Source organism: Musca autumnalis, unplaced genomic scaffold (assembly GCF_047663935.1).
Source record: "Musca autumnalis isolate F117 unplaced genomic scaffold, ASM4766393v1 scaffold_1, whole genome shotgun sequence".
NCBI classification, from domain to species: Eukaryota; Metazoa; Arthropoda; class Insecta; order Diptera; family Muscidae; genus Musca; species Musca autumnalis.
Window position 1 is genome coordinate 212,061,469 of NW_027411644.1, and position 72,089 is coordinate 212,133,557.

The 72,089-nt window shown below is 36.1% G+C and overlaps 4 protein-coding genes and 2 long non-coding RNA genes across 9 annotated transcripts; 5 read left to right on the plus strand and 1 right to left on the minus strand.

The window, feature by feature from the left end:
• The first annotated feature begins 2,355 nt into the window (after positions 1–2,355).
• Smug (Single-strand-selective monofunctional uracil-DNA glycosylase) lies at positions 2,356–6,034 on the plus strand. The gene is made up of 3 exons (XM_073960030.1): positions 2,356–2,394; positions 4,823–5,217; positions 5,269–6,034. The coding sequence occupies exons 2-3, from the start codon at positions 4,876–4,878 to the stop codon at positions 5,809–5,811; spliced, it is 885 nt and encodes a 294-aa protein (XP_073816131.1). The 5' UTR covers positions 2,356–2,394; positions 4,823–4,875; the 3' UTR covers positions 5,812–6,034.
• A 121-nt stretch (positions 6,035–6,155) lies between these two features.
• On the plus strand, positions 6,156–8,990 carry Det (baculoviral IAP repeat containing deterin). Its single transcript, XM_073960031.1, has 2 exons — positions 6,156–8,646; positions 8,733–8,990. The coding sequence occupies exons 1-2, from the start codon at positions 8,344–8,346 to the stop codon at positions 8,862–8,864; spliced, it is 435 nt and encodes a 144-aa protein (XP_073816132.1). The 5' UTR covers positions 6,156–8,343; the 3' UTR covers positions 8,865–8,990.
• Positions 8,991–23,432: 14,442 nt separating this feature from the next.
• Positions 23,433–24,054, plus strand: LOC141391070 (tRNA-specific adenosine deaminase 2). Its single transcript, XM_073963990.1, has one exon. The coding sequence runs from the start codon at positions 23,487–23,489 to the stop codon at positions 23,970–23,972; it is 486 nt and encodes a 161-aa protein (XP_073820091.1). The 5' UTR covers positions 23,433–23,486; the 3' UTR covers positions 23,973–24,054.
• A 224-nt stretch (positions 24,055–24,278) lies between these two features.
• LOC141391071 (uncharacterized) lies at positions 24,279–25,386 on the minus strand. Its single transcript, XR_012409550.1, has 3 exons — positions 25,185–25,386; positions 24,627–25,048; positions 24,279–24,531 (listed from the first exon to the last, which is right to left on the minus strand). It is a non-coding gene; the product is annotated as an uncharacterized lncRNA (long non-coding RNA).
• A 19,005-nt stretch (positions 25,387–44,391) lies between these two features.
• Positions 44,392–56,840, plus strand: m-cup (ankyrin repeat protein mann-cup). 4 transcript variants are annotated; one of them, XM_073960034.1, is made up of 9 exons: positions 44,392–45,031; positions 46,093–46,306; positions 50,937–51,259; positions 51,321–51,501; positions 52,247–52,422; positions 52,496–52,591; positions 55,235–55,932; positions 56,002–56,127; positions 56,198–56,840. In XM_073960034.1, the coding sequence occupies exons 2-9, from the start codon at positions 46,095–46,097 to the stop codon at positions 56,420–56,422; spliced, it is 2,037 nt and encodes a 678-aa protein (XP_073816135.1). In that variant the 5' UTR covers positions 44,392–45,031; positions 46,093–46,094; the 3' UTR covers positions 56,423–56,840. The 4 variants fall into 4 exon arrangements, with proteins under 4 accessions (XP_073816135.1, XP_073816133.1, XP_073816136.1 ...); XM_073960032.1 differs by having other exon boundaries at positions 44,407–44,770; XM_073960035.1 differs by having other exon boundaries at positions 44,456–44,988.
• Positions 56,841–70,048: 13,208 nt separating this feature from the next.
• Positions 70,049–71,372, plus strand: LOC141389033 (uncharacterized). The gene is made up of 2 exons (XR_012408974.1): positions 70,049–70,293; positions 70,373–71,372. It is a non-coding gene; the product is annotated as an uncharacterized lncRNA (long non-coding RNA).
• Positions 71,373–72,089: the final 717 nt, after the last annotated feature.

A 72,089-nucleotide genomic window follows, 5' to 3' on the forward strand; every position in this document is an offset into this window, starting at 1 on the left:
TCTCTCCCTACAAACCTGCGGAGATAGGATACGGCACGCTTGTAGTGTCTCGCATCCGATGCTTTGCGGGCCGAGGCAAACTTTGAGCCGCTGTCCGTTTTCGGGTCATCTACCGATTCCCCGTCGTCGGACATCATTTCCGTCGCCTCCTGCCTTTCAAGCTTTTTGTCGGCATGTGCCGACACAGGACCAGTCGGAATACGACTTGCCTCCGGTTCCCCCTTCGTCAGGGCTGCAACAATCTACCCGTGTAGACTTGGCCGGGATCACCGTGGTGTCCAGCTCATCGTCAGTCAGAGTAAGATTGTGCAGCAGTTCCTCCGGGAGCATGTCCTCAGTGGTTTCTTCCGGCACAAGCCTTTCCAGCTGGTCGAGGAGTTCCCTACTCTGTCTCTCAAAACTGTCGTCGATAGTTTTTTTGAGATTCGTCCTAGGGTCGTCCCCGCCCAAACTTGCAGTCCTGTCTGCCTTGGACTGGCTTTCACCAGCCCTGGTCAAATCATGATCCTTACGAAAAACCGAGTCGTCAACTTTGGGGTTAGAAACTGATGCACTTGTAGCAGGTACAGCTGTAGGTGCCAAGGCATCCACACCTAAAACAGCCGGATCACAATCACTTGATCTCGACGACACATGGCTTGTGGTCACACCAACACTTGCCGCCGGTACTGGGTTATTAACTCCCTGCACCGTAACTTTATTCCTTCTTTTTCTTCTACCCATGTTTAGTTAATTATTTAAGGGGACTACCCCGATCCAGTTTTTGGTCCACGGGGGGTCCAAAGACCCCCAGAGTCCCCACAATGTGCGGAAACGGCCCCGTCTTTGGTTGCCCTAGGACGATTTCGTTTTCGCACATTGCAGTGACGCCCTTCCCATCCGCCACCCGGGAAGACGCGCCTGGTAGGAGAACGACAAACTCTCCTTGCATTTAACCGGATTAATTGAATATTTTCCAAACCACCTGTGTCTGTTGGCTTGTGGAAAAATGCGGGCAAACATAATACCACTGCCTTGAGATCGGTTGACGATCGGTTGTAACCTCCGCAATCGCGTCTCCAATAGTTAGGGGATCTTAATTTCTGTACCCAATTCTTTGGACCTTTTGGCCGCCTGATCCGCTGCCTCATTGATAAAGATGTTTGAGTGTCCTGGAATGTAATGTAGTTCTATTGATCCATCTATTTGACCGGCCAATCTTCCGATTTTCTACACTAGGAAATTCCCCTTTGCACCATTTTTTATCGCCTGGATGCCACTGAGACCGTCCGTCATAATTGCAACTTTTTTGAGCTTATTGTTGATTGAAAATTCTAGTACTTTCATGATGGCAATTAAATCTGCAGACATTGACGACATAACTTTATTGGTGTAGAATGCAAAGACGGTCCCTGACCTTTGGTGTACAAACGCTGAGCCTGTGTGGTCCTGCATAACTGACCCATCGCTGCAGAAAATCTCAAAATTTTCCTTTACTAGTTTGTCCAGCTTTTCTTGAAACAGACTGTTGATTATTTCTGAACTACATTGTTGCTTGCTGTTTGTTTGTCCACAAATTTGATGTTAATTGTTTTGGTTGGGAAAGGCACAGATTTCCCTACCTCTGATATGATGCTCTTGAACTTGTCAGTTACTTTCCTGATGCCGGTGTTGATGCACTGCGGGCCTTCCTCCAACACTTGAACTATCGGTCTTTCATAGGCATATGATTTTATTATTTCCTTCGCCGCTGTAAGTTGTATTCTAGATTCCAATGGTAACTCAGCCGCCAGGTGGTAAATGCATTGTGTAGGTGTTGATCTTATAAGGCCGAGTGACTTCCTCAAGAAAGAGTTGATGCTTATCTTGATCCTCGTCAATGATATTTTGTCTGCGTTCGCGAGAGCTGCAGAGCCATATTCTATCTTAGATCCTCATAATATTTTGTCCAAATTTAGATCAAGTTTGAAGACGTACCATATCGTTTCATTCCTTTGAAGTTCGAATGTGTTAGTAAAAATTATTTCATGCAAAGTTTGGATAATATTACGTTAACATTTCGAAATCAAGTGAATTTCAACTGTCAATTCCATTGCTTATACGTCAAATGAAATCCAATGAATTTTGGATGAGTTTTCATTTGACATAAACATATAAACAAAGGAATTGGCAGTTGAAATCCACTCGATTTCGTAAATGTAAACGTACTATAAGTTAAAGTGTTGGGTTTTTCGTTTAATTCGAATCAATAGTAGCACATAGCCATCTGTTGGAAACTAGTGTAACTTTACGTTAGAAAAAACATCAAAGAAAGCGTTTTTTATGTTACCCTGTGATTAGCTGTCATCAGCTGTTTCAGTTTTGTTAACACCCACCACCTTTTTGTTTTGTTGGTTCTACTTATCACCTCCAGAAGTGCGTCGGTTTTTTATCTACTTATTGTTTATTAATTTTTAAAATTGTGTATTAATTTTTTTAAATAATATTTATAAATATTTTTAGGGAGATATCGCTTGATAGTCAAAAAAAAAAAAAAAAATAAATAAATATTTATGTATGTGGGCATATCTTTCCTTTACCGACAGTATTCGGAAAAATATTAAATAATTACCACAGATAGTGCTTTTTATGCTGATTCCTACGCTGTATAACTTTGTGAAATGTATACTTCCAGAGATATGACCCTCTGAAGTTCCTAAAATTCCCTTGTTTAAAGGCCGGCTACTTGGAGAAATATTTTAATTTAAAAGAAAATGTTGTTCCCGTTGTTCAAATCCCCGGCCAAAGACCGGCTATTAAAAGAGTTTGCAAACTATCGGTAAAGGAAATTTATTCAGAGTTACGTCTTTGTAATTATAATTATTTAAAAGTATAGGCTTAACAAAAGTTTATGTGGACTCATCGCGGATCACCTTGTCCCTTGGGGTCCTGATTACAACGATTTGTTGTTGTTACAGTGTTTATTATTATGTTTGTATGTTCATTCTTCTGTTGAATCTGACTCTCGGGGTCTATCTCCAGTTCTAGGAAAGTGGCTGCTTCGATGGGATGTAACCACAGATTCCACTGGAGTTAGATGAGTAGGTTTGGCAGGACAGTTGAAAAGAGGCTTTGTGTCGTCCGGGCCCTTGCCGCATACTGGACAGATGTCTTGCACGGCGCGGTCGATTTCCGCCCAATAAGAATTAAGGCGACTGCAATATCCCGAGCATAGTTGAGCCAAAACTACTCTGGTTTGTCGTGGCAGCTGACACTCCTCGGCTGCGCTAGATAGGGGATGTACTCTGAGGACTTTATTCACACTATATTTGCTTGTGGCCTTAGCAACTGCATCCGTGTGAATACTATTTAAACCAGCTTGATATGCCCTGTTGCTGTTCTCAGAGCGGCATTCTGACAGGTTTGATTTTTTTCCAATTCGTATCACATAATCTCGGGGACCAAATTGGAGCCGCATAGCTTACCACAAACCGACCTATGTATATCGTTATATGTGGTCAACAAGGTTTCTTCATCTGCAAAGATTTTGGGGTAGTTTGTGGTCTGCTACCATCAACCATGACATTCAACTCTCTTCTCACCTGCGCCGTGCATATGGTAAGAAGAGCAGGGATAGATTTAGTGGTGGATATTTGCATACTCCTCGCGTGGGAAAAAGGTGATAAGATCGGTCAAATAGAACGTGCAAAACGTAGAGCTATCAATCTGCTCAGCCAGCACTACCAAACGACTAGAGGGGTTTCCGAGGACCGGATGCCACAACTCAAAAAGCAGGCTAATGTTGATACGTTCAGCAACTCTACCTCGGCAGTTCCATACCTGAGTGCTACCCCCATACATTCCATATGCGGGTCATTTGAGCCAGGTTCAAGCGAGAGAGATCTGTATTGAACAGACTGGTGCAGTAGGAAAGCTAATTCCCCACATCCACTTCTGACGCGATTTTTCTTCAGTAACCATCACAACGCTGCAAGCTGCAGTCGTTGTTTATCTTGGTGATATTCTTCCGACTCATGAAGCCCGCTATTTCCTCGATCTTACCTCAGAGTCCGTTGCAATTAAATTGCAAAATGGTTGCATTTTCAGGGATTGTAACTCTGACGACTCACTAGTGGTAGTGTTCACGCAGCATGCAGCAACAAAGTCCCTGTCGTAGTCCCGCATGGACAAGTCCAGAACAACCCCTTAAATGCACATAATCTCGACATCTATTGTATCTCACCGAAGCTAGGATTTGGGTGAAGAAGAGTGAAGATTTGGCGAACCGAGCACAAATATTTTTTTACGTTCACGCAGCATGCAGCAACAAAGTCCCTGTCGTAGTCCCGCATGGACAAGTCCAGAACAACCCCTTAAATGCACATAATCTCGACATCTATTGTATCTCACCGAAGCTAGGATTTGGGTGAAGAAGAGTGAAGATTTGGCGAACCGAGCACAAATATTTTGGTCCTGGGTTTTCCTCCGTCCCGGCACGGAACAAAAGAATAAGGAGCAAGCATTCCGGGATATGCAGCTACCAACAGGGAAAAACATTACAAATACAGATAGGTGTAGGCTGAGGTGGCAGCCGCTGGTCGGAACACGGGTGTTGTTTTGTTCCAGGTCAAACCGGTATCGAAGAACATGCCACCGTGGGATTGAGTTTTTTTACCAATTTTTGTTGGTAACTCAAAATATGTGTTACAGAATTCCACAACTGGCCTTAAAGGGTCACCTTGTTGTTGCATCGATTGGAAAATTAAAAAATATTTTAATCAGCAGGAAGCACAACAATACCTTTAAGTATACCACGTTTTTATCTCAAAAACTTTACTAATTTATACCTTTTTCTACTTTCCAGGGACAACCGTTTGTTCCAACTTTTACCAAATAAAACAAAACGCCAAATTTAAAATGCTTAAGAAAAAGCTACAATATAAAATAACAGCAAATCCGACACCTAATAACAGCCGCAATGTGGTGCCGGTGGACATCAACAGTAATCAACGTAATCTACCAGTAAAGGTTTCCCCTTTTTTTGCTCCATCCTATTGGGAACAATTTTATGCCATGGAATGTGCCCTGAACGGCTATCTAAGACTAATTAAACCATCTCCTGAAATAACACATATTTATAATCCGGTGGAATATGCTGCCCAAATACACTGTGAATATTTGAAACGTTACCTCAAAGGACCGAAAAAAGTGATTTTTATTGGCATGAATCCTGGAGCCGATGGAATGGCACAAAATGGTGTAAGCTTATCATCAACTATTAGCAACCTTTTTTACATTGTATGTTTTCAGATACCCTTTGGCAATATCTCCACAGTACGAGATGTTATGAAACTTCAAGGTTCTATTACGGATCCACCTCAACAACATCCTAAAAGACCGCTAAAAGGGTTTGAGTGTACCCGCGAGGAACCAAGTGGTAAACGTCTATGGACATTATTTCAAAAACTGGCCAATGACTCATTGGAAACATTTTTTCAACAATGTTTTGTTCATAATTTTTGTCCGTTGGCATTCTTTGATGGCCTAGGACGAAATATAACACCCAGTGAACTGAAGGGACCATATAAAAAGGAATTGCAAGACATGTGTTTACGTACAATGGAACAGCAGTTACACCTACTACAACCTGATATTATCATAGCTGTAGGTGATTACGTTTTTAAGGCTCTACGTAATTCGGAATATTGTAAGGGGAAACAAATGTTGCGCTTAGATCATCCAAGTCCGCGTTCATTGAATAATACCAATTGGCCTGAAAAGGCTGAACGTTTTCTACGTGAACATGATTTATTGAAATATTTACGCAATGAGGAGATTGCCAGCGTGATATAGACTTTAGTTTTGAATATTTTTTTATTGAAGCCAATGAATTTGTTTTACGTTTTTTTGTATTTGTTCCCACTTTTCGTCAACGAGCTGTGCTCGACGACACTGAAATTGATCTCTTTGATTTAAAAATTCAAAAAAGTATTACTTTTATATACACTCATATACCTTTTAATAATTATTAATAAACCAAAAAGGTTTGACTAAATGTGTGGTCCAGAACCTGCAAGAATCTAGTATTTTTAACTACGATAACAATTTTTCCTTTATGCTATCGGAAAAAATAAGAAAAATTAGTAACAATATACTAATTTATTTTTAGAATATTTTTAGTTGAAGCTCAAAGTAGAATAGAATTCCATGCTCCTTGTCTTTCTGCACCACTCAAACTGATACATAGGTTTGAGGTCACCACTGTCGCCGATATTGGGGTTGTATTTACAACGTAACAATGTCTATTCGCTGCCTTTGCGAGTAAATGTCTCAGTGCTAATGATCTGTGCGATAACGGTCACAGCCTTTAACGCTCCTTTAAGATTCAATGACACGTTAAAACCCATATGTTTAGGCGATGGACATTTGTGACCGAATTAAACGTTAGCCACTTGCGATCTCGAATTTACTTGGGGATATTCTGAACGAAAATTCCCCATAAGTTTTTTTTACTTTCTCCCTTAAGTTGAAACGGCGGAAAGACAAAACTCACGGAGAATTTTCGTTCAGAATAACTCCTATAGTGTGATATTCTTACAGTGAAAGAGGGCGCCAATGCCATGGTGGACCTAACCAGCAAAGGGACCTCTGGCAATACACAGTATTAAATTACAGCAATCTCGATTCGAAAATTTGACAAAAAAAAAACCATTGAAACCCGGATAAACACGAAAAGTTTCAAAATACCGAAAATCGGGGGTACCGTTCTATCGGAGCTATCTGAAAACGACAAATTTCTACCAAATACCAAATTTTAGTCATTTCGGTGGGACGTTGGACCCAAAATCTTTAAAATAGCCAAAAATTGGAAGGTACCGTTCTATAGGGGCTATATAAAGAAGTGGAGCAATACCAACAAATTTCAGGTGGAAATGATTGTACCCTCAACGAAGACAAAATACCAAATTTAAGTCGTTTCGGAAGAATATTGAGGCCACAACCATCAAAATACAGAAATCGGGAGGTACAGTTCTATGGGGCTATATTAAGACGTAGACCGATATAACTCATTTTCAATACCAAACATCCTAGGAGTTTATGATCTTCTATACCAAATTACAAAGCTCTATCTTAAAAATTGCGAGCTGTATCTTGATTTCAACAGACATACGGACGGACATGGTTATATCGACTTAGAATTTTATTCTGATCTGATTAAAAAACAAAACTGATCAAGAATATATACTATATGTTATTGTCTTTGGAAAGTGTGTGGCTTGACTTTCCCGACTTGAGGCTGTATGTCACAGTGACCAATACCTCCAGTACATTTGGTAGCATCGCAGGAAAAATACCGTTTGGACCGGGTGATTTAAAGGGTTTGAATGTGTTTATTGCCCAGGCTATCTTTGGACGACATATGATCTCCTCGGTGACCTAGTTGCGTACGGTACATGTATACACACCACGGTTGATGCGCTTAACGGCCTGGAGCATCCATGAAGTTGGGGAAGTGGGTATTGGCTAAGAGATTCGGACTTTCCAGACCGGAGGAAGTCAATATGCCATCTTCCCGTTTGATACTGAATGTGGATTTGGGGTCCTTCGTGAATATCCTACGAAATCTGGCTGCGTCATTTACTTCCTCTATCCACTCGTCCAGATCTGTGTTTAGCCGTTGTACTTACTGAAAGACACTTTTCAGTTCTCCTAATCTGTAGACAACTTTTTTTATTGACTTTATTGTAGTCTTTTGCTAATCTTCCTAATGGGTACTTTACACGATATGTTATTTTACATATGTGCTGTCACTTTGCATATACAGATTGTATTTAAAAAGTGACAACCCATAAGTAAAAAACATATCGTGTAAAGTTCCCATAAGATTTGCTCGATTTTTCGACCACCGGACAAAAAAGCCCTACTAGCAAGTAAAATCCACTATGCACTCTCTGGAGCTCATTCCCCTGGTGGTAAAGAGATAAAGGGCCGCACTACACTGGGAATAAATGTCCTAGGATACGAAAGACCTTATCTCCCTAAGCCATGTTTACATTAGGATTATGTACCTACAAATATGGAGATTTTAATTTTCCTCTCCGTTTTAGATATCACAAGTGAAAATTTATGAAGCGCCATCTGTTTGTCAGTTTTCATAAATATGGTAAAAGTTGATCAACACTAAAACTCATGATTAGCAATTTACAACACTAAATGATGACAGCTTTCAACCTCAACCACAAAATACACACACCACATACACACACCGATTAAAAATTCAAACAAACAACAAACGAACGCCCGCGAAGGTGACGCTACAGAAGAAAAATAATACATATTCCAAATTGTGCCAATAAATTTAAAACAAAGCAAAATATATCAAAAATGAGCGAAAAACTAAGTGAAAAATTCAGCAAATTTGAGAAAATCTATTTAATGGAAAAGCATCGTGTTGATAGTTTTAAAAATTGGCCCTACGACGAGTCGGCCGATTGCAGCATTACAAAAATGGCTCAGGCAGGTTTCTATTGGTCTGGGAGCAAAAGTGATGATGACACTGTGACCTGTTTTGTGTGTGGCAAAACATTGCATGGTTGGGATCCCACAGACGATCCATGGAAGGAACATGCTAAGCATGCGCCGCAATGTCAATTTGTTAAATATGGTCACAAAGAAGTTGATTTGACGGTGAGTACAATGCGGGAATGGGCCTGTTGTTGTTGTAAGGACATGTTTATGCATGCTTTTCTTATTTTTACTTTTCTCTATTCTAGGTTGAAGAATTCCTGAATATTTTCTCTGCCGTTGGCATGAACAAAATGATGAAAGATGTAAATGGCATTAAATCACGATTTCTTACACGAGCCTCAGCCGAATTGGAGAAATGTTTATCAGAAAAGAAATAGTACCTACCATTTTGAATTGTTAATTTTAGGATACTTTTTTTGTTAGTTGGTAATATCGTCGTAGTTATTAGTAGAACACTAATAAAAGGAATTTATATAGAACCTTTTATTATATTGAAAGGCAAATGAATGGTGTTTGTGCATGTATTGTTAAGAAGCGTCTGGGTATCGGTTAGCCACAGATTAACACAAATATTGTCGAAAAATTAATTTTTATTTTCGCCCTTCAACTTCCCAAGAGTAGTCTACAGACAGAAGGACGAGGTAACAAAATGAATTTTCGGCACATCATTCGATGGAATCTGAAGGTTTTCTGTCTATAGAAGAGCTTTACCAAGTCTTTTGTCTATAGAAGACGCATAGAAGGTTTCTTTCTATAGAAGAATTCTAGAATGTTTTCTGTCTATAGGTCTTGTGCCTATAGAAGACATGTCTTATCTCTATATAGGTCTTCTGTGTATAGAAAACATTTAGAAGGGCATCATTCCATAGAAGCCTTTAGGATAAACTCTGTTTATAGACGGCCATTACAGTTTCTCCCATCTATAGATTACCTTTAAGGGGTTGCATACAAGACCTTTAGAATGTATTTTGCTTTTAAAAATCGGCCCGGCCAACTTCCGTATTGTCAGTTGCTTTGTATTCGTGCATGAAACTATGGGTTCTTAACTCGATTTCCCCACTTTGTATTCGTGCATGAAGCTATGGGTTCTAAACTCGATTTCCCCACTACTACAATATCATAAAATTACTCGATTTAAGAACTCCTAGTTTCATGCACGAATACAAAGCAACTGACAAAACGGAAGTCAGCCACAGAGTAGTGCGCAAGTAGCTGATTTTGACACTCATAAGCCACATGCAAAAAAACAAGCGTATGTGCGGCTTGCTACTCTAAAAAATAAATGCAAGTGTTGCTTGCCATTCTCAAAATATGTACGAGTGTGGCTAGCCACTCAAAAAATAAGTTGTTTAAAAATGGATATTTTTAGACACTTGTGTATGCTTTGCCAAGTAGTTTTAAATACGCAATAACAATTTCTGTCTTACTTTTTTGCTCATTGCACATCAAGTATTGTTTTCAACCCTTGTAATTCAACCGATTGTCTCGTGCTCTCCGAGAGAATGAGAGCTAAGATCACTGATTTTCAAACGTTAAAAGAACATGCAAAAACACACATAACATTCCAAGCAAATAAAGAAAAGCATACACAAACGAAACAACAACAAATAAAATTACAATTGTTAATTTTTTGTTGTGTTGTGTGTGTGCTTCCACTTGATAAGTCACTTGGCAAACTATCTACGATTGCGAGTTTTGTAACAGTGCAAAATATGATGAATACTTGTTTTACTTATTACGCACAAGCAACGGTCTTGATGCGTCGCAAGTATTTTTGGTGGTGGTGGAAAAAATACCGAGTGCGAGAAAACACATGCGTTAAAATAGCAAAAGGCCCAAAAAACTTGTGCGTGCTCAATTGGCTTACGGGGGCAAGTAACTCTGGTCAGCCAAGCAGAGTACGTAAAAACAGTGTTCGGAAACAAACAGTACCTTATCATAAGGTACCGTACATGTACACAAACACTAAAAAAATTATAAAGTTTATGTACACTTACACAAACATTAAAAATCCATTTTAGTGTTTGTGTACGTGTACCCAACGAGATTCGAAAAGTTCGTCAAACACACATGTTTGGTACGCAACCTCCATCGTAATGTAACAACCACGTACCTAACCGAAAAGGTTGTGTACATCAGCGCGTACATTAAAAAACCACGTAGAGTACATCATAATGTACATTTAGAAAGAAAGTGTTGGTAGGGTACATTTACATTTGTTTGGTTAATAAGGTATTAAAAATATTAACTTTAATTTTTGTGGAATATATACAAATGAAATACAAGTAAATATAAATGAATATGTATCTTCAATTAATTAGGACTAAAAATGTCATTATTTAAATGTCATAAATACTTATGCAAGAAGTTAGGAATGCCTAAACAAAACTCTCTCATCGAATATCTAAAATCTTGACATTTTTCAAAAGGGTTGCTATAGGGCTGTAGTTTATGGAGGAGTTTTTTATTATTAAAAATCGTATCATTTGTATTGTGAAAACATGTGGTTCATTTCAAATTTTAGCAATGTCAAAAAAGCATCGAAGAACAGTTTCAAGTAAATTGTTTTCAGTATCAACATCATCTTACAAAAAGAAATGCTACACCACCACAATAAGAATTACTCAGTGTTTGAATTTGCTACCAGCATAGCACTGAAATCACTAAAAATATGCTATTGCTATGCTGTGCTGTTTTCAAAAACAAAATCGAAAACTGTTGCTGTGCTATGCTGCGAACATAAAAGTAGCACAGCACATGGTCTATGCTGTGCTTCTGAAATCTTCACAGCACATAGCATAGCATAGTCATCAAAATCAAAAACGAATGCTGTTGCTATGCTGTGCTGCGAACATAAAAGTAGCATAGCACATGGTCTATGCTGTGCTTCTGAAATCTTCACAGCACATAGCATAGCATAGTCATCAAAATCAAAAACGAATGCTGTTGCTATGCTGTGCTGCGAACATAAAAGTAGCATAGCACATGGTCTATGCTGTGCTTCTGAAATCTTCACAGCACATAGCATAGCATAGTCATCAAAATCAAAAACGAATGCTGTTGCTATGCTGTGCTGCAGACATTTTAACAGCATAGTAAACAGCCGCAGTCAAGAAAACAAAAACGAAAACTATTGCTGTACTGTGCTATGAACAAAGTCAACAGCATAGCATCAAACATAACCCAGAAAAATGTTTGATGGCAAAGAAGTATGTATGTATTTTAAATGTAACAGAATTTGCTATTGACCTGTGAAACCATGACTAAATGCACATTTCGATATTTTTAACACACTACTATGTCTGTTAATTGACAAAACAGTAATATATAATTTTTTAAAGTACCAAAAAATCTCTTATGTCAAATTGTTACGAATCTCTTTACCTGAATGAAAAATTTGAGAAATAAGGAAAGAAACCCCATGACTATTTGCTGATTATTATTATTGGTCTACTGTAAAAAGCCCAAACATTCCTGTATGTTCTGCAACTAAATAATTGTTGTTATAGATAACAAAATTTCAAAAAAAATATTGAATAATTGATCGTTCTAAAACTATTCTTAGGACAAATATAAAAACATTTCGATAGACCGCTAAAATATAACAAATTTGACACAAAATATTATAAAACAAGTAAAAAAGTATCAGTCGGCCTTGCCGACAGAGATATACCCTCATCCTGTATGGATAGACATAACTTTTTTTCCCAAAAAAAAAAAAAAAAAAAACTTATGTATTTAGGGGGGGGGTTTCAAAATGTTGGCCGTATGCACCGACAAAAGTATTAATAGGATTATCACACTAGCCAGCGAAAAACATAATATAGCTATATTCGGTTCGAGCCTTCCATATGGTGCCATAGAGGTTTTTTACAACTTACGGGCTCTTTTCTCAAGAAGTATGGACTTGCCCCTGAAAAAACTTTTACTGTCGTTATTGAAACAGCTAATGCAAGTTGTTTCAACAAAAATCAAAGTGTTTATTTATTATTGTCTTTTAATTAAAAATCAAAGTGATTCGAGAGCAGGTCTTAAAGTGAATTTTTCCAAAATTTTGTGTGGGAGGTACACGAATGGGTGGACAAATATAGTCCATATTCGAACCTGATATATATCTGGTAGATATTTTAGGATGTGTAAAGTATGAACCAAATCGGTCACTCCCATCAAGAGTTATCGTGTGCACAATTTTTCCGAACATTTTTTAAATTTTGTGGGGGAGGTACATGAAGGAGTGAAACGATATGACTTATCTTCGAACTTAAACTAAGTTTGCACAAAATATTACAAAGACCAAATTGTGGACTTTTCTCAGGAAGTATGGACTTGGCCCTGATGAAGATTATACCGTTATATGAGGGGCAGTGGATGCAAGTTGCTACAACAAAAATCAAAGCGATTCTTGAACAGGCCCTAAACTGAACTTTACCGAAATTTTGTGTGGGAAGTACCCGAAGGAGTGGACCGATTGAGTCTCAACATTGTCAGTGAACTATAAGTATTTATGCCAAAATTCATCTGACAACGCCAACTCCTTTTATATTTGTCCACCGTTTATTCGAACTCGCGACATAGTGCAGCGTTTTTTGAGGTTATGCGCCATTATCTCGGGAACTATGGACTTGCCCTCGAAAAAAATTACAATGACGTAAAAGAGGCCGCACGAACATTCTGTTACAAAAAATTTCATAACGATTCGTGAGGTGTCACTAAACTGCACTTATTTCAAATTTTGTGTGGGGGGTACCTGAAGGAGTGGCCCGATATAATCCATATTCGAACCTGATGTATGCCTACAGGTAGTATTACCATATGCAAAATTTGGTTCAATTCGGTTACTCCCTTCGAGAGTTATCGTGCGCACAAATTTTGCGACAATTTTTGAACATTTGTGGGGGAGGTACCTGAAGGAGTGGACCTATATGGCCCATCTTCGAACTTAAATCAAATCTGGACAAAATATTTTGATACCCAAAATTTAAAACGAATCGATTGATCCGTTCGAGACTTATCGTGCGCACCAGCCAGCCAGCCAGACCGACAGACAGACGGACGGACATTGCTAGATCTACTCAAAATTGTCTGAAACGGATATCATACAAACATACTTGGGGTCTAAAACCATTATTTCGATGAGGCACATTTTGGTCGTATCAAAGTGTAAATACCCTCTTTAGCCTAAAGGCTGGGGGTATAAATATAGTAACAATAGTTTCTTGAAACTAATTTATTTAGTCGGTAACCACACTAGCATGAATTGCATCAAACAACTTAATAACATTTTGTGTTTCTAGATCAAGTTCCACAGTAGAGTAAAATCGTGAAATTGATGTAGTGGAGAATTCGATCTAAGAACGCCTAATTTCATGAAATTTAATAAAATTCTCGCTATTGGCGTCTATGGCTTATGGAAGCGAACTTCGAGTTTCTAAATGCATGTTATTGCCACTTGTACCTGTTTTAATATATGTACTAGAGTGGTTTCAAAAATCGATGTCCAATTTTTATGCGGCATCCTCCTAAAACGTTTAGTTTTGTTAAAAATTAAGATTGACAGAGTTTGAGCTCAATCGGAGTATGTTAACACGTGCCACTGGTGCCTCAAAGTTTCCATGGGCCCTTTATATAGCCAAAATTAAAATCTGACCCGATTTTCAAAAATTTTTGTGGGATTACTTGTTTAGCAGCTAGTAAACTGTTTTCATCGATTGAACAATAAATGTGATCTGTAAAGTGAAAATTCGCCAATACAAATTAAAATTAAAATTTTATAGGGCCAATGGCGAATTTTCAGAAAATCACTCTATAGACCACATTTATTATCCAATTGATCAAAAAAGTACCATTTATGTACCTTGTAAGCAATAAACAGCACTGAACAACTCATAGGGCCATTATTATAAGTTTTCGTTTACTATTGGATGTATTTGAAAACGCAAAATAAACGAATTTGAAGACATTAAAAATATAATTTTCACATTTTAATATTATTTTAACCGGAACGCTAAAAAATCTGATCGAAAAATCCAAACTATAACCAAAGAAAGCTTATTTATAATAATGGGGGTTAGTGAGTTTGCTGGGTTAACATTAATTATGCTATGCTATGTAGAAATGTTTACAGCACAGCAGAGCACAGCAATCGTTTTTCGATTTCATGACTATGCTATGTGCTATGCTACTTTTATGTTCGTAGCATAGCACAGCAACAGTTTTCGTTTTTGTTTTTGAAAACAGCACAGCATAGCAATAGCATTCGTTTTTGATTTTGATGACTATGCTATGCTATGTGCTGTGAAGATTTCAGAAGCACAGCATAGACCATGTGCTATGCTACTTTTATGTTCGCAGCACAGCATAGCAACAGCATTCGTTTTTGATTTTGATGACTATGCTATGCTATGTGCTGTGAAGATTTCAGAAGCACAGCATAGACCTTGTGCTATGCTACGTTTATGTTCGCAGCATAGCACAGCAACAGTTTTCGATTTTGTTTTTGAAAACAGCACAGCATAGCAATAGCACTCGTTTTTATTTTTGATGCTGTGACTATGTGCTATGCTGCGTCACTTTCACAGCGCCAGCATAGACCTTGTGCTGTGCTGTGAAAAACTAGCAGCAAATTCAAACACTGGAATTACTTTTTGCTTTTTTGTGTTTTTCCTAATTATGAATTGCCGTTGATGTAACCAAGGACTGGTACCTAGCTGTGAAGGCAACATCTGTTTTGGGTCTGCTATATTTTTAAAGTTTGTTTACAGGTAGAATTATCGGAATTTTGGTTTTGATAAGTTAGAAAGCCAGAAATAGATAGAAATATTATTTCTCGCACACCAAAACCATAAAGTACCTGTCCCTTCTTTTTGACATCATAAAAATGATGAGTTAAAAAATTGTAAACCACAATATTGGTTTTTACCTTTCTTGTGTATTGTAATAAATTATAACCATTACCACACGAATGATCTAGTTTTTGAGTTTGTTACACTCGTAGTCTTATTGTATAATTTATGGCAAATTTCGCGAAAACCCTTTTATGTTTCAGAACACAATACAAGCCACCCAATATTAGAGGAAACTCCATCACCGAGCAGACCACATGCAGCCAAATCTTTTTCCGATTATCTACAAATGATAGATCCTACCACAGAAATTCCGAGTTCATCTAAATTACACAATTTAGAAGCTGATTTTGCCACTTATGAGCGGCAATCAAGATTGCCCCTAAACGAAAATATAATAGCATTTTGGTACTCTCAGAAAACCATTATCAGTGAGATTGCTAATATTGTACAGGCAATACCGTCAACCCAAGTAAGCGTGGAACGCTTATTTTCTCCTATGAAATACATATTATCTGATCAGCGCAACCGCATGTCAGCAACAAATATTGAACATATATTAATGGTAAAAGTCAATGGGGATTTTAATTATGAAAGTTGAGCTTTCTCTTGTTAAATTCTATTTTCTTTAGTATTTTATATAAAAGATTATACATATGTTTTCACATGTTAATCTTTTATATATTCGTTAATTTTTTTATAAAATAAATAAATGTTTTTATATTTACTGGTTAAATATAAATATAGATACTTTTGTATTTTATTTATACGATATTCACTCTTATTTTTATACCCTCCACCATAGTATGGAGGGTATATTAAGTTTGTTTTTCCGTTTGTAACGCATTGAAATACTCATTTGCGACCCTATAAAGTATGTATATTCTTGATCAGGGTTAAATTCTGAGTCGATCTGTGCACGTCCGTCCGTCCGTCTGTGGTAATCACTCTAGCATCCACAAAAATGGAGATAGGACGCTGAAATTTTGGGAAAATGCGTCTTTTGTGTGCAGGCAGGTCAAGTTCGATGATGGGCTATATCAGTGCACGTTTTGGTATAGCCCCCATATAACGGTACCCCCCGATTTACGGTATTTTGGCGTTTTTAGCTCCATTTTCAGACCGATGTAGCTATAATTTGACAGTTAGGGTTCTTAAGTGTCACTAAACTTATATAACAAAACTTGTGGACATAGGTCCACGTTTTGGTATAGCCCCATATAACGGTACCCCCGATTTACGGTATTTAGACGATTTTAGCTAAATTTTTAGACCGATTTAGCTACAATTTGACATTTGGAGTTCTTAAGTATCAATAAACTTACATAACAAAAGTTGTGGACATAGGTCCACGTTTTGGTATAGCCCCCGTATAACGGTACCCCCCGATTTACGGTATTTTTACGTTTTTAGCTACATTTTAAGACCGATTTAGCTATAATTTGACATTTAGTGTTCTTAAGTGTCAGTAAACATATATAACAAAACTTGTAGACATAGGTCCACGTTTTGGTATAGCCCCCATATAACGGTATTCCCCGATTTACGGTATTTTGACGGTTTTAGCAACATTTTCAGACCGCTTTATCTATAATTTGACATTTAGTGTTCCTAAGTATCAATAAACTTACATAACAAAAGTTGTGGACATAGGTCCACGTTTTGGTATAGCCCCCGTATAACGGTACCCCCGATTTACGGTATTTTGACGTTTTTAGCTACATTTTAATACCGATTTAGCTATAATTTGACACTTAGTGTTCTTAAGTGTCAATAAACATATATAACAAAACTTGTAGACATAGGTCTACGTTTTGGTATAGCCCCCATATAACGGTATTCCCCGATTTACGGTATTTTGACGGTTTTAGCAACATTTTCAGACCGATTTAGCTATAAATTGACATTTAGGGTTCTTAAATGTCAATATACTTATATAACTAGTGGACATAGGTCCATGTTTTGGAATTGCCCCCATATAACGTAACCGCCCGATTTCAGGTATTTTGACGTTTAAATTCACATTTCTAGACCGGATTAGCTATAATTTGATATTTAGGGTTCTTAGTGACCATAAAACTTATATTCAAAATAATTATGACGTAGGTCCATGTTTTGGTATATTTTTGGGAAAATTTTTGGGAAAATGCGTCTTTTCTGTGCAGGCAGGTCAAGTTCGATGATGGGCTATATCGGTGCACGTTTTGGTATAGCCCCCATATAACGGTACCCCCCGATTTACGGTATTTTGACGTTTTTAGCTGCATTTTCAGACCGATGTAGCGATAATTTGACAGTTAGGGTTCTTAAGTGTCAATAAACTTATATAACAAAACTTGTGGACATAGATCTACGTTGTGGTATAGCCCCCATATAACGGTACCCCCCGATTTACGGTATTTTGACGTTTTTAGCTAATTCAACAGTTAGGGTTCTTGAGTGTCAATAAACTTATACAACAAAAGTTGTGGACATAGGTCCACGTTTTGGTATAGTCCCCATATAACGGTACCCCCCGATTTACGGTATTTTGCCGTTTTTAGCTACATTTTCAGACCGATTTAGCTATAATTTAACAGTTAGGGTTCCTAAGTGTCACTAAACTTATATAACAAAACTTGTGGACATAGGTCCACGTTTTGGTATAGCCCCCATATAACGGTACCCCCCGATTTACCGTATTTTGCCGTTTTTAGCTACATTTTCAGATCGATTTAGCTATAATTTGGCAGTTAGGGTTATTAAGTGTCAATAAACTTATATAACAAAAGTTATGGACATAGGTCCACGTTTTGGTATAGCCCCCATATAACGGTACCCCCCGATTTACGGTATTTTGCCGTTTTTAGCTACATTTTCAGACCGATTTAGCTATAAATTGACATTTAGGGTTCTTAAATGTCAATATACTTATATAACTAGTGGACATAGGTCCATGTTTTGGAATTGCCCCCATATAACCTGACCGCCAGATTTCAGGTATTTTGTCGTTTAAATTCACATTTCTAGACCGAATTAGCTATAATTTGATATTTAGGGTTCTTAGTGACCATAAAACTTATATGCGAAATAATTATGACGTAGGTCCATGTTTTGGTATAGCCCCACATAACGGTACCACGGTATAACGGATTTCGGTATCCCCATATAACGGATTTTCGGTATTTTGAGAATTGTACCTACAAGTTTAACCGAATTATCTGTAATTTGAACATTTGGCATTTGAAATTCTTAGTGGTCACCACACCTCTCCACCAAAAATTGTCAAGAAAGGTCGATGTATTGATAAAGCTCCCATATAAAAGTACCTCCCGATTTTCAGTAATTTGATGATTTTAACTACAATACTAAACCGAACTAGCAGTAATTTGACATTTGAAGTTCTTAGTGGTCACAACACCTCTCCATCAAAAATTGTCAACATAGATCCATGTTCTGATATAGCTCCCATATAACGGTACCTCCCAATTTTCAATAATTGGCAATTTTAACCAAAATTTTTAACCGAACTAACTGTAATTTGACATTTGAAGGTTGCAGTGGTCATCACACATTTGCATCAACAATTTTCAACATAGCCCCAATATAACGATACTTCCCGATTTGCGGTACTTTGAGGATTTTACTTAAAATGTTTAACCGAACGTAGGTCCATGTTTTGGTATAGCCCCAAAACAAACCTCCCGATTTTTCGTACCTTAGCTTTATTTTTTGGACGAACTTTCTGTAATTTGAAATTTAAAAGCCAACAAAAATTGTCCATTAAGTTCATATTTTCCTATAGCCCACATACCTCCGAACTAGCTGTTAATGACATTTGAAGTTCCCACGTTATGTACCGATTTTCGGTATTTTGAGGATTCTAGCTACAATTTTTAACCGAACTAGGAATTATTTGACATTAAAGGCTCCCATCAAAAACTGTCAACATAGGTCCATGTTTTATTATAACCCCTATATAACGGTACCTCCAAATTTCTAGCCCACCAAAAATTGTCAACATACATAGTTAGATATAGGCACCATAAAAAAGGGCCTACCGAATGAAACATTTTATGTACATGACACTTAAAGTTGGGGACAGGAATGAAAACTAATTATTCCATTTTAGTTCAGAATATTTTATGGTGGAGGGTATGAAAAGTTCGGCCCGGCCGAACTTAACGCTTTTTTACTTGTTATGGTTGTATTTTTCTTTATGCCATTCATATTTAATATATTTAATATTTCTTTATAAACATCACTTAGGTGTACGCAACCTCTTTATAAACATCACCCAGGTGTACGCAACCTCTATTTGTTTTTTAGGGTACATAATGATGTACGCTACGTGGTTTTTTAATGTACACGCAACATTTATAATGTACGTACCCAACCATTTCGGTTGGGTACGTGGTTGTTACTTTACAATGGTGGTTGCGTACCAAACATGTACTCTACGATTATCGTTGGGTACATGTACACAAACGCTAAAATTTTTTTTAAAGTTTGTGTACATGTACGGTACCTTATCGTAGTGTAACTTTTCATGCTAGGTACGCTACAAAACGTTATTGTACGGTACCTTAATGTAAGTTTTCGAACGCTGCGTAAAAATACTTTAAATAACATTTCCAATCGTTTCGTTTCGTATTTTCCATAGGAACAATACAAAACGAAACATAACCCTCGTTGGCCGAGCTCGCTGTTTAGTTTTGTTTTGTTTATATTCGTGAGTGCGAACAAAACGAAAAGCGAAAAGTACTCAACTCCACAAGAGCAGATAGAAAACGGAATAGTACTAAACACATGTGAATAAATCAAAAACGTTTGGTGGTTGATAAAATTCACTGTGGTATGCTGATTGGTGGTTGATAAAATTCACTGTGGTATGCTGATGCTATCTTATAGGGTTGTTAAGCAATCACATACATATGTGTGTCTGAGTGTGTCATTGACAATACGCACGGCAAACGTTTCCCAAAAATACTTCTTGTTTCGGTGGTGAATGAAACAACTCGGCAAAGCATAACCGAAGTTACATTTCCGCAATCGTACGGTTTCCATCTTTTTACATTGAAAAGTTTGTGTTTTTGTTTTGGTTGTGAGAATGAAACGATTCAGAGAAGCTGAAAAGTTTGTGGCTTTGTGTGATTAGTACGGGAATCGTTTTGTTTGTTTCCGTTCATTGCAGCCAAGACCTTCAGGTGGTCTTCTGTCTATAGAAGGTCTTCCTTTTATAGAATACCTTGAGATGGCCTTCGGCCTATAGAAGACGTTTAGAAGTTCCTCTGTCTAGTAAAGACCTTCAGAAGCTGTTCTGCTTGAAGATGTCCTTTAGATGGTCTTCTGCCTATATATGACCTTTATAAGGTCTTGTCTATAGAAGAACTTGTTTGGTGTAGACCTTTTAAATGTCTTCCGTCTTTAGAAGGTCTTCTGTCAATAGATCTTTACAAGGGCTTCTGCCTATAGAAAACGGCTGACTTCCGTATTGTCAGTTGCTTTGTATTCGTTCATGAAACTAGGGGTTCTTAAGTTCCATACTAGAGTAATTTTATGAAATTGTCGTGGTGGGGAAATCGATTTAAGAACCCCTAGTTTCATGCACGAATACAAAGCAACTGGCAATACGGAAGTCGGCCCACCTTTAGAAAGACTTCTGTCTATACCTTGACAGAAGGTATTCTGTCTATAGATGTCCATCAAGGGGTCTTCTGTCTATAGATGGCCTTAGAATGTATTTTGTCTATGGAAAACCTTTGGAAAGATTTCTGTCTACAGATGGAATTTTCTGTATAGAAGGTCTTTTGTCTATACACGACCCTTAGAATCCCTGTAGGAAATGTCAATAGTGAATCTGTACTGACTTACTACTGACATTGTCAACAGTACTACTGACAAACTGTAGACAACTAATGTAATTTCCTATAGACATTTTGTATGAACGTGTCATTCGAAAGTCAGTACTGACAATGGAACTAGTATGTCAATAGTAAGTCAGTAGTTCCTGAGGAACCATGTGTTGACATTGGAGGTAGTGAGTCAGTATAGACATTGGAGGTAGTAAATCAGTATAGACAATGGAGGTAGTGAGTCAGTATAGACATTGGAGGTAGTGAGTCAATAGTACCAGATTTTCAATACTAAATTTTTTAGCTTATTTGGAACTTTTCATAGATAAAACTGCTATATAGTACGTTTAATAAGAAGATGAAGCTAATCATTTATTTAAATACTATATTTCATTAAAGAATAAAACAAATAATATTGAAAATGCTAAAAATGTACAAATTGCGTATTACAGTATTTTTATCTTTTTAAATGGCTAAGCCAAAGATTCCACATAAGTAAAAATTAGTAAATAAAGACAATGTTTTCAAGGCTGCTTAAACATATAAATAATAAAAAACGTTTTCGTTTTATTTTCTTGGCCAAGTCGCACCAATGACTTGTCTGCTTAATATAGTTGTTCTTCTGTTGCACTTAACGTTTTATCAGGCGATTCGCTGAATGTTGATATAACATCTAGGAATTGAAAAGAATAAACATGTATAAATAAACATAAACAAAAAATATGTCCTTAAATTTGCTTGCCTATTACAGCTGTAAACATTGGAAAAATCTCCCAATCGATTCTTGCCAAATAATTCTTCAACTTTGTAATTTATTATTATGTTTAGTTGCATTCAGCATTTCCAGCGCGACGGGACAATATATACATCAGGCTCCACAATCTTCTCTAAAGGTTCCACATAATGTCTAATTGTCCAAATTTCACCACAAATGTTGTTAGTCGCCTTAGAATTCGTACTTTGCTATAGAATTGTTTATTTTTCACATTTTCTTTTGCTCATACTTGTTATTGAAATTATATGCTTTAAGTTTTCACAATATTTTATTGATTTTTACAAAAACACTTTTTTCACCAACCGCAAAAATTATTTTACGCCAAACAATTAAGAAAATTAAAAAAGGATGCTTCGTTGGGCTATATCTGTCAATATACACAATGCTTCTTCTTATTAAGGTAAAGGTATCAATAGTTGACAACCTGGTGACAAAGTGTTGACTTTGTCACCATATTAGTAGACAAAGTGGCGACATGTCAACACATGACCCCACACTTCCTACAGGGATGTTTCTGACTGTAGAAGACCCTTAGAAGGTCTTTTGTGGTAGGATTTCTGTCGATAGAAGGGCTTCTGCCTATAGATGACCTCTAGAAGGTCTTCTACCTATAGAATACCTTTAGAAGGCCTTCTGACTATAGAATAATTTTAGAAGGTATTTTGCTATAGAAGACGTAAGGGCTGACTTCCCTATCGTCAGTTGCATGGCAAATGGCTGCTAATGTATGAATTATTATGTTTCTTAACGCCGTTTTACTTAACAAATGCTAAGCTACGTGTTGAAAAACGTCAAAATACAATTTTTATGCAGGTAAAAAGCAAACATCGAGGAACAATGCATGAGTGTGCAACTGAAATATTCCTTCTAAAGTTTAAACAACACAAAGAAAATGATGATACGGAAGTCGGCCAAAATTTCCACCCAATAGAAGATCTTCTGCCTATATAATACCCTTAGATGGTCTTCTGCTTAAAGAACCTTTATAAGGTCGCCTGCCCTAAAGAAGGCCTTTAGTAGGACTTCTACTTATAGAAGGTTCTACAAGACCGCCTATGGAACACTTTTGGATGGTCTTCTGTGTTGTCTCTATAGAAGACTGCCAGCAGCACTTCTGCTTATAGACGACCTTTAGATAGGTTCTACCTGAAGAAGAGATTTTTTCCGTTTATAGAAGAGGGTTTATTTATAAAGACTACCATTAGAAAGTCATCTGTGTATGGAAGGCACGTATAAGATCATTAGAAGTTGTTTTCTCTCAATAGAAGTACATTAGAAGCTGTTCTACTGATGGAAAACTATTAAGTAGTTTTAGTTCTATAAGAGACCTTTAAATGGTCTTCGGTATAAATTGGGTCCATGATATGGGCTACTGTATGTTACGGATGTGTTCGTAACGTACCGATACGCTATGCTACAGTTACGCATAAGTAATGAAAATTATGTTCAAAAACACATACTTCATATGAATGTTTATCAGCTGTTTGGATTGTTTGTAAACAAAGCATCTTCCGTAGCCTTGAAGAATCCATCAAGTATAAAATAAAAATGACTTTGAATACATTTATGAGTGAAGCATTTGTTGAAGCAAGACGTGCCCTTTCTGTCGGCGAAGTTCCTGTAGGTTGCGTATTTGTGTACCAAGGAAATGTTATAGCACGCGGAGCAAATGAAGTGAATGCCACAAAAAATGCTACACGCCATGCTGAATTTATATGCATAGATCAAATATTGGAGTATTGCAGAAACAATGGACTACTGGCAGAAAAGGTATTTCCTGAAATATCTGTGGTCGTTACAGTTGAACCCTGCATAATGTGTTCGGCTGCTTTGCATGATCTGAGAGTTAAAGAAATCATATACGGTTGTGCAAATGATCGTTTTGGTGGCAAAACCGTAGTAGATGTTCCACAAGTGGTTAATTACTCCCTTAAAGTCCAAGGTGGTATATGTGCAGATGAGGCAATGGAATTATTAAAAGAATTCTACAAAGGTGAAAATCCTTCGGCGCCAGTTGCAAAGAGCAAGCGGTAGTATTCGGATGGGATGATGGTGGGAATGTGTTTGAAGATTATAATATTTTACAAAATAAAGACAATATATTTTACATCAAGAATTAAGCATGATTTTTTGTGAAAGTAGTGACTTGAGCAGTGGTGGAACTCTCAGATTTGTTATTTTGTATGGAGGCAGACGAGGACAACGGATATTAGTCCTTAATATAAAAGTCAAGATGTAATAATCAATAATGACAAAAGATACTGCAGATAAACTAGGATTTGATTTTATACAATTATTACTGGATTTAAATTAATTACGGATGGGTATACATACCTTTATTACTCCTTAAGCCCCAAGTTCGCGTCGACATCTATTTGTATACTTACAGAAGCTTATTGATATCAAATCTCTGGATGGTATTGACCTAAACTATTTTAGAAGGAAACGGTATCACAAATAGTGCCACCGGACGAAGGCTACCGATAGAAAGTTTTCGTTCTCTTTTTATTATGGAGTCATGTGATCGTACGTTTTTGGGATGCCTGTACGGTGAAGCACATACATACATATGTATGTACCATATTACTTTCATCTGTAAAGAACAATATCTTGTGTTAAATGAGAAATATAAGAATTTACATTGAAAATGATAAATACCTCTAAAATGGTGGTAAATGGGAAACTTACTAAGCTATTTATAGATTGTATTACCAAGATCATCTATGTATTAACGTGTACATCACGGAAAAGGCCAACAAGGCTGACCGTTCTTTAAAACAGATCACACGCGAAGGAACAAATTGAATACTCTACCAGCAGACGGAAAAAATTTTAAATTTTTTTTAAATTGTAAGTTTTTCCTAAGTAGCCGGCCTTCGGCCGGGGATTTAAGACTTTCTCCAATTTAGGGCACGAAAACAACATTTTTTTTAATTTAAAATTGTTTCTTACTTTAACAAGGAACTTAAGAGCCCCATATCTCGGGAAGTATGGACTTCCCCCGGAAAAGTTTATATATTTGTGATCAGGACAACAAGTATTCTATTTATGCCCACCGACACCGGACACTCACGAATGTACTTAAGCGGACCGAGACATTTTTATCGAAACTAGACGTGGACGAAAGATTTAATTATAAATTGGTTTTTAGGATTATCTTTCCTGATGGAGAAGAGTTATATTTTAAGGAAATTTTTTTGTTCGTGGTAACGAAGTGATTATTAATTATATTCAATATTTGGTTACATTTGAATGTCGAAGGATTGGGCCGAATTCATTCAGTTTTTCGAACACCCAAGTAAAGCGGTGCCCTTGATTTAAAACACACTTTAGCTGTCAAAGGATTTATTTGCAATTGATTTTAATCAAAAACAAATAAAAACCTGACTCGATCTGTTAAACGAATACAATAATTTTTTTAGTTAATGACAAAAGGTTTGTGTTTGAAAAATTTTCAAATTCACGTTCGTTCACGTCCTTTTTCGTTTACAAAATGCGCCATTAGTGATGTCATGTTTTCACTATTCTGTATTATAACGGAAATGTCAGATGATTAACAGGGTTGCCAAAATTCATTCATACTTTTAAATGATGTGATTTCAACTTTGTTTCTGATAGCATTACCAAATTAACTGTGGCCAGAGCCAGGTGTCCAACGGAGGGCATGGTAGAACAAATATAAGGTAAAGTTAATACTACAGCAAATAAAACTCGAACAACAACCACAAAGGAATTTGTTTTTGTTTGTAACGTTACTGCCAGTTGTATTTGTAAACAAAACAAGGAAATGTCTATAAATTATTGGAATTTAAAAAACTAATAATTTTTCACATTTGGTTGAGTATTTTGGAAAACATGAATGAAAATTCGTTACATTTTCAATTTTTATGTTTCCACATCATTCCACTAATGCCCGTAATTTCTACGCGTAGTTATCTATGAGTTCATAGATATCCCCCGTGTAAGCAAAATTTCATAATTTCAATCCATAGGTAACGTTACCGGGTCGAAAACGGCCGTGTTACTTACACCAAGGATTTTGCCTGGTCGATCTTTGCCAATGTGTTAAAAATTGTAAAACACTTATATGTGGCAATGTTTTTATGAAATCATGAATGAAAAACACCAATGTTACCACATGTTTTAAACATGTACACGCCTCGGTAAATGGCCCGTAGAAATTACCAAACGCGTAGGTAAAGATAACTAATAGGTAGCTACCTACCCGGTTACCTAGGGCTAGAAATTACGGGCATAAATGCATAAATTCTCGCAGAAAGTAGAATTATTGCAGAAAAGTTTGGGGTCGCTGGAAATTCATAGAAAAAGGAGAAGCTGTTTAAAAGTTTTGTTTTAGAAATCAAAGAAGCACATGTTTATTAGGGCTTTATTTTTTTTTTTTAAATTTTAACAAAATACCTCACATATTAACAAACGTTGTATCGCCTCTACAAGCGGTGATTTACTGCGCGGCTTATCGTTCGAACATGGAGGAGGTTACATATCATTGATATGAAGAAGTCTTTCTGGGAAATGGTTTTTTCCGAATGATATATTTTTTTTTCTCAAAAAATATACAGTTAGTCAACTTAATTATTGCAAAACCAAAATTATTACAAAATTTTAAATAAAACATCATTTTATTGGTATAAATAAATACCATTATTAATATTTTTGTTAACAATACAACTCTTACACATGTTTATTAATATAATAAAATGAAAAGTAGCTAAATTTCGCTAAACATTTTCTTAAAGTTAACAAAAATTAGTACAACTCATTATTTGCACTGTCAACTAAAGAATTGCAAAATTCACAACTTTTCAGTCTTTCACGGTATTTTTCGAAAAGTCGGTTCTAATATTTCGTATGCCCACATTTGGCATCAAAAACAGTTTGTAAACGTATCTGAATTTAATAAATAAATTTCGGGATGTCATATTCCAATGGTATTTTTTAGCCATTCTTCTTTATTGCATTTTATTTAGTCCCCCGGGTTAGTGGCCCACCTATTCCCGACTTTTTCCTTCAGGTGTTCCTATGAATTTTCGATGGGGTTAATATCTAGACACTGGAAAGGGATGTAAATGACTTTGGTACAGTTGTATAACAACCAAGTCCTACATAAATTAGATTTATGCTAAGGGTCGTTGTCTTGGTAGTACTTATATTGCAATTTGTACAATTTGTCAGGGCCAACAGGCCCAAATTTCTTGACGCTTTTGGTTAAATATTTTCTTAGAACATCTAAATAAACCTCCTATGTCATTGTTTCTTCCAAAATCAGGATTTTACCAACGTCACTGCTTGGTATACAACCCCATACCATAACTGACAGTTTTCCGAACTTTACGGTATGTCATGGTAGAACAAGAAAAGGTAGCAGCAATACCCAGCTGACTGAACTGGGTTGTAGTGTTAGTGTCAAATTCCATTCGACATTTTATGTATTTATTTCTATGTTCGATGTATATTAGGGATATATATTTTTGAAGAACAAATTTATTCATCAGAAAAAAAAACTATTTCCGATAAAGACGGCTTCATATCATTGACATGTAACCTCCTCCAGGCCCGAACGACATGCCGCACACTAAAACACCGCTTATAGAGGCGGTACAATATTTGTTAAAATGTGTGGTATTTTCTTAAACTTGAAAAGAATGAAGCCCTAATAAACATGTGCTTTTTTGTTTTCAAAAGCAAATGATTGAAACATCTTCTCTTTTTTCAATGAATTACCAGCGACCCGAAACATTTTTGCAAGTATTCTACTTTCTGCGAGAAATTATGCATTTAGTGGAATGATATGGAAACATTCAAATTGAAAATCTAACGAGTTTTCATTCATGTTTTCCAAAATATTCAATCAAATGTGAAAAATTATTAGTTTTTTAAATTCCAATAATTTATAGACATTTCCTTGTTTTGTTTACATTTATGTTGACACTAAGGTTTACAAACAAAAACAAATTCCTTTGTGGTTGTTGTTCGAGTTGTATTTGTTGTAGTATTAACTTTACCTTGTATTTGTTCTACCATGACGGTATGTATTAAATTTTTGTTGTCCATGGCTTTCAAGGGTCTTCCCAATACTTTTTGAGGTCCATTGTGATAGTATAACATAATTTTAGTCTTACCAGAAAATATAACACCATCCCAATACTAAAGATGGCGTGGAAAGTTGTCTATAACAAGTCTGAATAGTTTCTATATATTATGATGGGAGGGCAATGGTTTTTACCTAGTCACTCGTGATGAGTGCTTGTTATTATGTAGCACTTTTCTGACTTTTCCATGTGACACACTTACTCCAAAATCATTTTTAATTAGAAAAAAGCTATTTTCTGGTGCTGCTTTGGGCTATTTCGTTAATTTCTTTAACCATTCTACAGTTAATTCGTGTGGTTACTATTTTGGACCTGCCATGTAACGCCTTCAGTTTGAGCCCGGCTTCTTTCTCGCTGCAGTATATGATGTTTTATACACTTCTCAGCTTACGAGAGGTGATTTCAGGGATTTCTCTTTCAGATTTACCATTATTATAATTGGAATAAACCAAATGTAGCATATTTTCCGAAACCGTTTACCTGACTTTCCCTTTTTCTGAATATACCGCCTATGTTACACACACAAAAATTAATTTATGATCAAAAATTATGGATCTAACATGTCCACATACCATAAAAGTCTTACAAATCCTTAAATGCAAAAACTCGAGGGTGAAACCCCGGGATTTTATTGCACATAATTAATTTTGCAATTATTTAGTTGACACCACAAAAACCAGGTACCTATCCTATTTGCCCGTTATTTTTGTTATTTCCAACCGATTTCTGGATTTATTGGCTTGATGTTGTCATTTACAGGTAAATCAACCGATATTTACAAAAAGCCCAACATTATTGAAATAATTTCTTGTAGTTATTCCTAATTAAACATCTAAATTTTTAAAAATGCATCGTTTGCAATAATATAGTTGACTAACTGTATGTCCCTAATGTACATCGAAATAGAAATAAATGTATAAAATGGCATATGAAATTTGACACTAACGTTACAACCCAGTTCAGTCAGCTGTGTATTGCTGCTACCTTTTCTTATTCTACCATGAACGGAGGGTTTATTAGGTAATGACATGAACCAGAAAGTTTCTGGTATAAATAATGTCCGTAATTTCAACGCGTAGTTATCTATGAGTTCATAGATATCTCCCGTTTAGGGCCAAACCTATAGCTCTGCGTGTTGCGTGTGCGTTCAAAAATACAAAAAAAATACATGCATTTCAATTTGAAATACAACAATTTGAAATACATGTATTTTGTTTTTGTATTTTTGAACGCACACGCAACACGCAGAGCTATAGGTTTGGCCTTTAAGCAAAATTTTATAATTTCAACTCATAAGCTGAAAACACATCCAACGTTTGAGTAAAGTTTTGTGTCGTTTCTGGTAGATGAATAAAAGATAATAAAAGTTACAATTTTTCTACCAGAAATGACACAACACTTTACTCAAACGTTGGATGTGTTTTCAGCTATAGGTAACGTTACGGGGTCAATAACTGCCGAGTTACTCAATAGGTGTGTTCGTTTACTCAACAATTTGTACAAGTTCAGTAACTTTTTGTAATCGGCTAAGGTTTTTGCATTGTACTGTAGAGTAATGGGTACTTCACACGATATGTTTTTTACATATGGGTTGTAACTTTTTATATACAAAAGGAATATGCAAAGTGACAACACATATGTAAAATAACATATCGTGTAAAGTACCCATAAACGAACACACATATAATTTACAGTTGGTGGAGCGATTAGGTTGTCATAGTTTGATTTTTTCATTCGCGAGCAAATACCCGATCGAATCGAATGTCGTAATTAGGTCCCAGAGTAGTTTTTGCTCAAGTCGATGGTCAGACTAGCAAGGTTTCTTGAAACCAATTTCGTTAAAGTTTCTTTTCAAGTTTCGTTAGTGTCCACACACGTTAACGTGAAATTTAAGATTTTTGCGTGTCCCTTTATTTTACCATTCGCATTTGTTGTGTTTCTCATACAAAAAACAAAGCAAACATATATAAATAAACTAAACAACAACACAAAATAATTAACATTAATAATTAAATTAATATTAATAGCTAAATTTTGTCTATTTCATTAATAAAATGTTTTTGTTAAATCTTTTTATGCTTGTTTTGTTGTTAACGTTGGCTTGAGAAAATAACAATGAAAGAAAATGGAAGAAAAAAATCTTGCAACGAACAACAAGAAGAGGCAGCACAACAAACACAGAAAACCATGTACATGGGTTTCACTACTTCATACCCCTCGCCTATAAACTTGACGTCGCCATGTTGAAATCGTGCTAGTCTGACCATCGACCAACGTCGCACATAGGGGAAACATCATGGTATAAGTATATAGGAAGATTTAAATGGAAAAAATCTAAAGAACCCTTGTTTTTCCTGAATTCCTAAAACATCAAAATTAGTAAACACAAAAGCAACAAATTGGTTTGTTTACAATACCAATGTTGAGCATTTTATAAAAAACACGAAAAAAAATGTTCTAAAAACTATTTTAAAAACCATTGAATTCGATTGCTTTTAAAATTGTTTGGCATATTATTCAAACAGCACACACATATACAAAGATTTTGTATATTGTGTTGAAGTTTTAGGAACAGTCGAAAGAAAAAAATTAAATTTACAGGAAGCTTTAGCTAACCTTTCTTATTAAACCATGGGATACATAGGCCAAAAGTTGCTCAAAACTCAAAACATAAAATCGGACGACGAGCCGTCTGGTATGGGAACAAGTATTAACAACAGCATGAAGAACTCAACATGCGGTTCAGGCCCGTACGACAAGTTGCATTTTTCCAACTTCGAATCCAAAATTATTCAACTCCATAAGCCACACAGCCACATTCTTAGAACTGGATATTGTACCATAGCTAGACGGAAGACAAGCGATAATGGCCAGAACAGAATCAATCGTAGCTTGCTTCCCAAATGTCAAATTATAAAGGAATGCCAGAGCCTCCTAAGGAGAACGCAGGCGGATTTGCAAAGATGCTCTGGCATTCCTTTATAATTTGGCATTTGGGGAAGCAAGCCACGATTGATTCTGTTCTGGTCTTAAGTTCGGCCAGACCGAACTTTTTATTCCCTGCAGCAAGAACAATTCTGAACTAGAATGAAATAATGGAGGTTAGTCTGTCTCTCTACCGTTTCCGTTACAATTACGTTGTTCCACGACGCCATCATGGTACAATAATACAGGTAGCATTATCAAACCAGCTGATGGTAACATAATATGTCAATTGCATTGAATTGATGTCAAATTTTGACATCTTATGTTACCAACAGTTGCCGATGCGGCTACCTGTATATTTGTACCATGGACGCCATTAGTTAACAGAAACATAAACATAATTTCCTTTATTTTTGTTTCCTTGTTTTCAAGAAAATTTGAACCGAAAACACATAAAATATACATTAAATTAATAGGAAAAGCAATAGACTTTTCTTCAAATGTATCTTCTATATTTAACTACACATTTCATTCATTTTTTCCATAAATTCTGAATAATTTTGTATTTTCAATATATATTTATATGTTTCTATTTTCAAAATTAAATAGAGAGACAAGTCAAAACAATAGCTGTGTTCCTTTACTTACCATATTTAACCTGCAAAGCGTTCCTTAACACCGAAAAGTGGCAAAACTGGAAACAATTTTTAAGAGAGTGAGAGTGGAGAGAGAGCGAAAATGGCTTTCTCTTCTACCACAAGCTACCAGGAAAATTTCCGCAGGTAAAAAATGGCAGAACTGATTTTTCGACTTTTGTTTGACGATTATTTCACAATGAAAAAGAAAATGGACGAAAAACAGAAGAAAAAGTCGAACGCTGACAAAACTGAATTAAAAACTGTGAAATAAAAGACGAAAATTGATTTTTTATGTTTCTTTTTGGCATTGCTGCCAGATCTAACCATTTTTCCGTTCCTTTACTTTTCTGGTAAAAATGTTCATGAGAGAGAAATTTTGAACAATTTTGACACTTTTCTCTTTTACCACCCTTACCATTAAAAAAGTAAAGGAACAAAGCTAATATTTGTGTATACAGACTTTCAGTTATTTGTTTCCTTTTTGTTTCTGATGTTTTACGCGATTTTGAACTAATGGACAAGAAATGTATGCGGAATAAAGAAGGAAACACAAACATATTCCTTCTGCATCTATATAAAATGTTTAGTTCATTAATTTTCATTCACCTTTTTCCTTTTTCCATGGTTTAATAAGTCCCAATTTACATTGGGCGAGTTTACTTGCGGCAATTGTCATTTTGTAGGAGAGAGAGGTGAGGCATATGGTAACCCTTTGCCTCTCAGCACCCTCTCTCACCTACAAACTGACAATTGCCGCAAGTAAACTCGCCTAATGTAAATTGGGACTAAGAAAGGTTAGCTAAAGCTTTCTGTCAGTTTATTTTTTTCTTTCGAGTGTTCCTAAAACGTCAAAACAATATACACAATCTGTGGATATGTGTGTGCTGTTTGAATAATATGCCAAACAATTTTAAAAACAATCGAATTCAATGATTTTTAAAATTGTATTGAAACAATCATTTTATCATATCCACAATTCGATTATGTGGAGAAACTTTGACACTTCATTCATTTTTCGCGTTTTTTTTGTAAAATGCTCAAAAAAGGTATTGTAAACAAAACCACTTGTTGCTTTTGTGTTTACTAATTTTGAAGTTTTTGGAATTCAGGAAAAACAAGGGTTCTAGAGATTGTTTTCATTTAAATCTACCTCTATACTTATACCATGCTTTTTTCTAAAAATTTTTGTGTTTTCAACATGTAACCTCCTCCAGGTCCGAACGACATGCCGCACACATGGTACAATTATTACAGGTAAAAGCAAGTGTTGTTGTACAACAATCGATACAACAACCACATAGAAATTTGTTGTTGTACGTAATACTAGTGTCAACTTCATTTTTGAAAATTTAAAATATCAATATGCTTTGAAGTGTCATAAATATTGGTTTAATGAAATACAAATATATGTAAATTTAATAAATGAATTAAAAACTATTTAAACTAACATCAATAATGATTCCGCGTGTCACTTTTCTTCAAAAATGTTGACAGTGGTAAGTATCACTGCATCTAAATATCCAGAATTACTAATAATCTATGGTTAATTTCAGATGGGGCACATTGAATCACAATTTTCAATTAACCAAATCCAAACATATTATATGCGAAGAAAATATGAAATCCACGATTCAGAATGAAATTTATCAACATTAATAGAAACAAATCAAGAAAGCCGATGGTGATGCAGTACGGCTGAAAACTACATACCTGCTGTAATAGGAAATGCAGCCGATGTTGCCAGGATAAGCAAACATCTCTATTTCTGACTCCCTTATACGGCAAAAACAAATGAAACATCTCAATTCTATATATAAAATATATTTTGTTCTATGTATGTACATATGTTTTAAATAAATTCAGTGTGTTTGGACATTATCCCAAAAATTGTTGGCTGAAGTTCATAGATGCAAAATGGGTTCACTATTTTCATCCTACAGGTATAACGAAAGGAGAGTTTCAACGTGCCTTATAGTAAGTTCAGATTTACGAAATCTGAACGTGGTTTTATGATGTGTTTAATCCATCGAGGCTGGTTTCGTGATGCCAACCACAGCAACACTTGAGACGAAACTGCTGTTCTGATAACTCTTCCTTAGCAAGAGGGGACTACTAGGGATATTTTGAACAAATCTGCTTCGTCATAACCAAAAAAAATACGACTGAAGTTCCATAATAGAAGTTTAACCATACTCTGCAATTGTCTTATTCCGTATAATTCACAGTGCATCCAATATATTGAGATTTCACCCATAATGTTTTCCATCAGATCCTTGTCTGCAATAAGATATTTTAAAGTGCATAAACACCCCATTGATCCTAAATAAATATAGCACTGACCTGTATCCGCAAATACCTGACACACCATTTACACGGCCTTTTGTTCTCTTACACCATCCTTACAGATTGCTAAACTATTCGAAAGTTGCATCCTGTGGATCTATTTATTCGAAGTTCGCACGTACATATTACTCGTGAAGTCTATAACTTCAAAAATACATATGTGTTTAATGTTTGTTTATCAGAAAGTAAAAATATAAATATTAATTGACAATTAACGAAAAGAACAACTTCATATTGTATTAGACACTAGTATTACGCATGGTAGAACAAATACAAGGTAAAGTTAATACTACAACAAATACAACTCGAACAACAACCACAAAGGAATTTGTTTTTGTTTGTAACGTTACTGCCAGTTGTATTTGTAAACAAAACAAGGAAATGTCTATAAATTATTGGAATTTAAAAAACTAATAATTTTTCACATTTGGTTGAATATTTTGGAAAACATGAATGAAAATTCGTTACATTTTCAATTTTTATGGTTCCACATCATTCCACTAAATGCATAAATACTCGCAGAAAGTAGAATTCTTGCAGAAAAGTTTGGGGTCGCTGGAAATTCATAGAAAAAGGAGAAGCTGTTTCAATGTTTTGTTTTAGAAATCAAAGAAGCACATGTTTATTAGGGCTTTATTTTTTTAAATTTTAACAAAATACCTCACATATTAACAAACGTTGTATCGCCTCTACAAGCGATGATTTACTGCGCGGCTTATCGTTCGAACGTGGAGGAGGTTACATATCATTGATATGAAGAAGTCTTTCTGGGAAATGGTTTTTTCCGAATGATATATTTTTTTCTCAAAAAATATATGTCTCTAATGTACATAGAAATAGAAATGAATGTATAAAATGTCATATGAAAATTGACACTAACACTACAACCCAGTTCAGTCAGCTGGGTATTGCTGCTACCTTTTCTTGTTCTACCATGAGTATTACGGGTGAACCTAATCAGCTGGGACTTGCTTTTACCTGTATTATTGTACCATGTGCCGCACACTAAAACACCACTTACTAGGCGTTTACACCAGACAGTTTGTCTTCAAATACTACTCTGATTTACTAACACATGCATACATTTGTCGTTTGTCTCTCAGCTGTCCATCAGTTTTTCACAGACAGCCAGGTTGACAAATTTTCGACATTTTTGTGAAAAAGAAGTGAGATGAAAATTCAAATGTGCTGAAAACAAAAGAATATGTACAAAACAAAATATGTGAACGGAAAACAAAAAGAAATCGGTGATTTTCATTCATAATTTTACAACTGTTTTCGCAGTTGTCTGGACGCCTACGTCACACAGGCAAGTTGTGGGATTTTGACAATCAATACATGAAGTCAACTGTCCTGTCATTTGTAAACGCAGGGATATAGAGGCGGTACTATAGCTTTGTTCCTTTACTTTTTTAATGGTAAGGGTGGTAAAAGAGAAAAGTGTCAAAATTGCTCTCTAATGAACATTTTTACCAGAAAAGTAAAGGAACGGAAAAATGGTATGTCTGGCAGCAATGTCGAAAAGAAACATAAAAAAATCAATTTTCGTCTTTTATTTCACAGTTTTTAATTTAGTTTTATCAGCGTTCGACTTTTTCTTCTGTTTTGAGTCCATTTTCTTTTTCATTGTGAAATAATCGTCAAACAAAAGTCGAAAAATCAGTTCTGCCATTTTTACCTGCAGAAATTTTGTTGGTAGCCTGTGGTAGAAGAGAAAGCCATTTCCGTTCTCTCTCCACTCTCACTCTCTTAAAAATTGCTTCTAGTTTTGCCACTTTTCGGGGCTAAGGAAAGCTTTGCAGGTTAAAAATGGTAAAAATGGTAACCACAGGTAAGTAAAGGAACACAGCTTATATTTGTTAATGCATGTGGTATTGGTTAAACTTGAAAAGAATAAAGCCCTAATAAACATGTGATTTTTTGTCTTCAAAAGCAAACGATTTAAACAGCTTCTCCTTTTTCAATAAATTACCAGCGACCCCAAACATTTTTGCAAGAATTCTACTTTCTGCGAGAAATTATGCATTTAGTGGAATGATATGGAAACATTCAAATTGAAAATCTAACGAGTTTTCATTCATGTTTTTCAAAATATTCAATCAAATGTGAAAAATTATTAGTTTTTTAAATTCCAATAATTTATAGATATTTCCTTATTTTGTTTACATGTACGTTAACACTAACGTTTGCAAACAAAAACCAATTTCTAAGTGGTTGTTCTTGAGTTGTATTTGTTGATGTATGTATATACTTTACCTGGTTTGTTCTACCATGATGCCGAAAGATGAATGTGTGCGAAGCCCTAGGTAACCGGGTAGGTAGCTACCTATTAGTTATCTTTACTTACCCAGCAAAAACATTGCATCCGCGGATGCAGTTGAATCACTACAAGTGTACAGTACATTTGCCGTTGGAGTACATCTTTTCCTATGAATTTTACAAGAGAGCGCGCAGCTAGGATGCACTCTATTTTGCTTCCACAGCACACAGCTAGGATGCACTCCGTTTTCGATCCAAATCACAACTTTTTATGTAGTCTTTTGGATTGAATTTAAAGGCACTCTTCGGATTGTGTTTTTAATCAATCCAAAGATGCAGTAAAAATGCAAGCTATTGCGAAATATCCCATAATAAATAAAATGCATTTATTATTTGTGTAAAACAAAAACACAAAGAACTTTATTATATAAACATAAGTTAAACAAATTTTCCATTAAATTCAATCACAATTGAGTGTACTTCCTTTCTCTCCATTTAATCCAAGCGCAACTTATTTTGCTCCGTCATCGTAAAGGTTTTTATGTTGCTTTCCCGTCACTAGTTCAGATTTCGACTCCAACTCCATCCATTTAAAAATTTCCGTCTCGTAAATTACCACAAACATGTTTGCAATGAACATGGACTCCAACTCCGCTCCATTAAAAATTTCCGTCTCGTGAATTACCGCAAAAATGTTCTCAACTTAAGTTTTTATTTCTTTATATTATAACAAATTCTCCGAAATGTATATACTACACTCTTGTTTGTCTTTTGAAGAAATGTTTAGGGATCAACTAACTGGTTTTTTCGGTAGGGATCTCTACAGCAACTGCTTATAAAATGTATCGAACGGAGTGCATTATTCATATCTCTGTTGGACTACATCGAAAGATGTTGTGAAATCATAACTCCAATTGCACAACTTCCAAATTTTTTTGCTGGGTATGTGTTTGGTAATTTCTACGTACCATTTACCAGGGATGCCAACTGTTCCGAGCTAAAAATCGCTACAGCCACATACGCACCATAGGTCTGTAGCGATTTTTACCTTAAAACAGTTGACATTCCTGCTCAAACAGTGGTTTTTGTACGTCAAAAATCACCACAAGTAGCGGGAAAACCACCAAGTTGGCACCCCTGCCATTTACCGTGGCGTGTAAATATTGAAAACATGTGGTAACATTGGTGATTTTCATTCATTATTTCGTAAAAACATTGCCACATATAAGTGTTTTATAATTTTTTACACATTGGCAACGATCAACCAGGCAAAATTCTTGGTGTAAGTAATACTATGTTTACATTTACGAAATCCACTTGATTTCAACTGTCAATTCCATTGCTCAAACGTCAAATGAAATCCAATCGATTTCAAATGAGTTTTCATTTGACGTATACGCAAAGGAATTGACAGATGAAATCGAGTGGATTTCGTAAATGTAAACATAGTATAACACGACCGTTTCGACCCGGTAACGTTACTTATGGATTGAAATTATGCAGGGTTGAAAATGCTAACGCCATATTAGCAAAAGCACCGAATATTTGCAGCTTTGCCTGCTAAAATTTCTTCGAAATATGTTTAGTAACAATGAACAACGGCAACAGTTAGCAATGAATTTCACAAAAACGTTGCTAGCGATGCTGATGCAATTTAATATTGTTGCTATAATAAAAAAGCGTCGGGCACGCATACTGTTAAGGCCTGCGTACATAAGCTGCCTTGCCTGATTACCTTGCTTTTCTGCTTCATTTCTGACATAATAAAAATAAAAGAATAATGCTTGGTTTATATTTACGAAATCCACTCGATTTCAACTGTCAAATCCATAGGTTAAACGTCAAATGAAATCCAGATTAGATTTCATTTGACGTTTGAGCTATGGAATTGACAGTTGAAATCGAGTGGATTTGGTAAATGTAAACTTAGCATAAGGGAGGACGAACAAATATCGAACTGGGTTGCCATTTTCTTTTTATTCTTTTATCAAAAACAAGCAAGGTAAGTAGGCGAGGCAGCTTATGTACTCAGGGCTTTATTTTGCAGCACACATGATCAACACATATCAGAAAGTCCTAATTTACATTGGGCGAGTTTACTTGCGGCAATTGTCATTTTGTAGGAGAGAGAGGTGAGGCATATGGTAACCCTTTGCCTCTCAGCACCCTCTCTCACCTACAAACTGACAATTGCCGCAAGTAAACTCGCCTAATGTAAATTGGGACAAAAGAGAATAAGCAACAAAAGCTGTGTTCCAGAACTAAAAAGTTTTTACAATTTTTACGACTTTTACACATTTTACTCGAAAAAGCGTTCCCGTACACAAAAAGTTGTAAAATGTTCACTTCTCTTTAAACAAAAATGGCGCTGAATGACGCTCTCTTCAAAAACTTTTTACACGACAAATTTGGGCGAGTAAAAAAATAGTAACATGGTTGCCGGCGTCTGATTGGCTGCTACGCCGACTTTGACATTTGTTCCAGTTTTTTTGACGTATTTTCCATTTTTCCGTTCCCGAACTATTTCAAAAAACGTGTGTGTGAGAACAAATTTTTTGCCGTTCTCTCTTTTACGAGTTTTACCATTAAAAAGTACGGGAACGAAGCTATAGTTTCAACGGCTTATACTTGGTCTGTTCCTTTACTTTTGAAAATGGTAAAACCGGCAAAAGTTATGAACTGCTCTCATATGAATTGTATGATGTCAGAAGTAAAGGAACGCTTTTCGAGTAAAAAGTGGTAAAACTTGAAGATTCTTGCACGTAAAGGAACAGGGCTACTATGTTTACATTTACGAAATCCACTCGATTTCATCTGTCAATTCCTTTGCGTATACGTCAAATGAAAACTCACTTGAAATCGATTGGATTTCATTTGACGTTTGAGCAATGGAATTGACAGTTGAAATCGAGTGGATTTCGTAAATATAAACATAGTATTAACCATGTTTTCAGCAAACCATGGTATATGTAAAGAGGTAGATCTAGATGAAAACAAATTATAGAACCCTGGTTTTTCCTGAATTCCTAAAACGTCAAAATTACTAAACATAAAAGCAGCAAGTGGTTTTGTTTACAATACATTTTTTGAGCATTTTATAAAAACGCGAAAAATGAATGAATTGTCAAAGTTTCTCCACATAATCGAATTGTGGATATGATGAAATGATTGTTTCAATGCAAAGCTGAAGAATTTCTTCCATACAAATGTCCAAAAAACAAATTTAAAAATCATTGAATTCTATTGCTTTTAAAATTGTTTGACATATTTTTCAAACAGCACACACACATACACAGATGGTGTATATAATTTTGAAGTTTTAGGAACACTCGAAAGAAAAAAATTAAACTGACAGATAGCTTTAGCTAACCTTTTTAATTAAACCATGCAGCAAACAATTGTTTTTGAGATCAGGGTTACCAGTGTAATGCATTAAAAATCACGCTATACAAACATACATACATACTTTTTCGTTCAAAGGACATGTGAATTTTTGGTGAAGCCGTTCAAAACATATTTTTTTATTTTTAAGGGCGAAACCTATAGCTCTGCGTGTTGCGTGTGCGTTCAAAAATACAAAAACAAAATACATGTATTTCAAATTGAAAGCAACAACAAATACATGTATTTTGTTTTCGTATTTTTGAACGCACACGCAACACGCAGAGCTATAGGTTTCGCCCTAAACAATAATAATTAGTATTCTTTATGTCATGTTCATACCAGCATTTGAATAACGTCGTTCGTTCTCATAATTGCGTACATGAATTAACCCGTTCATACGACATGGTACACAATTCATAGCAACATGCTTCATATTTTCATAGTTTTTATTTACTGCTTTGAAAGAAAATTTCAGCCAAAAGACGAGTAAAGTTAATTGATATGAACTAAAAAATATTTGTCCTTCTTTCAGATATCTATTTAATATTAAATTATATTAGTTTCATTCATGTTTTCTATTTTTTCTCACAATTTTGGTGTTTTCAGCATATTTTCAATTTTTTCTATTTTAAAAATTAACGAGAGAGAGAGACCTGCCAAAATAACTTTTTGGTATACAGGCTTTCCGGCAGGCATTTTATTTTTGTTTCTAAATTTGTACGCGAATTTGAAACGATGGACAAGAAATGCAGGTGCAATGAAAGAGAAAACACAATTTGCTACGATTTGATTATATACTAGTCATTAAACCGTTTACTTTTCATTCATATTTTGCAGTTTTTCTAAAAATGTTTGGGTTTTAAATAAATTTTTTAAATTTTGTATTTTTCCTGTCATAATTAATTTATTTCGATAAATTTTCTCATTTGTTAGAGATGGGACATATTTTATCGTCGTTCTGAGAGTAATTTAAATTGAACAATGTACACAAATCATTGTTCGTTCTCAATATTTTGTGTGGGAAATTAAGTAATTACATCGTAATTTGGGGTCGAACAACGAATAGAGAGCGAAACACCGTCAGTCTGAACAAGACATTAGGTCTACCACATTTGACATTAAATCCCAGCAAAAAAATTTGGAAGTTGTGCAATTGGAGTTATGATTTCACAACATCTTTCGATGTAGTCCAAAAGAGTTATGAAAAATGCGCTCCGTTCGATACATTTTATAAGCAGTTGCTGTAGAGATACCAAAAGAAAAAAAAAAACAGTTGGTTGATCCCTACACATTTCTTCAAAAGACAAACAAGAGTGTAGTGTATACATTTCGGAGAATTTGTTATAATATAAAGAAATAAAAACTTAAGTTGAGAACATTTTTGCGGTAATTCACGAGACGGAAATTTTTAATGGAGCGGAGTTGGAGTCCATGTTCATTGCAAACATGTTTGTGGTAATTTACGAGACGGAAATTTTTAAATGGATGGAGTTGGAGTCGAAATCTGAACTAGTGACGGGAAAGCAACATAAAAACCTTTACGATGACGGAGCAAAATAAGTTGCGCTTGGATTAAATGGAGAGAAAGGAAGTACACTCAATTGTGATTGAATTTAATGGAAAATTTGTTTAACTTATGTTTATGTTTTTGTTTTACACAAATAATAAATGCATTTTATTTATTATGGGATATTTCGCAATAGCTTGCATTTTTACTGCATCTTTGGATTGATTAAAAACACAATCCGAAGAGTGCCTTTAAATTCAATCCAAAAGACTACATAAAAAGTTGTAATTTGGATCGAAAATGGAGTGCATCCTAGCTGTGTGCTGTGGAAGCGAAATGGAGTGCATCCTAGCTGCGCGCTCTCTTGTAAAATTCATAAGTGAATTCATAGGAAAAGATGTACTCCAACGGCAAATGTACCGTACACTTGTAGTGATTCTACTGCATCCCCGGATGCAATCATTTTGCTTTGATAACACCTTTTTATTACTGCGTTGACAACCCTAATCACTAAAAACACCCTTGGGTGCTAATTCGATGCGACGAATGGTCAGCCGGCTGCTAAATATGTATGTAGCACGGTTGTCGATTATGCCTAACGAAAAAAAGATTAGGCGTAAAAAACGAAATAAGCATGGTATAAGTAAAGATGTAGATTTAAATGAAAAAAATCTATAGAACCCTTGTTTTTCTTGAATTCCTAAAACTTCAAAATAAAAGCAACAAGTGGGTTTGTTTACAATGCATTTTTTGAGCATTAAATTGTTTCAATGCAAATCTCACCAATTTGTTCCATACAAATGGTATAAAAACAATTTTAAAAATCATTGAATTCGATTGTTTTTAAAATTGTTTGGCATCCCAGTTGTTCAAGAAATAGCAATTGTCTACATTGACATAGTTATGTAACTAGTTACTCATTGATCCTAGTTACTTTACACCCAAAAATGGCACACAAAATAGCCTATAGCCTGCTTTTGTCACTGGAATGGGCTACCATGTTAATTCACTAGTTACTGGTAATGCGGAGTGTAACCTATTGACTATTTTATAGACTACCGATGGATAGTGTAATCAACAATGTTTCTCTCTTGTAATCTCCTTTCAAAATTATTATTTCTCTTTTTGAAAACAAAATAGAAAAATGTCAATTTAATTTAATTTTTTTCTGAATTTATAAAAGACGTATTTTGAGGCGTTGATGTGCAAAAAGTTGTTGTTAAATGAAGATACAACAAACGTGAAGAACAGAAGAATATTTGGTAAGTATCGATATTTTTGCGACAATAGATTTTTTTTATTATCTCATAACATTTTGTATATTTTATGTCAGGTACTTCTGAATTATCTGCAGGACACTTGAGATGAACATTCCCAGGACAAAATATACAGTTCTAGGTCATGGATTCACACACAAGTTTCAATAACAAGAATCAAAAGATTAACATTAAATTGTCCTTTGTGATATATGTATGTATGTATATACACGTTATGTAATTAAATAAAGCGTGGTTAGCGCATATACAGATTAACTGTTATAATTATATTTTTTAAACTGATATAATATCCTTTACACGTTAAGCATTTACACATTTAGCTGAACAAAACATACTAGTGAATTTGGCTATCATTTCTAACTATCGATTTAACTGGTTACTGGTAATGCAGTGAGGGGGCAATAGACGCCTTCCTATGACATTCCCATGTTAAATTCACCAGTCTATAACATTGCAAGTAGATTGGGCGGTAACTAGGGGTGTTTACCAGTAGCCAGCAAAATTGCTAGTTATTCCCTAGTTACCCGAACAACTGGGATATTATTCAAACACCACACACACATACACAGTTGGTTTATATTTGCTCTGTTCCAGAACCTGCAAGAAGCTACTATTTTTTACTACGATAACATTTTTTCCTTTATGTTATCGGAAAAAATAGTAGATATTAGTAGATTCTTGCAGTTCTGGAACAGACCAATTGTTTTGAAGTTTTAGGCATACTCGAATGAAAAAATTTAAATTGACATAAAGCTTTGGCTAACCTTTCTTATTAAACCATGCTTCCAAACTTTTTTGCTGGGTGTAGCAGTTGAAGTGTACAGCTAATGCTAATGTTTTTAGATGCTGGTTTTTAAAACCTGAAATTATGAAATTTTTCTTACACGGGGGATATCTATGAACTCAAAAGCTCTATTCCAGATCTATAAAGTTTTTACAATTTTTACCACTTTTACACATTTTGCGTTCCCGTACACAAAATTTATATGAAAATCGTTTACGACTTTTACTACTTTATAAAGTACGGCAACAGGCCAATAGATAACTATGCGTAGAAATTACGGACATTAATCCGGTTGAGTGTAACCGGGGTATTAGTCGCTTACAAGAAATTAAGGCGAGAACACAATGGATTTTTGTTTCTTATTTTTTCCGCCTCGCTTCAAAGCGCAAAAGTGAAATTGTACTGTTTTTAATAGGACAGACCACAACAAAGCGAGGCTTCAGGCCACAAAGTTGAAAATTGTTGAACTATTGAATTCTTCGCCTGGCTTCATTTTTGACATTTCGTTTCGACATTCAATTTGATATAAACCCGTGTTCAATCTGAAAAATAGAATTTGGCTGCTATTTTTATGTTCGATACTAATTATTTACGAACAATTCATATTAAAAAATTGAATTTTAATTGATATATTGAAATAATTGTGTTTATAGCACCCACGAATTTTATGCTTCGATGTGTGATACCAAGAAATAAGCGGCCTAGTGAAGAAATAAGCTAAGCAGGAAAATTAAGCTTAGAGCTGACTGTGTTCTCACCTTTAAGGTAGAAATACAATGGATTTTTCTTGCTTGCGTGGCTTCATTTCGGGCAAAAGAATAAAGAATGGCCAAGAGGAATTTGATTTAGGTTGCTTTTTTCATTTATTCTTTTACTGAAGCAAAGCAAGCAACAGGCTGATTGTTTTTCTACCTTTATTTGTGTGGATTGAAAAAATTTGTACGAGTTGTTGAGTTAACGAACACACCTAATATGCGGTGTCAATTCATATAAAAATCGTGGGTTAGACTATGTTTACATTTACGAAATCCACTCGATTTCATCTGTCAATTCCTTTGTTTATACGTCAAATGAAAATTCATCCGAAATCGATTGGATTTCATTTGACGTTTGAGCAATGGAATTGACATTTGAAATCGAGTGGATTTCGTAAATGTAAACATAGTATAGGAAAATCGATAATCGACCATGAAAAGTCTACGTTTCGATTTTTGCTTTAACTAAAAGTCGTCTTCGATTTTACCTTTCCCAACCAAAAAGTCGGTCAAACGAAATTCGACTTGTTTATCCCTACTTTGCTGTGCATTGCATTTTGTTACTTTGTTTTCCGGAGTTGGAGTTGGGAAAAAAATTAAATTCTAAAATAAATATATACACATATTTTCCCAAAAACAAATTAATTGATTTTAAATAAAATTTAGTGTTGTGTTTTTATTTAAATAAAGAAAAATTAACAGCTAAAAGAAAATACAAACTGCAGGCAAAGAAAATATTGCCTTGGAAAGAAAGAAAGTGCTTTCACAAAATCGCGGAAGTAAATACGGAAAATTATGCGATAACAAAAATAGGCAAATAGCAGCCAATAAATTGATTATTATATATTGTGTATGTGTATTATACTTTAAAACCACCATATATACAAAAAAGTTAATTATACAATTTATCGACTACAAATTGAATCAAAATAAAAATAAACTTTCACCTTATTACGACAAACGAGAAAAATACATACGATCAAATGATAAAAAGTGCAATCAAAACAACATATTGACTGGTTAACGATAAAAAAAAGAAGAAGCTACTATCAAAACAGTTTTATAATTGTATAAATTTTGCAAAACACCAAATTGGTTTATTTGTTAATATGTATGTAGTAAATGAATGTTAATTCCAACAGCAGACACACACTTCATTCGATACCTTTTTCGGGCTGTTAACGACCACAAACATTACATTGCTCGTGGGGGGTATTATATTGGGTAGGAATTGGCTGCCAGACAAAAATATGATGTAAAATTAACCACAGCTATGTTTAGCGATAGCGTGGGTGCATTGAATTGAGGTTGGTTGTTGTTGCAACTCGGTCATTACATTTACATTAGGTGTGTCTTTTTACGTGATAATTTGTAATAATTATTACGAAATGTTACTAAATTCTGTCTTTTTACACAAAAGTTCAGTAAAAGAGAGCGAAGTGAGAGAACAATTTTGACAGTTGTTTGCTGAGAAATTGCTAAAAGTTGCTAAAAGAATTTTTCCCAGCAACATTTAGCAAGTTCGATCAGCTGTTTTTTAATCATCTGCTAATGGTCAGCTGCTCAATGTTTATCTTATTTTTGTGGAATATATTATAAATATTGCGATTCAGCTATATTTATTGATTGTTTTATTAATATATTAATAATTTTTTATTTATTTTGCTTAAAATTGAAGAACTTTTTCATTGATTTGGAGTTAGTTTTTCTTTCACGCATTTGCGCCAATATTTTTGTTTTTGGTTATTAACTGTTATCTTGCTAAAGTTTACTAAATGCTGTCTTTTTACTTTTTTCTCTATTTTCGGATCAAAGAGTAAAATCTCTCTTACTCTCTGAAAAGAAGTTACTGAATAATTATTACTGAAAAAGTAAAAAGACACAACTATTATCGTGTTAAAGTAAGAGACGATACAAGACGAAAAGGCCCATCCATCGCAAGTGGTCATTTTTATAGATACCCGTCAGAAGAAAAACAAGTCTACTTATCATCATCCTTTGTCTGCTACTTCTGCTTTGTGTGACTGTGCGGATTATCCAGTTATTACATGCCTATAATTAAATTGTAAACTATTTATAAATAATTGACGTATTTTTCTACAACTCTTTCATTATTTTTCGTTTTCGCCCGTCGTCGTTTGTATGGGAATCTACTACTTCTTATTTATGTAGTTATGGCCAATCCAGCTCCTTTAATGAGTTTTGTGGAATTTGTCAAATCTGAAGCTGAAGTTGGTGGTAGCGGCAAATACTCCAGCAATTCATCATTTCCCGTTCCACCACTACAGTTAAAAATAGCCAAATTGAGCTATGATCTGCACGAAGAAATCCGTAAATGTACAGAAAATTCTACAATTTCGAAACGTCTACGCGAAGAGCTGGAAAGGTAAGTTGAACAAAATTGAATATGTTAATCATTTATCATCATAAAAATTAAACAATCATTTATTCTTCTAAAAATACATTCACTTTAATTATTGTTACTTATCTGGCCACAGTATGCTAACATTGAAAACCAGTCAATGAACTTGCCGGTTTGTTTCATTAAAAAAATAATTCTCTCTGTTTATGATTCTGGGTTTAATTTGATTTTTTTGGTCAAAACACACAAAAAGAAAATACTAAACAAAATGCAAACAAAAACTACGAGCAGAACTAGCCATCGCAATGCAATGTTTACAAACATTATCTCTGCTTGATTCTTGTTCTCTCAGATGATCATTGTTAGATTGCTGATTGCTGTGTGGATATCTCTCGGCGTTTATGTTTGCCAGAGTTTCCTCTAGTTTTGTGTTTTTCTTTGTTAATCATTAAAACAAGTTTTTGCATTTTAAAAAATACGGAACTCGCGAATGATTCGATGCTGCCTTATGAAATATCAGTTTATGGTGATGATTTTTTATGATCGATAACATTTATGTCGTATAGAACGCTTGGTCCATTCACTAAAAACTAGTTCCTCAGATATAATATCTACGTTCCAGGTTCATGTTGTGCTGGATCCCCTGAAAGTAATCAGAATTGATCATTAGCCCTATAGGTAATTCTTCCGTAGCTCAAACATGACATTAGTTATTTGTGCGTCCTTCGATCGGTTCAAACATTTTTCTACTTGTTCGTTCCTAAGATATAAAAAAGAAGCATATATTGTACAATATTTAACTCCTTTAATCTCAGAAGTGATGTTATTTGTACATAAAATTTTACAAACATATTATTACTTTCCTTGTTTTATTTTCTATTCAAATTAAAATATACATATATTTGAATATTGTATGTGTACACCGGTATATTAAACATTATAATTTTGATTAATTACGTTGTATAACAAAAGTAATTGTATGAATCCCACATCAAAATCTTATTTCTCACTCACTTTAAAATACAAAGGAAGCCCAAACAGAATAGTAATATTTATATTTATAATAAGCAAACATCAATTTGCATTTCAAATACATATATAATAACAACAAATAAAAGAAAATAGTTGTTGACATTTCGAAAGTGATTCTACTGATGTTTTCTTTAACTGGTTTTGAGATAGCCATCAAGCAAGCATTTTGATTATACAAAAAGTGTGCCAATTTTGAAAAAGTGATAGTTTTGTTAGACTTATTATCATTATAACATGTTTTTAAAGTCCGTAAAAGGCATAAAACATTATGACGTATTGTAGCGGCTATCTAAATATGGGGTAGCATATTAGTAATTTTTCTCCACGAGGGTTTTTATGAATATAATTTTGTTTTAATAATAATATATGTTCCACAAACATCCCATACGGGACACGGGAGACTTCTCTGATATCAATGAGTGCACCCCGATTCATATTAGCTCAATGATAAGGGACTTACTGTTTATTGTCGAGTCCGAACGGCGTGTCCTATGACACCACTTGTAGAGAAGTTTTACATGGCTGAAATACTCAGGAAAATCCGCCGACATTACCGTGGGGTATTTTGCCACCGTGGAAATTTTTGATGTTGCCTGGCCGGGGAATCGAAGCCACGACCTTTAGCGTGCAAGGCGGGTGTGCATACCATTGCACCACGATTTTGTTATTCCTGCATTTAATTCCTGGAAATAGTTTTAATTTTATTGCTATTTCCTTTTTTATGATGATCTCATTTTCTTTGTATTAGGCTCTCCAATATTTTAATATTTCCTACTGTGGCCTTATTTGCTGTATCTGAAACATGATTCAAAACTTATATTTAAGCAATGACTGTTGATATCCCAGGTTGCTCGTTTGTTTGTTATGATCGTGGCGACCTTGTAATTCTCGTCCTCTTAGTTTTTCTGGTCAGTTACAATGTCCAGCTATTTCTAATCGCGCTTTAATATTTGGGGTAGTTTCGTTTTTGATTAACTTATTTAGAATATTTTTTGTCCCTATTATCGGGAAATGAGTTGCTTAATTTTTTACACATTTTTTATTTATTTTTTTAAACGGGTAACCAAGCCCCTAACGCCACCTATGTTACAAAAGCAAAGTTATCCTAAACTATACCTTACTCAAACTTGTCAAAATTTCGATTATGTTCGAACTTCGAAGGTGCGCCATAGCGACCCACTCTTTCTGGTACCTCCCACACAGAATTTCAAAATTTTTTACAAAAGTGTAGTTTATTCACATAAAACTTATCGTTTCGAGCTTTTTTGCAACATATTGTCCTCTCGGCCCCTTATACAACGGTACAATTTTTTCGGAGTCTCTACTTATTGAGATAATGGCCCTAAAAGCTGTAGGTATCAACTGAAATGTACGGAAACTTATGATTTGAGTACCTGATTGGATCGAAAATTTCTTCCGTAATATTTTTACCAAACGTTGCAAGAAGGTCTATAATGAACAACATCTTCGGGTACCTCCCTCACAAAAGTTCAGATTTTCTCTTAAGAGGTTATGGCCACTTACAAACTTTACAAATTCGAAAATTTTATATTGGCTCATTTTAAAGTACAGGTAGAATAGAATAAGTTGCAAACATTTCGAAACGATCGGACAAAAATTAGCTGAGATATGAGCGATAGAAAGATAAAATTCATTGTAATTTTTATGTAACATCGAAGTTTGGAACGCGGTTTCCTCAAAATGACATTTTGAAATGCGGTGCCCATTGTAGCTCGAAAACGGATGATCCGGTCTTCATATGGTTTTGTGGGATTATAATACACATAAAAAGTTTGTACTTTAGCGAGAGACTTAAAAAAAATTGAGGGATTTATGGCGAAAAAACTATAAGGCCATGTTTATATTATAGCCTTTTGCTGGGTTAACCTTCTTTTTGAGGATTTGTTTGACGTATATGTAATGGAATTGACATTTAAAACCCAGTGGGTTTGTTAAATCCGGTTATATATAAACGTACTATAATTTTTTTAGTTAGAATCGAAATTTTGATTTGACAGTTCACATTTTTTTTTTAATTGATATTTTTAAATCCGCTTCGCTTAAGAAGTACAAGATTATTAGGTTCTTAATGACCCCACAAAAACATACTGATCGGTTTATTCGTTTTCAACTTAACACCGCAAACTGCTTTAGTAAAAACAGCTTTTCGTACGGGGTTATTTGTCAGAACACTGTGCAATATTTTTCAATAAGAAAAATTCCGAAAGTAGCTCAAGGTGTGATCTATCATATGAAAACGAAATCTCTTCGGAAAAATATGGTAGATTTCTTGTAAAAAATTCATGAAAAATGTAATTTTTCGTGCTCAATAAGGGTGCCGTGACATAACTCCTAACGGACATTACTCCCACTATATTCAAAATTTGCCTTCAAACCTAAACGAAAAATGCTTCCTACAGGAAAATAAAAAGTTTTTGTTAAAATTCGCAGATACTTTCTGAAAAAAGATAAGCGCCACTGGCGAAAATATTTTTAAAAAATCGCGCGGGTTTTTACAAAATATTTTTACAATTTAAGAAGATAAAAAGTTTTTTTTTTTAAATATTTAAATACTTTCTGAAAAACGAAAAGCGACACAGGAGAAAATATATTTGAAAAAAATCGCGCGAGTTTTTACCAAAATATTTTCACAATTCAAAAATTTCAATATTCAAAATTTGCCTTCAAACCTAAACGAAAAATGCTTCCTACAGGAAAATAAAAAGTGTTTGTTAAAATTCGCAGATACTTTCTGAAAAAAGATAAGCACCACTGGCGAAAATATTTTTAAAAAATCGCGCGGGTTTTTACAAAAATATTTTTACAATTTAAGAAGATAAAGAGTTTTTTTTTAAAAATATTTAAATACTTTCTGGAAAACGAAAAGCGACGCAGGCGAAAATATATTTGAAAAAAATCGCGCGATTTTTTACCAAAATATTTTCACATTTTAAGAAAATAAAAAGTTATTGTGAAAAATATTCAAACACTTTCTGAAAAACGAAAAGCGCCGCAGGCGAAAATATTTTTGAAAAAAATCGCGCGATTTTTTTTTTTTGAAAAAATCGTGCGATTTTTACAGAAATATTTTCACAATTTAAGAAGATAAAAATTTTTGTAGAAATAATCGAAAGCGCAGCGGAGTTATGTCCGTGGAGTTATGTCCGGGCACCCTCAATAAGTGACCATAACCCCTTAAGTGCAGTTTAAGGATTGTTCGAGGATCGTTTATATTTTTATTGAAAGTTACCATAACTGTGCTGTTTATATCGATATAATATATTTAATAGGCAAAGCCATGGCATAATGGCCCGAAAGCTCTAAAAAAATCCCATGGCGAAAATCCCGGGACAATTTGAAACCTACCTGCGCATGTCTCTGTCTGGAATACTGTTCATATAAATAAAATATTTTATATTTGATAATATGATTGAGAAAAACTAAAAAAAAATAAATATAATTTTATTTTCATTTTTCCAGCTACAATCGCGAAACACGACGTGAAATTGTCCGATTGTCTCTGTCTGGAATACTGTTCATATAAATAAAATATTTTATATTTGATAATATGATTGAGAAAAACTAAAAAAAAATAAATATAATTTTATTTTCATTTTTCCAGCTACAATCGCGAAACACGACGTGAAATTGTCCGACGCATGAGAGGCGGTTGTGCTCCCTTATTTATTGCATGCAGTCGTGGTTGTGTACCAATTGCTGAATATCTAGTCACCATCTGTGAAGCTGATATAGAGCAAAAAGGTATTTTCGAAGCACCCGAAGATCGTTCATATCACATTGCAACCCCGTTATGGTGTGCCGCAGTATCAAATAATTTACCCATGGTTAAGTATTTATTACGAATTGGTAGTGATATAAATGCAGCATCAGATACTGGATCAACGCCGGTTCGTAGCGCCTGCTATATGACACATATGGAAATGGGTAAGAACATACATACATATGTCGCCAAGTAAAAAATAATCCCACGCCTTTTCTTGTTTAGTAAAATTTTTGGTTGAAAATGGTGCAGATATTAAACGACCAAATATTAACGGTGGAACATGTTTAATTAATTCAGTTCAATCACCAGAATTGTGTTTATATTTAATACGTAAAGGATGTGACGTTAATGCTGTTGACATACAAGGAAAGACCGCTTTACATTATGCCATACAAGAGCACAGGTAAGTAAGTGTCAATGCCAGTTAAATGACATATCGCATCTGTTCAACAGAAGGGAAGTAACTCAAAATTTTGAAATTATCACATTTTATTGAAAAACAATACATACTGTAAAATATCTTATAATTTTGACTACTCTTTCCTAAAAAACTGTTAGAAATGTATCAACAGTTTTTTGTCTCTACTGAACAATAAGAAATTTAGAGTTGCTGTCTTTTTGTTGAAAAGGTGCGATATTTTGTATCGAGGATAATCATTTGAATCATTTGGCGTAATGAACTAACTATATATCGTCACCATAAATGCCCGAAGTCGTATCTCCAAAAAGTAAAGTTAAATTATTATTTTGTTAATTACGGCTTTTGGCATTTATGGTGACGATATGTATGTACTCCAAAAGAACATTTGCCAAAATACTCTTCTCTTCTACTGAGTAGTAGCTTAGACGCCGACACATGAAAAATTCTATCGTCTATAGTTTTTGTTCGTTTTTGGTGCCTTGTATTATAATTTGTTAATTCCTTTTTAGTTCACGGCCCAAATCGGTAGAATCACTAAACATTTATGTTATAATAAATTAGCAGTAAGTAAGTTTGAGCTCCAACTTTATTTTTTGCTTTAACTTTCTGCTGTATTCGCTCGTAGTAGAACTTACGAATGTTTTTTTCGCATTTATCGACGATTGTCTTTGTTTAGGTAGATAACTTCATGAAGAATATAATAAATATTTGTTCATATTTCTTACAGACTGGAAACAACAAAACTTTTACTAGAACATGGTGCCAATCCCAATGCAGTTAGCCGTCATGGTGATGATGCTCTAAGAACAGCCTGCCTAAAGGGGGCTCACCAAATCTTTGATTATTTACGAAACAATTTAGAATATCCTTTGGAGAGACTGGCTGAAGCTCATGAGCTAATAGGTGAGACTAATTTGCCTAAAGTTAATATACATTTATATTTATTGAACAAATATTCTTAACTTTGTTGTTGTAGGTTCAACATTTTTAGATGAACATAATGAAAGTCGTGTGGCCATATTACATTGGCGTTTGGCACATCATTTAAGGGCTTCGCGGACACCATATATAGGTAAGTGGAAGGTGCTTCGAATTATTTAACAACAGGATTAATCTTTAGGCAAATTACGTATTGCCATTTTAAACTGTCAGCTGAAGTGTTTTACACAAAACGTCATAAATAAACAACATTTTCATAATTACCACAGAGATTCTTCCCACATTAGAAACCTTCCGAACTTCTATACACGAACATACATATAATATTGATCTGCTGATGGAGATGGGTTGTTCAACACCGGATTGACCCCAACGGCTGCCTCTGTCTACAAATTGTGGTATTTGTATCTTTTTTCTGTGTTGGGAGAATCATATCCCGGAATACCTGCTTCGGATCTTTTGGACCGCGACGGGATAGAAGAAACCCGGAACCAATTTCTGCGTTCTCGGTTTGTCACATCCGCTTCCACCAAACTTTGTGGAGATGCAATAGATGTCGGCAGAGGGTTCATCTCAAGGGTTATCTGGACTCGTCCATGTGAGGAACTACGACAGGGAATATATTGCTGCATGCTTCGAGAACAAAGCCCCTCAGTGAGTCATCGTCATCAGAATAAGTGACTCTTCGGCAGTCGCTCCAACAGCAAACGCACACACAGCAGTCGTAGCGGTTCCAAGGTAAGATTAAGAAAATATTGGATTTCACGAGCCGGACGAATACCATAAACAATAACAGCAGTTTACAGCGTTGTAATGATTACAACTAACTGAGGAAGGATCACTCCATTCTGTTCAATACAGACCTATCTCGCTTGAGCCTGGCTCTAATGACGCGTACAAGGAATGTTTGGGGTAACTGTCAGATGTGGACGGGTAGCAGAGAGGATGTGCCGGAACATCATTACAACTTCAACCGCTTGATATATACCTGCTAGTCGAAGTGAGACCAAATTTTCCAGCGGACGTGGCTGGAGTAGCAAATTAGCGTGATGAGCTTCGACGAGCCAATGATTTCGCTATTGTCGCCCGTAGCAAATATTCTTGAAGCTTTACTTCCCCTCAACATCAGAAATAGCTATACTGTTGTCGATCATCAGCTTGGGTTCCGTAAGCAATACAGCACTACAACAGCTCGTGTCGTACGTGGAATTCAGATACAAGAAGTTGAAACTCCGTAGATGGAAACAGGGAGTTCCCCAAGTGGGAGATATCTCCGAAACTCATTAATCATTCTTGTGTTCTACCGCCTCCGGACGGTATTGAGACCGTTTCGTATGCTGATGATTGTTCAGTCTTGTAATTCGGTACTGATGTCATTTGTGAAATGCTGAACTCTAATTTAATCGATCTTATCAGCTTTTACCGCGCGAGGAACATGCAAATATCCGCTACTAAATCTACCGCCACTCTGTTCACCACATCGACTGCGGTGATGAGCACAGAGTCCTGGTAGCAAAATTCGGCCACTAACTAACACAAGATCCTAAGGGTACCATTAAACAGCATGTTCACGCCGTCCGCGCATGCCACAGCTATCTGCCATAATCTGAGATGTACGAACAAGTTCTCCAAGTCCCCAGCCGGCATCACTTGGGGTGCAGACGAATAAACCTTGTTGACCACATAGAACGCGGACATAAGTGCAATGCGATGGAACAGTGGTCCAACCTATCAGAACGGCGCCCTGAGAAATGAAAGGGGGTACTTCTCATGTCATCTGGGAATCATCTGCTGAAGGCGTTGAAGATTCTTTCAATACGGCAATGGCATACTCTCGTTGCATTACTTTCTAGAGTGTTACCGTGAGAGTCATCCCTATCATTGTTTGGTGGATAGGACTCCCCCACCCATGCACGTCAGGAGGGATTTTCATGACCTAGAGAGAGAGAGAGGTCCAACGATATAAGAGAGAACCTCTAGATCAAATGTGTTCTTCTTTGGCACGGCGGTGCCGATGATTTTCGGCAATTTACACACACACACGACCCGAATGCACAGAAAGAGCGTACAAAAGAGAACAAATGTTTTGATTTGTTATTGTTTTATAGCTTGCGTGAATACAAACTTACTAACACACTGTTATAAGTTGCCAATATTTTGAATTTTCTCCTTTCTCTTTTTGGTCATGTCTACTCTAGATCAGCTAGTCTATCAAGCAGGTTTGGATAGCATTCACACTGATGCAGTCGCCGATGCCATCTATCGCAGCCCTGCTGCAATATACGCCTCTGATTATTGCCTAGATCGGAATTCCACGGCTTGTGTGGTGCATTGTAGACGCTTTGGGCCTTCCAAAATCGAGCTTTCCAGGACTAGTATATAGCTATTTGCCGGTGGTGGTATATACACGACTAACACTTATACCGCGAAAGTTTCACACTTCCATGTAAAACTGCTCTACCGTTCGGCTATAAACAATAGGTCATTGAGCTAATATGAATCGGCTGTATTCAGTGATATGAGAGAATCGCCCTGTCCCTTCTTGCTTGGGGAACAAACAATTATTATAAGTTCAGTTTAGGTTTATCTTGGTTTACTACAATTCCTCGACCATGGAATTCTTTCATCACACATAAAATCAATTATTTCTTCAATCTTATTTTAAAGTCCACGGCAATGCACTTGTATGTTATCAGGGGTTGCACCAAACATGTGGTCTTATTTGCTTCCTATAAATTTTAAGTAAAAAAATCCCTTTTTTAACTTACTATTTCAGAAAAACTTCCAAAAGTTCCTCTACGTGAAGCCTATCGCAATGCTGTAGAATTTCGTACACTGGAAGAACTCGATAACATTTCCACCGACATGGATGCCATGCGTATACAAAGTTTACTCATTTGCGAACGTATTTTAGGAATATCTCACAAAGATACTCTCTTCCGTTTAACATTTCGTGGTGCTTCATATGCCGACTCCCTGCAACTACAACGATGTATACAACTGTGGACGTTGCTGCTCGAAGTTCGTGTTCAACACAATACCCTGTTGCATTTCGATACATGTTTTGCAGCCCAGGCCCTAGTAAGACTTATGCTAGAATTACATGAACGTAACACCGATTTGAGTGAAAGTAATTCTGGCAATGTAAAATTGCCATATTTTAAAGATGTATTGGCAGTTTTCAAACTACTCACAGAGACTGTGGCCGAATGTCATGCCCTACTGCAGATACGTCCGATTTCGAGGCGTCAACAAGAGAATTTCGATAGTATTTTTAAGTGTATAGCTCATGCCATTTATTTATTGCTTGCCACAGCGGCGACACCAGAAGATACCCGCCTTGTTTACTTGTCGGTACGAAAGTTGGTGCAGGCCAATATAACTAGTGCTTGTACGAATGATTCGCTGTTACATTTGTGCGTTTCACGTTTGAATGTTATCAAAAGCGGTTTACTTAATGATGAAAACCTCAATGTGAGTATGAAAATTAAGGAAAATTCTAAGAGTTTCAAGTGTTGATTGTCTCTTTCTTCATTTTTAAAGGTTATATTTCCAAATGCATCTGTTATTAAGCTGTTATTGAATTGCGGTATGAATGTCAATGCCAAAAATGAAGTCAAATCTACTGCCTTGCATATAGCAGCCCAGCCGTATAATTTCAGCAATGAGGTAAACTACATATTGAACAATAATTTAAATAATCTTCTATTAATGATTTCCTTGATTTTTATTCATTCAGATCATAACAATACTTCTCAATCATGGCGCCGATCTCGATCAACCAAATAAATCGGATGAACGTCCTTATAATTTGATTTCGTTAAATGCAGCAAATTCAATACCCCTCATGAATTATATAAACTTGAAATGTTTGGCTGCCACAATAATCAGTAAATATCGTATACCGTATCGTAATCAAATACCAAAATGTTTAGAGAATTTTGTCAAAGAACATGAACCTTGAAAAGAGATTATTTGGTCATCAAAACTATGAGTATTCAAATGAAAATAATTTTTATCCTAAATGTGGCAAATTTCATGTTTTTTAAATGATTTTTGTTTTTATCACTGTGAACAATTTTACATTGTACTATTTATATAATTAATAATAAAATACATACATAATCTAAAAAATAAAAGAAATAAAAAATACAGCAACAATGAATACAATGCAATTATATAATCTGAAACATGTATAAATACATAAAGTGATATACCTATATAAATAACTCTCGAATAATTGTATAAAAGGTGTTATAATTTTCATAAATACTACTTACCTACCCTACATACATAAAACCAATACAAAACATAAAAAAGCATATTATTTATTTTAAAAATAAAAACAAAATAAAATTTACATACATGTATACACCATTTAATCACAGGAGTTGTTGAGCTTATAAAGTGTAATTTATTATTTCATTAAAGTTAATGAATAAACATTTATCATCACTATTACCTACCATGCGATGTGTAGATCATTTGCTGCAGAAGACAACCATAATGTTTATAGGTTAGGTTGAATGTATTTAAACTCTCTCTCTCTCTCTGGAGGGACATAGCTTAGTTATAGTTTATTCCATTGCTCCGATTTGCGCTCAACATTGCCAAAGAAATTAAAATACAGCCGAACTTCTCCATAACGTATTACTAGAGGGGCCATGAGTGGAAAAGAAACAAACATGTGTATATGAAGAAACAGAAATTAAATTTTTATTTGGAGTGAAAAAAGAGATTTTCGTTTGTTTTGTTTGTCACTTCTCTTTATCAATAATAGCTGTGTCTTTTTACGTGATAATTAGTAATAATTATTACTAATGTTGCATATTTTGACAGTTGTATAGCAAAAGCTGCTGGAAAAAAATGTTTCAGCAACATTTAGTAAGTAAAAAGACACACCAATTTGGTGGTGATGGACTATATCGGTCCACGTTTCAGTATAGCCCCCATATAACGGTACCCCGGATTTTGTTGTTGTTGTAACAGTGTTTTATTAGGTATGTTCGTTTACTCAATAATTTGTACAAGTCCAGTAACTTCTTGTAAACGGCCAAAGTCTTGTACTGGAGAGTAAACGAACAACATCCAGTAACAATTTGTACAAATTTTGAGTAAACGAACACACATATTATTATGTTTGTATGTTCGTTTTCCTGTTCAATCTGGCTCTGGGTTTATCTCCAGTTTCAGGAAGGTGGCTACTTCGATGGGATGTAACCACAGATCCACTGGAGTCAGATGAGTAGGCTTGGCGGGGCAGTTGAGTAGGTGCTTAGTATCGTGCGGGCAGATGTCTTGCACGTCCCGCCTAATAGGAATTTAGGCGACTGCAATATTCCGAGCGTAATTGAGCCAAAACTACTGTGGTTTGTCGTGGCAGCTGACGCTCGTCAGCTGAGAGATGGGGGATGTACTCCGATGACTGCATTTACACAATAATTGCTTATGGTCTTAGCAACTTTGTCCGTGTGAATGCTGTTCAAACCGGCCTGATATGCCAGTTGATCTAGAGGTTCTCTCCTATATTGTTGGACCGCCGTCTCTAGAGCATGAATATCCATCTTGATAGGCCTGGGTGTATCGGTGGCCAGCAGATGGTGATTGGGATGGCTCTCACGGTAACACCCGAGCAAGTACTGCAACGATAGTATCTCATTATGTTGTCGTACTGGAAGAATCTTTGGCTCCTCATGTAGATGGTCCACTGTAGATTTGAGGAGGCACCCTGTTGCTGTTTTCAGGGCGGCGTTCTGACAAATTTCAATCCTATCCCACTGCGTGTCACATAAATTCGGGGACCAAACTGGCGCCGCATAGCTTACCACAGTCCAACCTATCGCTTTATACGTGGTCAACAAGGTTTGTTGCAGGCCCGGCTAAAACGAAAACCTATCGTAAGAAGCTTGAGCACAAGCATGCTGGCCGTCAGGGATCCAAATGATTTTGCCAAAAATATTCCTCATGTATGATTTCTTTCATATAAAGGTGGGAGGGGTTTAACAGCGAGGTTGAAGTTGCTTAAGTATCTTTCAAGTGACAGTGGCATTATGCCTATTCCTTTTATTGAGCGATAGCCAGAATACTTTTTCCTAAATAAAATCTTGTGCGTTGATAAAGCACAATGGTAAAACGTGTGTATTGTCAAAGTAGTGGCGTGTTCTAGAATGATAGAATGGTTGGCTAGGGATCGCATGTTCGAAAGACGACCAGTCAGGGGTGATCAAAGAGGTAGGATATTACCAGGCGCAGAGTTGTATCGAGTGGGGACCTAAAGCAAAAGCGGGCGGAAAACAAGGCGAATTGGATTTCAGGAGATTTATAAATATGGACGTTTACATTGAACAGCACGTTCAAGATCTAAAAGGTTGTAAAATTCATACTATTGAATGCATAGATATTCAATAAAATATAAACTTGGACATATATGAAGGTACTGGTAAAATAATACGATCGCGTATAATCAGGGAAAGAAATAGGAGTGCAGTCATTCGAGCAATCTGATGACCGTTAAATTTCAAAAACCAGATCAGGTGTTAATATAGCATTGCCATTCAATATCCAAAGAATCATCCCTGAAGAAATACAGAAAAAGAAAACGATTGGTTACCGAAAACGTTAGAAGAAAAATCGGTAAAGAAAATGGTGTTGGCTGGAAAATTTGGCTTGTGGCGGGAGAAAAGAGGGCTATAAAAGCCGTCTGGTTGAGAAAATCGTCATTTTGGAGTGGATCGTTACGTTAACCTGTTAAAACAAGAGTGAAAAATAAAAAGATTATTTTGTATTTGCTGTGTTTTGTGTTTGTATTTAATATCTGTGAGTATTAACAACGGTTGAGGGACATGAAGTGTGGTGTTTACATCTTTTGTTTGTGTATTTGTTTATATTTTAACAGCCTAAATCATTGGTTTGCGAGTAACACTGGCCTTCATAGCAATTGACGGAGGCCAGTGTATTTATTTAATTGCTGGAGGAAACATTTTGGATATCTTGGCTGGAGTTTGTTAGTGGCCCCTTGTGTCTCGCCCGCAAACGTGATTATTCCGTGGCATAGTCTGGTGTGAGTGCGGCAAATAAATATATGTATCCGTTGGATGGATGATTCTGGTCTGTGTGTTGCAACTGCCGTCGAATCAATGTAAACCAATCCATGACCAAGGGGAATCTTGCGACATATTGGAACCTAGAGCGTCTGCCGTTACTGCCGCCATTGGTGCCTAAACGGAAAGTGGTGTTGCTGCCATTTTTTTTGTATTGTGAAATCTGAAACCAGAAAAAAAAACCAATTGATTATTGTTTTAACAACAGGTAATACTGTGTCGTACCTTGTGTCGTCTTTGTTGAACGTAACGATAATTTGATTCAAGAACATCACCTGAAAGGATAGAAAATATAAGCTTTTCATTGAATATTCGGCAAATGAGCAAGAAATCTATCAGACAAAGAAATAAGGAAAATAAGGATAGTAATTAGAAAGAGTTAGCGATAAGTAAATTAATAATTAAGTTTTGTACAGGGAATAATACCTAAGGTGAAAAAATATTAGTAGGCGTAGGGCAACAGTAGACTTAACTTTGAGCCTTGTTTTTTTGTATTTTCTAGCGAGCCGTGAGCAGAGGAACGGCAAAAGCAAACTGGTAAGAGAGCTCTTTTAGTGGTTGTGTAGAGTAAAGCGCTTGTGCCGGTAGTGGGCACTAAGAACAAGGAAAAAGCTTAATCCTATTGGAAAGCCTTAGAAATTGAGCCTGAAGTCGTGAGAGATAAGTCTAGGTATTATTCTCCTAATTTGTTCATCAAAAAAAAATTATTGTTCAATTATTGTGTAAGGAAAACAAAGGGAATTTCTATTGAAAATTTAATTTTAATAAATTGTCTAATGTAGTGTTGAAGATTAATTAAGATGTGTTGCTAATTGTTTGTGATTGCGTGGGGAACGCTATGAGGTAAGTGTGGGAAGTTGAGTGTGTGGTTAATGGGGTCCAGGAGAGATTATCGATGAGGACCATCTGGACCATGGTAGGGTGGGCCAGTGTAGGGTCGGGACAGCAAGACCCGTGTGTGGATGTTTTCTCGTAAAGTAAGTAAATGTGAAGGTAGGAAAGAAAATTCACCCTCATTCAATGTTTGTGTGTGAGTCCTGTTTTGGCGGGTTGAGACCCCATGCCGCCTTTGAGATGTCTCTAGCTAGTCTGGTGGCTAAAGCGGACGCCCTAAAAGCACACATAACAGAGATGGCGCCCAAACGAAAAGAAAGATAAATTAGTACCTGATGCGCATTTCAAAATGGCGCGGAAACGAAGTCGTTTAAGAACTGTGGCGTTAGGAGATAAACAGTGCAATATTACCACCTATGCACCGAGAAATAGACTACTAATGAACTAAGTAATAGACCTAAGGAAACAATTCATAATCTTTATGCAAACTATGATTTCCGTTGCAGCCGAATTTGTGTGTAACAGATTATGTTGTGCAATAATAATTATAGTAGGCAAGAAGGAAATGTTTTCTCAATTTAGCATCGGGGTTGTGCAGTAGCTCAGAGATTCGTTGATGAATAATGATGTATTGCCAATGTCGTATTTGTTTTTTTTGTTTTTTTTATAAGCAATAAACCATGAGATAAAGCATGAGATTTACACAGACTTCAGCTTAGGGAAATAAGCAACAGCCAATCGGCTATTTAAGAGATTCAGCGATTGTAGTGTTGTAAGTACCGTGCTATGAGCTTGTTTTTTATATTATTGAGGGGAAGATGTCATAGTCAGCGAAGAAGTACATGTTTTAACGTTGTTTTTTTATCTGTTTGGGGAAACATCCATATATCTCTATAGAGAGCACTGTAATGAAAATTCAAGTACAATACCACACCACATCCATACTGCCTCTGAAAGAAAAGCCGTACCCATGCAAATATATGTATGAATTGTCCTTTAGTAAATTATTGCGTTTATATGTGTTTGTGTAGTTCGTAATATTGAGGTTTAGTAGAATTATTCTTGTTAATCAGCATTTTAATTGATACAACCGCTCGTTTATCTAAAAATACGATCACTCTTGTCAACTTAGTTGAAAAAAATACCAACATTTTCTGAGAGGCTAGGGGATATGAATTATAACACTAGGTCTAAACAACGAAACAAAAGAGGTAGGCCAGAAACCTTTGATTTCAACAGATCGGTATATTACCCAAGTACTCGTAAACAAAGAAGAATAGGCATCGGGGACGAAATGGCGGAATCGAATCCTAATATGACTCCATACCAATTCATAGACTTGGCCGATTCTATAATCAGACGTGAAAATAACAATATGCCAAATGGGGGAAGTAACCCGGTAATGAATGAGTCAGGTGAACTCTTAAACTCTGAGGTAAGAAGTTTAGTACACGAGGAAGCGGCATCTGTTCAGAAATCCCTGGAGGATAAAGTTAAAAGCTTGGTACAAAATGAGATGTCAGAGGTGAGAAAAATGATTGATAGTTTGACAAGGGGAATGAAAGATCTGTCGGAGGTTGTTCGCGCACAGACCGGGTCTACGGCGACGGTAAATCAACCAATTTCTAATCCAGAGATGGTTAATTCTGCACCTATGCAAATGCCATCAAACGAGGATAACCCCATTACGACATTTACAAATAGTCAACAAACGTCCAATAGAGCGACATTTAGTTCTGCACCTATACAGGTACCAGCCAACAGGGATAATCCTACGATGATAAATACAAATAGTCAACTAACTTCTAACCCGGCGATGGTTAATTCGGTACCGATACAAATGCCAACAACCAGTCGTAACCCCTTGATGACCTACATAAATGGTCTGCCAATTATCCAATATCCTAGTACAAACCCCACACCGGCGGTTAATCAGGGGATAGTGCCAGTGAATGCACCAATGAATGAACTTTTGAGAACTAGGGTGGACAAACTAGGTCTGAATTTTAGTGGAGATCCGAAAGATCTTAGGGTAGCTGATTTTGTATACCGCTTAGAGATCATGAGGGAACAATATGGTATACCATGGGCCGAAGTCCTGCGGGATTTTTCGTTCCTTGTCTCCGGCCAAGCCAGGGAATGGTATTGGTTGTATCGCCGAAACAATATAGGGACTGATTGGGAAGGTTTGAAACTTGCATTGCTTAGTCAGTATCAGACTCCTCAGTCTAAATTCGATCTTCTTCGAGAGTTACTGGAAAGGAAGCAGAGGTACAATGAACCAGTGAACGCTTATTTCCATGAAATGGGGATTTTGCGCTCGAGGTTAATGCAGCCTGTCTCCGATAACGATATGATCAAAATATTGAAAGGTAATATTCGTGAGGACATAAAACGACATGTCTATCAGATGACCATATCGTCTGTTGAACAATTGCGCATAGAGTGTATAGACGCAGAGCGAAACTTCCCGAGGCGTGAAACGAAACCTATGACTGTACCTCAAAGACCAAATAGGCAGGTTAATGAAATCTATGAAGAGGAACAATGTATCAACATCGAGGGCGATGATATTCTGGCGGAAGACAATATTTCAGCAATCCGTTTCCAACAGCAGGCCAAGCCGCAAATTAAGTGCTGGAATTGCCGTGAAAACGGGCACCTTTTCATGGATTGTCCGGCGGAGTACAGAAAGTTATTTTGCTACAAGTGTGGTAAGCCAGACACAGTAACTCCGAAATGCCCGAATTGTCGACAGGGAAACCACAGGAGGGGCGTGGAGAATACAGGGGACCCACGTCCGGCGGAGAACCCTGCGACTCAAAATTAGTACCGGATATATCGGTTAAAATTCTAGCGAGAAAAAAAGGAAACCCCGTGAAAAGTAAAGTATACAATACGGAATTTTCTCCAGCTGAGAGACACTATATCCCACTGGAAGTGCGCCAAGAAAATTATAAGAGGACAAGAGAGAGAATTTTTAATTCGGAAATTCATAATATCCCTAAGAAAATTGAACATTTAAGAGAAAAACAAAAACAATGGCGTCAACAAAAGAAATGTTTAGTCGATTCCCTATCAAAAATATCAAAAAGCACAAAAGATCCCAGAGTTTTTGCAAAAGTTAGTATACAAAATAAGAGCATTGAAGGTCTTCTAGATACGGGAGCCTCAGTTAGTTTGTTGGGTAGAGACTGTAGGGAACTAGTGGAGGAATTGGAAATTCCCATCATTCCAATGACCAGCAGGGTTGCCACAGCTGGCGGAAAACAATATATGGTTTTGGGCAAAATACAAGTTTCGGTACAATATCAAAACCAGGAAAAAAGTATGATGTTATTTCTGTGTCCAGAATTGGAACAGCGACTGTACCTTGGTATAGATTTCTGGCGAATCTTTCAACTAGCTCCCGACGTAGTGGGGGTATCGGAAGTCAACGTTGAAAAAATTACTACAGATATGGCGGAAAAAGACTCCAAGTACAAACTGAACCCGCATGAGTTGACAGAGGATCAAGAAAAGAGACTAAATGAGGTTATAAGTAAGTTCCGTACTTTCGAAAAAGATGGTTTGGGGTGTACAAATCTCGAAAAGCACAGTATAAAATTGATTGAAGGGTCAGAGCCGGTCAAAGACAGGCATTACCCGATGTCTCCAGCTGTCCAGGCAATTACATACCAGGAGGTAGACAATATGTTGGCTTTAAACGTTATAGAAGAAAGCGAAAGCCCCTGGAGCAATCGGACAACGGTCGTACGGAAGCCCGGGAAAAACCGCTTTTGCCTAGATGCCCGGAAGTTGAACAAATTGACGATAAAAGACGCCTACCCACTGCAAAATATTGAGGGAATATTAAGCCGGATTGATGAGACTTATTTTATTAGCAGTGTGGATTTAAAATGCGCATTCTGGCAAATTGAGCTGGACGAAGAGAGCAAATCGTACACCGCCTTTACTGTCCCAGGTCGTCCATTGTATCAATTCCGCGTGATGCCGTTTGGCCTGTGCAATGCCGCACAAAGATTATGCCGTCTGATGGATAAAGTCATTCCCCAACGATTAAAGGAGAATGTCTTTGTATACTTGGACGACCTGTTGATAATATCAGGCGATTTTGACGAGCACCTGCGTCTGCTAAGCGAAGTTGCCGAATGTTTGCAGAAGGCCAATCTCACAATCGGGTTGAAAAAGTCTCAATTTTGTTTTCGACAGCTAAAGTATTTAGGGTTTATAGTCGGGGAAGGGGTTTTGCGTACGGATCCAGAAAAGGTAGAAGCAATTCAGAGGATTAAAGTCCCCAAGAATGCTAGGGAGGTTAGAAGTTTTCTCGGTACAGCGGGATGGTACCGCAGATTTATAAAGAATTTCGCTACCATTTCCGCACCCCTCACTGACACTCTTAAAAAGTCAATCAAATTTACCATGGATGAAAATGCGAAAAAGGCATTCGAGGACCTCAAAAAGGCATTAACATCAGCCCCTGTTTTGCGCCATGCTGACTTCTCAAAACGGTTTTATATTCAGTGCGACGCATCAGAGTATGGAATCGGTGCTGTTCTCTTTCAGCTTGATAGCGAAGGAGAAGAGCATCCGATTGCCTTCTACTCGCAAAAACTGAATAAATGTCAGCGAAATTACAGCGTCACTGAGAAGGAGTGTCTCGCCGCGGTAATGGCCATAAAACGATTCCGACCTTACGTAGAGCTCATGGAGTTCACCGTAATAACCGATCATGCGAGTTTGCAGTGGCTAATGAGCCTGAAAGACCTCAGTGGTCGGTTAGCTCGTTGGTCATTGCAACTCCAAGGGTACAATTTTAACATCGAGCACCGTAAAGGGAAGGAAAACGTGGTAGCTGACATGCTGTCCCGTATGCCCAACGCTGATGAAATGGACATCGATCAAATTTTTGACTTTGAGACAGTAGAATTTGAGAGTGAAGCCTATAAAGAGCTAAGAGAGGTGGTGGAGAAAAATCAAGAAAGTTTACCTGACCTCAAAATCATGGGCAATATGGTTTTTAAAAAAGGACATGCGTCATACGATCCGGAAACACAAGAGTTTCAATGGAAACTGTGGGTTCCTGAAGCGTTAACGCAAGTCTTGATAGAACAAGCCCACAATCCAACCACTTCTGCTCACGGAGGGATCGCAAAAACTTTGTACCGATTAAAAGAAAAATATTACTGGCCTAATATGGCGGTCCAAGTACGTAAATACGTCTCGAATTGTACAACTTGTAAAGAAACGAAACCCACCAATGAAAATACCCAACCAACCATCGGAGAGGAAGTCATCACCCAACGTCCCTTTCAAAAATTATACGTGGACTTCTTGGGGAAATATCCACGCTCTAAAAGTGGCAACGCGTTTATTTTTATAGTGGTCGACCACTTTAGCAAATTCACCTTTTTAAAGGCAATGCGTGAGGCAACCGCTTCAAATGTGGTTAGGTTCTTAGTAGAAGACATTTTCAGAAAGTTTGGGGTACCTGAGACGATCCATTCGGACAACGGGGCACAATTCGTGGCAAAAGCCTTTAAGGAAATGATTGAAACTTATGGCATTAATCACCTCCAAACTGCACCGTATGCCCCGCAGTCCAATGCATCGGAACGGGTAAACCAATCGGTCCTTGCAGCCATAAGAGCCTATTTAGAAAACGATCACCGAGATTGGGATCTGTATTTAACAGATATCGAATGTGCTTTAAGAACATCGATACATAGTGCGACTGGTGTCACCCCTTTTTTCGCCTTGTTTGGCTATAGTATGTATACCCATGGGGCGGATTATAGGTTGGCTCGAAAGCTACATTCCCTGTCCGATCATGAGATCGTGAAATTGAGTAGAAATGATAGACAGGAACTCATCCGAGCTAAGATAAAAGACAATATGCATAGGACATTTGAGCAAAGTGCAAAGCGGTATAATGCCAGGGCCAGAACGGTTATTTTTGCCCCAGGACAGGAGGTATTTAAAAGAAATTACGTTCTGAGCGACTTTGGCAAGAACTTCAATGCAAAATTTGCACGCAAATTCATAAAATGCCGTATTGTTAAACCGGTCGGCAATAATATGTATGCTATAGAAGATCTAAAGGGGAAATCAATGGGCGTGTGCCACGCCAAAGATCTCAAGAGATAGTTCATTAGTAGTAAAGAACTTTAAAAAGGCCAGGAACACATTGGATAGTCACTTTCAGTGATCTACAGTGCTGTGCAAACCGTTGACAACTGGAATGACTGTTTCACATTTTATGTAGTTCTGATGCAAGGCACATTTATAGAAGGTAGAAGTGACAAACAGCTGTATTTTTACTTTTTTTTTGTAAATTGGGTTTCGTGAATTTTGAAACTTCGAAATTTGCTACCATAAAATACTTCGTTTCATCATAAACGTGTAATAAAAATTACCTACGAGAGTTCTGAACGCGTTATATTTACATTTTGATTAAATTTATTCTATTTTAGATGATTTTCAAAATGTATTTATGTCTTTCCTGAAAAAAATTTTTTGGAGAGACCCTATTATTCAATATTTATCTTGACAATTAATTTTCAATAACAACAATGTTGATTTTGTAAATTTGTCAATTGTTGTAATTCATGCATATACCTTATATGAATTTGCCTTGTTCCGATGCAATTTATGGTTTGAAGTGCAAATGTTTTTCTAAGTCCCTTTTATATAGACTAACGGCCTGTTTTTGCAACAAGAGTCTTTCTATACATTCGTTGATTTCATCGGCAAAACCATATTTTTTGTTTTTTTTGATCAAATATTGTCTGTCTGGGGGTGACCAGCAAACAGAACTTTTGATTTTCCACATATTGTCCTCACAATTTTGGGGTTCGTAACAAAATAAACGAACGAAAATGTCCGAAAGAAGCGATTGGCATTACAGAAATGTCTAAAACAAATCTTGAACTCACGTTTGGTTCTGCCCAGCACATTTGCAACTGAGAAAAGGATTCAAAATCTGAAGAAATTATTTTTATTTTGATATTATATTGTGAGTTAAACCTTGTGTTTGTTATCTGGAGAAACCACAAGGAATACTGTTTACGTAATAAATTAATAAATTTTGTGTAATCTTGTGATTCTACGTGAATTTATATCACTTCTGCTGATCGGGTCCGATAAGAAGACAAGGCTATTTGAATTCATAATATTTCTCCGGTTATTTCCTGAAAAAAATAGCTAGACTTCATGCCTCTAGTACCACGACTGTCCATAAAAATACCTCCAGGTCAAAATGAAACACCGTTTAAATTCGGAACCTTTTTGTACGAGGGGTCAAATTCTATTATCTTTCGACCTGGTGATCCGGTACAATTTTTAAGTCATACAACCTCAATATAGATTTAAATCGACAAAAAGTAGTCGATTCCGGCACTCCAAAAACAATTCAATATTTTAGGGAAACTCTCTAAGGAAAATTCGATTTTCTTGCAAGTTATTGATTTCTAAAATTTTGCCTATATTGGTATAACAATATCCATGAGATGTACCTCCTTCCATCTGATGGCGATTTTAATACTTGTACGCGGAATCCAGCTTCGGTTTCGGTACTGTATTGTCCCTTGGATTGGATCCATATCCATAATAGGTATTCGTACCACGGAGTGCAAACATCTTCCGATGTTTCACACATCTTCCGATTTTTCACACATCTCTTGGGAATAATTAATCATTTTGTGTCTTGAAAATGAACCAATAACAGATCAAAAAAAAAAAAAAATACACATATTCCCAAAAATGACGATGTCCCTGGAAATAGATTGGAAGCGGGAGGAGGCAGCCGAATTGCAGATGGTTGGAGAACGTCGATATATTCGTTTTTAGTTTATTCTAAATGATAACAAGTGGCATTACTAAATGACATGTAAAAATACATTAGTCCCCTTATTGGGTCTGTCTATATGTTCCCCGAAAAGGAATAAACGTCGGACATTACAAAAGATATTACTAATTGATACCATCACTTCCAGCTTTCACTTAATCAGTGTCCATTCCATAACTCGTGTTTTAAGTCATCAGAAAACGACATTTAATTAAACACTTGGTAGTAACTCTGGAGTTTCTAATCAATTGTGAGTCAACAAATGTAAACGCATAGAGATTAAAACCGAAATACACTGTCAACCATTTCCAGTACGAACAAAGATATCCACTTTACATCCTTTGTTGGAAAAAGTCCCACAAATTCTTTGAACGTAAAACCAAGTAATAACTTGGGGGATGTCATTTCCAAAAGAAAGAATTCCAAAGTATGTTGTTAGTAATATGTTCCCGCACTTTATTCACAGTTTTACAGTTTACATTTTTTTTGGGGTATACACCACGAAAACCTGTCTGAGAGTTACATCTGATCAAGACACATATTTCCAGGGTGATCTCAGGTCAATTGCCCATGTGAGATTGTATTCCGCATATCAGCCGTATATATCACACTTCAAATAGTTTTAAAATCCAACCGAAGATGACCACAATTTATAAGGACAAAAACAATAACACCATTGTGGTGATGTAAATACGGTAATTGGAGGACTCATAGCCACAAAGGGTTGACACCGAATTACATTGCAAGTACAAACACACTAAAGACAGGGTAAAACTCAAAAACAGGACATCACAGCTACGAACAACAGAGATCTGTACCTGTAGCCTCAATGAATACAGGGTGGGTTTAAATCACGATTGTTCCGGAGGGAAAATTTTATTATTTTCCCCATAATTATCCTGAATCGCACACCATTTAACTGAAAGGGAAACAGCGAATGAGGTTTGTCCATTACGTGCGCAAAATATAAGATTTACCTTGGTGGAACTATCCTATGAATATAGCCCGGCATGAGACAAGCAGGGGTGGGTGTTCCCCACGTGGTGTGCCAACCCGGCCATGCACATCAATTGCGGCTGCGAAGTCTCGCCGAACTTGAATGTTTGTTGCAGGCCCGGCTAAAACGAAAACCTATCGTAAGAAGCTTGAGCACAAGCATGCTGGCCGTCAGGGATCCAAATGATTTTGCCAAAAATATTCCTCATGTATGATTTCTTTCATATAAAGGTGGGAGGGGTTTAACAGCGAGGTTGAAGTTGCTTAAGTATCTTTCAAGTGACAGTGGCATTATGCCTATTCCTTTTATTGAGCGATAGCCAGAATACTTTTTCCTAAATAAAATCTTGTGCGTTGATAAAGCACAATGGTAAAACGTGTGTATTGTCAAAGTAGTGGCGTGTTCTAGAATGATAGAATGGTTGGCTAGGGATCGCATGTTCGAAAGACGACCAGTCAGGGGTGATCAAAGAGGTAGGATATTACCAGGCGCAGAGTTGTATCGAGTGGGGACCTAAAGCAAAAGCGGGCGGAAAACAAGGCGAATTGGATTTCAGGAGATTTATAAATATGGACGTTTACATTGAACAGCACGTTCAAGATCTAAAAGGTTGTAAAATTCATACTATTGAATGCATAGATATTCAATAAAATATAAACTTGGACATATATGAAGGTACTGGTAAAATAATACGATCGCGTATAATCAGGGAAAGAAATAGGAGTGCAGTCATTCGAGCAATCTGATGACCGTTAAATTTCAAAAACCAGATCAGGTGTTAATATAGCATTGCCATTCAATATCCAAAGAATCATCCCTGAAGAAATACAGAAAAAGAAAACGATTGGTTACCGAAAACGTTAGAAGAAAAATCGGTAAAGAAAATGGTGTTGGCTGGAAAATTTGGCTTGTGGCGGGAGAAAAGAGGGCTATAAAAGCCGTCTGGTTGAGAAAATCGTCATTTTGGAGTGGATCGTTACGTTAACCTGTTAAAACAAGAGTGAAAAATAAAAAGATTATTTTGTATTTGCTGTGTTTTGTGTTTGTATTTAATATCTGTGAGTATTAACAACGGTTGAGGGACATGAAGTGTGGTGTTTACATCTTTTGTTTGTGTATTTGTTTATATTTTAACAGCCTAAATCATTGGTTTGCGAGTAACACTGGCCTTCATAGCAATTGACGGAGGCCAGTGTATTTATTTAATTGCTGGAGGAAACATTTTGGATATCTTGGCTGGAGTTTGTTAGTGGCCCCTTGTGTCTCGCCCGCAAACGTGATTATTCCGTGGCATAGTCTGGTGTGAGTGCGGCAAATAAATATATGTATCCGTTGGATGGATGATTCTGGTCTGTGTGTTGCAACTGCCGTCGAATCAATGTAAACCAATCCATGACCAAGGGGAATCTTGCGACATATTGGAACCTAGAGCGTCTGCCGTTACTGCCGCCATTGGTGCCTAAACGGAAAGTGGTGTTGCTGCCATTTTTTTTGTATTGTGAAATCTGAAACCAGAAAAAAAAACCAATTGATTATTGTTTTAACAACAGGTAATACTGTGTCGTACCTTGTGTCGTCTTTGTTGAACGTAACGATAATTTGATTCAAGAACATCACCTGAAAGGATAGAAAATATAAGCTTTTCATTGAATATTCGGCAAATGAGCAAGAAATCTATCAGACAAAGAAATAAGGAAAATAAGGATAGTAATTAGAAAGAGTTAGCGATAAGTAAATTAATAATTAAGTTTTGTACAGGGAATAATACCTAAGGTGAAAAAATATTAGTAGGCGTAGGGCAACAGTAGACTTAACTTTGAGCCTTGTTTTTTTGTATTTTCTAGCGAGCCGTGAGCAGAGGAACGGCAAAAGCAAACTGGTAAGAGAGCTCTTTTAGTGGTTGTGTAGAGTAAAGCGCTTGTGCCGGTAGTGGGCACTAAGAACAAGGAAAAAGCTTAATCCTATTGGAAAGCCTTAGAAATTGAGCCTGAAGTCGTGAGAGATAAGTCTAGGTATTATTCTCCTAATTTGTTCATCAAAAAAAAATTATTGTTCAATTATTGTGTAAGGAAAACAAAGGGAATTTCTATTGAAAATTTAATTTTAATAAATTGTCTAATGTAGTGTTGAAGATTAATTAAGATGTGTTGCTAATTGTTTGTGATTGCGTGGGGAACGCTATGAGGTAAGTGTGGGAAGTTGAGTGTGTGGTTAATGGGGTCCAGGAGAGATTATCGATGAGGACCATCTGGACCATGGTAGGGTGGGCCAGTGTAGGGTCGGGACAGCAAGACCCGTGTGTGGATGTTTTCTCGTAAAGTAAGTAAATGTGAAGGTAGGAAAGAAAATTCACCCTCATTCAATGTTTGTGTGTGAGTCCTGTTTTGGCGGGTTGAGACCCCATGCCGCCTTTGAGATGTCTCTAGCTAGTCTGGTGGCTAAAGCGGACGCCCTAAAAGCACACATAACAGGTTTCTTTATCTTCACCCCAAGTGCTGCCGGCTAGGGACTTGAGGACCTTGTTCCTACATTTCAGTTTGTCGCAGATAGCTGTGGTATGCGAGGACGACGTGAAAGTGGTGTCGAATGTGACCCCTAGAATTTTGGGGCAGTTTGTGGTCGGAATTTTTCTACCATCGACCCTGATATTCAACTCTCTTCTATACTGCGCCGTCCAAGCTTAGTGGGTAAACTCGTCTTACGTCGTTTTTAGCCCATCACAAATAGGGTCAGTTATGTAAATCATTCTACTAATGTATAATGAATTTCAAATTAATCTGCGCTTTTAAATAAAACAGTTTCTGTCTGGTGACTAACCGTTCTTTGAAGTGGCATTGCCATCAAGATGATTCTT

Excerpts from the sequence above, each read along its gene's own strand:
- Det (XM_073960031.1), top strand. The coding sequence starts at position 8,344 with ATGAGCGAAAAACTAAGTGAAAAATTCAGCAAATTTGAGAAAATCTAT. Across the intron at positions 8,647-8,732 it reads ACAAAGAAGTTGATTTGACG|GTTGAAGAATTCCTGAATAT; the intron begins GTGAGTACAATG and ends TCTCTATTCTAG.
- m-cup (XM_073960034.1), top strand. The coding sequence starts at position 46,095 with ATGGCCAATCCAGCTCCTTTAATGAGTTTTGTGGAATTTGTCAAATCT. Across the intron at positions 51,260-51,320 it reads TATGACACATATGGAAATGG|TAAAATTTTTGGTTGAAAAT; the intron begins GTAAGAACATAC and ends TTTCTTGTTTAG. Across the intron at positions 56,128-56,197 it reads CGTATAATTTCAGCAATGAG|ATCATAACAATACTTCTCAA; the intron begins GTAAACTACATA and ends TTATTCATTCAG.
- Smug (XM_073960030.1), top strand. The coding sequence starts at position 4,876 with ATGCTTAAGAAAAAGCTACAATATAAAATAACAGCAAATCCGACACCT. Across the intron at positions 5,218-5,268 it reads ATGGAATGGCACAAAATGGT|ATACCCTTTGGCAATATCTC; the intron begins GTAAGCTTATCA and ends GTATGTTTTCAG.
- LOC141391070 (XM_073963990.1), top strand. The coding sequence starts at position 23,487 with ATGACTTTGAATACATTTATGAGTGAAGCATTTGTTGAAGCAAGACGT.